Source organism: Pseudophryne corroboree, chromosome 8 (assembly GCF_028390025.1).
Source record: "Pseudophryne corroboree isolate aPseCor3 chromosome 8, aPseCor3.hap2, whole genome shotgun sequence".
Lineage (NCBI taxonomy): Eukaryota > Metazoa > Chordata > Amphibia > Anura > Myobatrachidae > Pseudophryne > Pseudophryne corroboree.
The window spans coordinates 54,583,465-54,655,553 of NC_086451.1; the positions used below are offsets into that span (position 1 = coordinate 54,583,465).

A 72,089-nucleotide genomic window follows, 5' to 3' on the forward strand; every position below is an offset into this window, starting at 1 on the left:
TTCAGGGTCCCATAAACGTCCCTTTACCCAGTTAGCAGACACTGATACCGACACGGATTCCGACTCCAGTGTCGACTAGGATGATGCAAGGTTGCACCCATGGGTCGCGAAAGTATTCAATATATGATTATTGCAATAAAAGATGTTTTGCATATCACAGAGGATTCCTCTGTCCCTGACACGAGGGTCTGCATGTTTAATGAAAAATAACTCATCTCATGAGCTGACCGTTTTATTTAATAAAAAAAAAAAAAAGCTTGGGAGACTCTTGACATTAGACTGCAGGTTCCCAAGGGAATTATTATGGCGTATCCTTTCCCTTCAAAGGACAGGTTACGGTGGGAATCCTCGCCCACGCTGGATAAGGCCTTAACGCGCTGGTCCAAAAAGGTAGCATTACCGTCCCCTGATACGGCAGCCCTATAGGATCCTGAGGATCGTAGGCAGGAATCTACCTTAAAATCAATTTATGCGACTATGGGAGCCCTATTTAGACCTGCAGTAGCGTCGGCATGGGTAGGTAGCGCAATTACAGCTTGGGCTGATAACTTGTCTTATGACATTGACACCCTAGATAAAGATAGTATGGTGTTGACCTTAGGTCACATCACTATAGTATGGTGCTGACCTTAGGTCACATCACTATATATGAGAGAGGCTGCGAGAGATATTGGGCTTTTGGGTTCAAGAGCTAATGCCATGGCAGGTTCTGCTAGTAGGTCCCTGCGGACCTGTCAATGGACAGGTGATGCTGGCTCAAAGAGTCATATGGAGGCTTTACCTTGCAAGGGTGAAGTTTTATTTGGGGAGAGCCTCGCGGACTTGGTTTTCACAGCTACCGCGGGTAAGTCGTCTTTTTTGCCTTACGTTCCTCCACAGCAAAAGGAAACACCCTAATAACAGATGCAGTCCTTTCGGTCGCGTAAGTTCAGAAAGGGGCGTGGCTTTCTTTCCTCGCCAGAGGTAAAGGGAAAAGAACACCGGCTACGGCTAGTTCACAGGAAATATGTCCTCCCCGGCCTCTACCAAATCCATCAAAGAGGTGCTTCCACACCGATTTTCAAAATCGGCCTTGCCAGCTACTTCCCCGGAGAGGAAAATAGTTTTGGCCGCCATGCTAAAGCTGTGTCAACAGCAAGTGATTATCATGGTTCCCCTAGTGCAACAGGGAAAAGGGTTTTATTCAACCCTATTTGTGGTCCCAAAGCCGGATGGCTCTGTCAGACCAATTCTGAATCTAAAATCCCTAAACCTATATTTAAAGAGGTTCAAATTCAAGATGGAATCTCTCAAGGCAAGGATATCCAGCCTGGAAAGGGGGGGATTTTATGGTGTCACTAGACATAAAGGATGCATACCTTCATGTCCCCATATATCCTCCTCATCGGGCGTACCTAAGATTCGCTGTACAGGATTGTCATTACCAGTTTCAGACGTTGCCGTTTGGGCTTTCCACGGCCCCGAGAATTTTCCCCAAGGTAATGGCGGAAATGATGGTGCTCCTGCGCAAGCAAGGGGTCACAAGTATCACATACTTGGACGATCTCCTGATAAATGCGAGTTCAAGGGAACGGTTATTAAAAACCGTGTCTCTCTCCCTGAGAGTACTACAACAGCACAGCTGGATTCTAAATCTACCTAAGTCGCAGTTGGTTCCGACGACTCGGCTGTTTTTTTGGGGGGCATGATTCTGGATACGGGAAAAAAAGGGTTTTTTCTCCCGGTGGAAAAAGCCCAGGAACTCCAGAACATGATCAAAGACCTATTAAAGCCAAAAAGAGTGTCAGTTCATCAATGCACTCGAGTATTGGGAAAGATGGTGGCGGCCTACGAGGCCATTCCATTCAGCAGGTTCCATGCAAGGACTTTTCAGTGGGACCTTCTGGACAAGTGGTCAGGGTCCCATCTGCAGATACATCGGAAGGTACCCTGTCCCCCAGGGCCAGGGTCTCTCTCTCTCTCTCTCCTGTGGTGGCTCCAGAGTACTCCCCTTCTAGAGGTTCGCAGGTTCGGCATTCAAGATTGGGTTCTTGTGACCACGGACGCGAGCCTCCGAGGATGGCGAGCAGTCACACAGGGAAACAATTTTCAGGGAATATGGTCAAGCCAGGAGGCTTGTCTACACATCAATATGCTGGAATTAAGGGCCATATACAACGGCCTCCGACAGGTGGAGAATCTTCTTCGCAACCTACCTGTTCTGTTACAGTCAGACAACGTCACAGCCGGGGCGCATGTAAACCGCCAGGGCGGGACAAGAAGCAGGGCAGCAATGGCAGAAGCCACCAAGATTCTTCGCTGGGCGGAAAATCATGTAAGCGCTCTGTCAGTGGTCTTCATTCCGGGAGTAGACAACTGAGAAGCAGACTTCCTCAGCAGACATGATCTCCATCCAGGAGAGTGGGGACTTCATCAAGAAGTCTTTGCAGAGGTGACAAGTCGTCGGGGACTTCCTCAAATAGACATGAGGGCGTCACACCTCAACAGAAAGCTTCGGACGTATTGTTCCAGGTCAAGGGACCCTCAGGCAGTGGTAGTGGACGCCCTGGTGACACCGTGGGTGTTTCAGTCGGTCTCTGTGTTCCCTCCACTTCCTCGCATCTCAAGGATATTGAGAATCATAAGACAAACAAGAGTGCAGACAATACTCATTGTTCCAGATTGGCCTCGAAGGGCCTGGATTTCAGATCTTCAGGAAATGATCACAGAAGATCCGTGGCCTCTTCCTCTCAGGGAGGACCTGTTACTACAGGGGCCCTGTGTGTTCCAAGACTTACCGCGGTTACATTTGACGGCATGGCGGTTGAACACCAAATCCTAGCTGGGAAAGGTATTTCGGATGAAGTCGTCCCTACTCTTATTACAGCTAGGAAGGAGGTAACGGCGAAGCACTATCACCGTATAGGGAGAAAATATATGTATTGGTGTGAAGCCAAGAATGCCCTAAGGATGATTCTCAACTGGGTAGTTTTCTCCATTTTCTGCAGTCAGGTGTGGATATGGTCCTGAAATTAGGCTCCATTAAGGTGCAGATTTCGGGTTTATCTATATTCTTTCAGAAGGAATTGGCTTCTCTCCCAGAAGTCCAGACTTTTGTAAAGGGAGTGTGGCTCATCCAACCTCCTTTTGTGCCTCCAGTGGCACCATGGGACCTTAACGTGGTGTTACAGTTCCTTAAATCACACTGATTTGAACCTCTTCAAACAGTTGAATTGAAGTTTCGCACTTGGAAAGTGGTCATGGTATTGGCATCTGCAAGGCGGGTGTCCGAATTGGCGGCTTTGTCTTACAAGAGCCCCTATCTGATTTTCCATGCGGATAGAGCAGAGTTGAGGACTCGTCCTCATTTTCTGCCTAAGGTGGTTTCGTCATTTCATATGAACCAACCTATGGTGGTGCCTGTGGCTACGGGTGCCTTGGAGGATTCCAAGTCCCTTGATGTAGTCAGGGCCTTAAAGATTTATATCGCCAGAACGGCTAGGGTTAGGAAAACAGAAGCACTGTTTGTCCTGTATGCAGCCAACAAGGTTGGCGCTCCTGCGTATAAACAGACTATTGCTCGCTGGATCTGTAACACGATTCCGCAGTCTCATTCTACGGCTGGATTGCCGGTTCCAAAATTCAGTAAAGGCCCATTCCACTAGGAAGGTGGGCTCCTCTTGGGCAGCTGCCCGAGGCGTTTTGGCATTACAGCTTTGCCGAGCTGCTACTTGGTCGGGTTCAAACACTTTTGCAAGATTCTACAAGTTTGATACCTTGGCTGATGAGGACCTCATGTTTGCTCAATCGGTGCTACAGAGTCATCCGCACTCTCCCGCCTGGTCTGGAGCTTTGGTATTATCCCCATGGTCCTTACGGAGTCCCCAGCATCCTCTAGGACGTAAGAGAAAATAAGATTTTAAACCTACCGGTAAATCTTTTTCTCCTAGTCCGTAGAGGATGCTGGGCGCCCGTCCCAGTGCGGAAAAATTCTGCAAGGCTTGTATATAGTTGTTGCTTACATAAGGGTTATGTTACAGTTGAGATAAGTCTCGGGCTGATGCTGTTGTTCATGCTGTTAACTGGTTTAGTATATACCATGTTGTACGGTGTGTATGGTGTGGGCTGGTATGTATCTCGCCCTTAGATTAACAAAAATCCTTTCCTCGTACTGTCAGTCTCCTCTGGGCACAGTCCTAACTGAGGTCTGGAGGAGGGGCATAGAGGGAGGAGCCAGTGCACACCCATTCTAAAGTCTTAAAGTGCCCATGTCTCCTGTGGAGCCGTCTATACCCCATGGTCCTTACGGAGTCCCCAGCATCCTCTACGGACTAGGAGAAAAAGATTTACCGGTAGGTTTAAAATCTTATTTTTTGTTGCATGAGTTTAGACCTCTGTGAATGTTAAATGACTAGATCACAGACTCTTAAACTCTGTCTTATGCTGTACATTTTTATTAGCCAGTTTTACAAATAAAGAGTTTAAAAAAAATTCTGTCTTCAGAAGTGAAGTTTTCTGTTCTGTTTTCTGCAAGTGAAAAAATTATCTCCACCTGTGGATCTTTTAAAATGTCAGTGAGTAATTAATGCAACTATGCACCTTCTGGGTTACCTGCATAATATGCACTGTGTGGGGTCCTGAGGGCCGCTTATGAGAACCTGTGGGCTAGATCAGAGGTATTCAAATGCAGTACTCAAGGCACCTCAACGGTCCAGGTTTTAGGTATATCAATGGCTCAGCACAGATGGTTAAATCAAATTGACTGAGGTGATAATTAAGGCACCTGTGGCTAAGTATGGATAAACTTTAAACCTGGACCGTTAGGGTGCCTTGAGGACTGTGTTTGAGAACCTCTGGACTTGATCATCATATTTGTTACTGTTGAAGTGTAGCAGCATTTTTTTCACAAATATTTCAAGTTCACTTGAGAATACTTTAGAAGTACATTTCCCCATATGTAATTTCATTAAAGAGGGGAGAAGTTGCTCATCTCAAGCAATCGGCTTCCACCTATTCTTTTTATAGAATGTACTTGATAAATGCCAGCTGGAAGCTCATTGGTTATGGCAGAGGTTCCCAAACGCGGTCCTCAAGGCATCCCAACAGTCCAGGTTTTAAATGTATCCATGCTTGGCTACAGGTGACTTATTTAGCACCTCCGTCAATTTATTTTAACCATCTGTGCTGAGCCGTGGATATACCTAAATCTTGGACTGTTAGGGTGCCTTGAAGACCACGCTTGGGAACATCTGGGTTATGGGCAACTAGTCTACTTCTCCAGTCTTAAAAGTTTGCTACAATTCCCCATTAGGCTGCTCTTAACAGCCCAAATTCACACACGTCTCACTTTTATACCAATAATCCTAAACATTATGTATTCTCTTATAAATCTGGCAGACACTGCTGCCCATGGGGCGTATTGTGGGTATAGGAGCTAGCACTTGGTAAAATTCTCTGGTATAAAGCTTCTCCCCTCAAGCCTTTACATAGTTTAAAATAATCTTATTCCTCAGACTGAGATGTTTTGGGTCAGGGCCATTGGGCTAAGATTTAGCCTTCCAACCGCCAGTCACCCGATACCAACCCTTTTCCAATGCTCCCTCATTTTTTCAAGTAAATCACCAAGGAATTCCAATGATCCTTGTAGCCACGCTCTTGACAAACAGTGGGGCAGATGAATTAAGCCTGGAGAAGGCATAAGGAAGTGATAAACCAGTGATAAATGCACCAGCCAAACAGCTCCAATATGTAAATTAACAGTTAGGAGCTGGTGCATTTATCACCTTGCACTTATCACTGGTTTATCACTTCCATATGCCGTCTCCAGGCTTAATACATCTGCCCCAGGGTTTGGTACTCCCATGTACTAAAGATGGCGGCTGGCCTAAAACTGTCTGCTATCAGAGGGTCTAATTCGCTGTCCGAAGACTTGTTGCCTAAATTTGATGGCATGGCTCATGTGGAAAATAAAACCCAGAAGAGTTTCTCTGATACAGTGATTCACACCATAACCAGATATAGGAAGCAGCTATCCTCAGACAATTATCATCATAGAGTCTGGAAAATCAAGTTTTTCTTCATCTTTTTCTTTGGCCCGGTTGCTTCCTTTCCTCCAGGCAAGTCTAGGATCACACAAAGTGCAGGTGTCAGCATGGTCAATATGCTTTCAGAGTTGACTGTCTCTGATCATGGCGGTTAAGTTGTTTTTACATGGGTTTTACATTCAGCCTTCATGTGTTCATCCTATAGTGTCATGTGATCTTTTAAGCTTGTTTTATTAACTCTTCACCTACCAGCATTTAAACCCTTGGATAGGGCAGAGTTAACAGTTTTTGACTCTGGCAAGTCTCCATTTTAAGTGAAACACAATAATAGGCCACCCACCTCATCAAAGCCATCCAGCTCTCATCCTCACTGCTCCATGCTCACGGTCTACCCCATCTGTCCCCCCTGTCTGTCTGCCTCTCCCATTTAGACTATAAACTCTCACAAACAGGAACTTCTTCCCTCATGTGCTTTTCCTTCCCTACTTATAACTATCTTCTACTCCAGAGGTTCTCAAACGTGGCCCTCTAGGCATCCCAATGGTCCAGGCGTTAAGTATATCCATACTTGGCCACAGGTGACTTAATTAGCACCTCAGTCAAGTTGATTTAATCATCTGTGCTGAGTCATGGATACACTTGAAACCTGGGCCATTGGGGTGCCTTCAGGACTGTGTTTGAGAATCTCTGATCTACTCCATACTCCCTGTAATGGCACCTAACCCATACTTTCATATGACGCTTGATGTAGCAATGTTTATAAACATTAGCAATATAACCTGATAGGATGGTCAATATACTGAAGACTGACTTTTACTAGAGCTTTCTCTTACGTCCTAGGGGATACTGGGAATCCATTTAGTGCCATGGGGTATAGACGGGTCCACTAGGAGCCACTCGCACTATAGAAGTTTGATCATGTGTGCTGGCTCCTCCCTCTATGCCCCTCCTACCAGTCTCAGTTTAGAAAATGTGCCCGGAGGAGCCAGTCATGTCTCTGGAAGCTCCTGAAGAGTTTTCTACATTTATTTTTAAAGAGAGCAGACAATATTCTGCGGTGGAATTTCATCTGGGACGTTTCCTGCTTTTTCTGCAGTCGGGAGTTGACATGGGCCTAAGCCTAGGCTCCATTAAAGTTCAGATTTCGGCCTTGTCTATTTTCTTTCAGAAACAATTGGCTTCTCTCCCTGAGATCCAGACATTCTTAAAAGGTGTTCTGTACTTACAGCCTCCCTTTGTGTCTCCTACAGCACTTTGGGATCTCAATTTGGTACTGCAGTTCCTTCAATCAGACTGGTTTGAACCATTGGAAGAGGTAGACGTAAAGTACCTTATGTGGAAGACCGTCACACTGTTGGCCTTGGCTTCAGCAAGACGTGTGTCGGAGCTGGGGGCGTTGTCTCACAAAAGCCCTTATTTAATTTTCCAGGACAGAGCTGAACTCAGGACTCATCAGCAATTTCTTCCTAAGGTGGTGTCCGCGTTTCACATCAACCAACCTATTGTGGTTCCGGCTGTTGCAGACGCCTCTGCTACTTCAAAGTCTTTGGATGATGTGAGGGCTTTGAAGGTCTATGTGAAGAGAACAGCACATCCCAGAAAATCGAACTCGCTGTTCGTTCTTTATGATCCCAATAAAATTGGGTGTCCTGCTTCGAAGCATGACACTGCACGCTGGATCAGGCTTACTATCCAACATGCTTATTCCATGGCAGGTTTGCCGATTCTGAAATCTGTTCAAGCACACTCGACTTAGTGGGTTCCTCTTGGGCGGCTGCCCGGGGTGTCTTGGCTTTACAGCTCTGCCGAGCGGTTACTTGGTCGGGGTCGAACACGTTTGCTAAGTTTTACAAGTTCGATACTTTGGCCTCTGAGGACCGTCAGTTTAGTCAATCAGTTCTGCAGGAAACTCAGCACTCTCCCACCCGGTTTGATAGCTTTGGTACTTCCCCATGGTACTAAATGGATTCCCAGTATCCCCTAGGCTGTAAGAGAAAGTAGGATTTTAATTACGTACCGGTAAATCCTTTTCGCGTAGTCCGTAGGGGATACTGGGCGCCCGCCCGGTGCTTCGTTCTTCCTGCTCTGTTACTTGGTTCAGTAATGTTGTTTGGTTCAGCTGTTGCTGGTCCTGCTTGCAAGTTTAGTTAGCATGGCTTTCCTCTTGTTCGGGTTGTGCTGGTTCAAATTCTCCCCACTTTCCTTTTCTATATACTCTCAAAGTATGCCTGTCTCCTCGGGCACAGTTTCCTAGACTGAGTCTGGTAGGAGGGGCACAGAGGGAGGAGCAAGCACACACAATCAAACTTCTATAGTGCCCATCGCTCCTAGTAAACCCGTCTTTACCCCATGGCACTAAATGGATTCCCAATATCCCCTACGGACTACGAGAAAAGGATTTACCGGTAGGTAATTAAAATCCTATTTTATGATGCTAAGAAGAGAGGTTGGCCAGCATTTAAGCAGACAATAACTAGATGGTTTACGTCCATGATTTAGCAAGTACATCTGGGAGCTGGACAACAAGTTTCAGCACACTCCACTTGTTCGGTTGGGACTTTGTGGGTGGAGCGGCATGGGGCTTCCATAGAGCATTTATATAGATTTGATACATGCTCCCCATATCATACATTTACTGTATTCTACCGATCTCATGAGTTTGCATCCAAAGATGCTGATTTTAGATGAACACTATTGCACTGTTATCAAGTCTGAGCTTACCCTCCCCTAGGGGTAGCTTTGAAACGTCCCCATTGTCATTCGTGCACCCCAGACAGATGAGAGAGAGAACAGGAGTTTTGATACTTCCTGTGAGATCCCATTCTCTGAGTCCATCAGGGGGGTGGGGGGGGAGGACTGTTAGTTTTGTAAGAGTGACGTAGCTTCTGTCATATTCTTGTTCAAACCTATCCTTTGGGCTCTGTAAATTAAAACCGAGGAATCTTTATACCTGCAAATTTTAACCAGTTAAGTGCCAGCTCCTATACCTTTAGTACGGGATCCTGACTACATCCCCCCAGTACGCCCTAGGACAGTGGTTCACAAACTTCTTTGAATCACAGCAACCCTAGAATATTAGACTTTTTTTTTCACGGCACCCCTAGGCAAAACTTTTCTTATTGATAAGTTTAGAAAATTACATTAAATTAAGTAAAATTAGTTTCACATATGTGGTCAGGGACAAGATTTGCTTATGTTTGTCCACATATTTTATGACTGGCAGTCACAGCACTGGTTCGGCTATTTGGTTGGGTCCCGGACCGCCAATCCATGGCACCCAGTTTGGGAACCAAATGCCCGAGTCATGATAATTAAATCAACCAAACCGTTTACTCCGGTCTGCACTGAATGCTGCATCAATGCTTCCTAAATAAGATCTTATTCATATTTAATTTTCCGGAATTTGGATATCGCAGAATCTTCACTGTAACATTTGACATGACAGTCGGCAAAGGGAAAGGTTTTTCAGTAGAGGGAAAAAAATAAATAACTTAATTTGTTCATTAGTTTGTAGTAGATCCATTCCATGACAAACCGATTAGAAATATTTGCATCAACGCCCATACTTCAGGTGTAAGTTGCCCAGGATTGTGTTTATACTTGCAGCGAGCCAGAGTCTGTGGCAGCAAACATAAGACAAATCGATCTAGACTGATGAACACAACCAGTTAGGGGTGAAGTGATGTATGTACAACGTTAACATTCACACTTTTGCTTTTTGCGGTCTTCCTTTTCTAATAAGGTCACAGAGTCGCCATCAAAATTTTGTCCTGGTTCTTCATGCTGTAAAACAAGGCAAACATTGGGTACACTTAGCATAAGCAAAGTTATAGTACATTGTACTGTTCATCTACAGCAGTGTCATACAGAGCTACTCGGTACTACCTAGAATTTTCCACAGGTCATTTCAGGGTTGAGCTTTTAGCTTTGGGCTCCAACTTGCTTCCATATGTATACATACAATAAAAAGCTAACGCTGCTCCTCACCTCTATGGTGGGAATTCAAGAGTTTTGCATGCCAGCGGCCAGTAGATGGCGCATGACAGAGCAAATCAAATGCTGCTCTGTTTTTGAGGGAAACGGGGCCACCAAATTCAACAGGATTTGGCCCAGTTTCCGACCATCTCAGTACGACATAAAAAAATGTCGGACTGAGATGAGCGACCTTAGTGGAGGAGAGGGGGGAGAGCCGCGGGCAGCCAGACGGGGGGAGAGCAGCACTGGAGGATGTCATAGCCGCAAGACCTTGCTTGCTGGAGCCGGGTGGACGCTGCCGTGGTGAGCGGCGGCTGTGATGCGGGACAGGGAGCAGAGGGACGTGGAGACATGAGACGGGGGAGCGGGGCGGTGGGCTGCAGAGCACTACCTCTGATGGGCACCCACCCGGCCAGGCTCCCGGCAGCGCACCTCGGCTGCCGCCTGACAGGTCCCCCCCCCCGGCTGCCGCCTAACATGGTCCCCCCCGGCTGCCGCCTGACAGGTTCCCCCCCGGCTGCCACCTGACAGGTTCCCCCCCGGCTGCCGCCTGACAGGCTCCCCCCCCCCCCCGGCTGCTGCAGTTACCTCTCCCTGGCCGCCGCTGACGGGGAGAGGCAGAGAGACAGGGGGGAGGAGACGGGGGAGAGCCGTGGGCGGACGGGGGTGAGCAGCGGCTATATAGCCGCTGCTGTAGCGCTGCTCTCCCCGTCTGCCCACGGCTCTAAGCTAATGCATCTCAATACGACTTTTTTTAAAGTCGAATTGATAATGCATTGAATAGCCCAGGTCGGATCCATTCCGACAAATGAACGTTGGAATGGATCAGACTTCAATTGAATATACCCCATCATTTAATCTAATCTAATCTATCTATCTATCTATCTATCTATCTATCTATAACACAATAAATACATCTATAAACAGTTTTGTGCCCATCCTATGACAGATCAGTCCCTTCTATACGTAAAGTTTTTAGGTTCTTTGCACACTGAGCCACATTTGCCTAAGGGTACATACATTTTATGTATTAAATAGACACCTTGACCTACTCTCACAATCCCCCCCCTCCCTTATACACACACACACACACACACACACACACACACACACACACACACACACTATCTCTCTCTCTCTCTCCAGTTAGGGCATGTATTGTGGGTGAACCAGCATTACAAAATGGCCTTGGAAAGATGTATTTTGTTTTTAGTGCCAATATCCTGGAGGGGGCTCGGTATCCCCCTGGTCTCACTGTATTTGAAGGGGGGGGGGGGGGGGGGGGAGAGAAGATTTAATATAATTGCACAAATCTTGTTATTCCACCGTTCACCCCATGTCTCTGTAGGTTCTCTGACAGTCCAAAAACTGTCGGACATGAATGATTAGAACTTTTTTTTCGCCAACACTGTGTAATAGGCTGGTGCAATATAAAAGGCTAACTATAATAATAAAAGCAACATTCACACTCCTTTAAAATAAATGATGTAGGGATTATTAAAAGGGTATTTTTCCCCTCATTGTTGATAAACCCAAAATGATTCTGGTATGCTATAAAAACACCGGTATAATGAATTTAGAGTATAAATTATTGTAAAAACAACCAACAAAAGAAGTGGCATTTTCTTTAGTTTCATGTTTGTGTGTCGGAGGCTTTATTTGTACATTGCTTCCCCACAGAATGTGTTCAGACCTTTTTTCCAGTGCAGCTTCTTAATAAAATACAGTGTGTTTTATTGGTACTTACATATTTCAAGGCTAGTTTGATGGCTCCCAGGAATGCTTCCTCGACATTCATTGCCTCCTTGGCGCTGGTCTCATAGTATTCTGCATTGCATGTTTTGCACCATGCTAGTGCCTGACGAGGGAGAACCTGCAACAAAGCAAATTGGTGCATATTCAATATAGCTGTAGAAATACTGTATCTAACAAGGACAGTAAACTGCATTGCCCCTCTCACTTTATGGAAAGTAAAGAACTCCACATAAAACATTTTGTCCATAAATTATTTTTTATTTTATTTTTTTAAATATTGAAATATAAGCAATCAAGAACATCAAAGCAGAGAAAAAATAATGCAAACTAACAAACCAACAACATCTTCTTAAAAGAAAGGAAGGGATTCAATAAACCGCTATTACTTTTTGTGCGTGCGTGCGGGCGGGGGGTGGGGGGGGTTGGAACAGGCTTTCACAATTTTATTGGCCTATTTTTTTTTTGGGCAGTTCAAGTAATAACCTTTTTTTTACACAAGAATTTACCTTTTTTTGTACGAAAAAACACACAGGATCCGGGATAAATTCCCATGTGTTTTCCTGATCGCGGTCGCGAATAAACGACACTTATCTGGGATTTTGTATTTCCTGACTCCAGGCCGGTGACACGTTTATCCCACAACTGAATTACCCCCGGGGGATCAATTGGATCAATCAATTTGACTAATTGAATTGCCCCTTAGTCTCATTTTAATCATTACCTATAATAGGTGACCTCAACCAATGCTTTGTGATTATATATTCAAATTGACCAGAGTTGTATAATTGTGCGTGGACAACTAGAATACACATTGTTTTGTTTAAATATAGTATATAAAGAACTTGATTCTAGAATATATAGCTATCACTAATGCACACTGAGTGAGAAATAACACTACATAATAATCAGATAATAGAGATCTTAGTTGCGTATATCTGCAGATATAGGGTTAAGTCCCCAGGCCAAAAGGCAAGGCGTCTCTGTCACTGGGGGTCCCTAATACTAGGTGTGGGTCCGGGGTGTCCGCTTTAAATTTCGAGGCAAAACTGACCCCCAAAAATCTGCACTTTTACAAACTCATGCTCTATATCACTCCCCACTTAGAACCCGAATGGTAACATTCTAGAATCAGCAGTTAACGATATCCTAAAAAATATATAAAATAACATGGGTCACTTTATGTTTTATACAGGTGAAACTCAGAAAATTAGAATATCGTGCAAAAGTTCATTTATTTCAGTAATTTAACCTAAAAGGGGAAACTAATATATTATACAGACTCATTACATGCAAAGTGAGATATTTCAAGTCTTTATTTGTTATAGTTTTGATGATTGTGGCTTACAGCTTAAGAAAACCCCAAATCCAAAATCTCACAATTAGAATATTACATAAAATCAATAAAAAAAGGATTTTAAATACAGAAATGTCGGCCCTCTGAAAAGCATAATCATGCATATGTACTCCAGTACTTGGTTTGGGCCCCTTTTGCATAAATTACTATCTCAATGCGGCGTGGCATGGATTCTATCAGTCTATCAGGTCCGGCGAGTTTGCTGGCCAATCCAGCACAGTGATCCCAGTCACTGAACCGGGTTTTGGTACTTTTGGCAGTGTGGGCGGTCTCATGTCTCATCTTTCTCTTGGCAATGCCCCATAGATTTTTTTGGCAGTGTGGGCAGGTGCCAAGTCCTGTTGGAACACGAAGTCAGCATCTCCATAAAACTTGTCTGCTGAAGGAAGCATGAAGTGCTCTAAAATGTCCTGGTAGACGGCTGCATTGACTCTGGACTTCGTAAAACATAGTGGACCAACACCAGCAGATGACATGGCTCACCAATTCAACACAGACTATGGAAATTTCACACTGGACTTCCAGCATTTTGGATTGTGTGCCTCTCCATTCCAAAATGATAACAAATAAAGACTTGAAATATCTCACTTTGCATGTAATGAGTCAATATAATATTAGTTTCACCTTTTAAGTTGAATTACTGAAATAAATTAACTTTATCTCTCTCCAAGGCTTGATACATCTCAACCCCCACCACCACCACCCCCTAACCTCACCCCTGCTCGAGAGGATGAAACATGGATGGATGCCTGAACTTCAGAGGGTCACTGATCTCCCTTCCATCTCTGTAATTGGCATTGCATGTGTGGGGAAGTTGTTCAGTGAAACAGTTTATTACTGCATGCTGTCTGGTGTTTACCTCCTTTGACCATTTGGCCATTGTGGACAGGTGTACTATATCTTTACATTTAGTGAGGTGTAATCGTGGTGTAAAGGACAGAGTGTGATTCCTGATTAGTGAAAAAACAAAAAAACAAACACTGAACAACATCACCAAACAGGTAATTTCAACTTTAAACTTGACATTTATTTTGTACTGTCTGGACATGGCTACTAATAACAGATGCACAGACAAAATTCTTAAAGCTATGTGTGCAAATGCTAGGAGCTTAGGAGACAAAATTCCAGAGCTAATTGCAATAATGCCAAGGGATAACCTGGATATTGTCGCAATTACTGAGTCATGGTGCAATGAGAATCATGACTGGAACATAGCTATACCAGGATACAATTTATTTAGGAAGGATAGAATGGGAAGAATAGGAGGAGGGGTAGCAATGTATGTGAAAAAAAGCATAAATGCTACTTTAATACAAAATGTTGAGGACAAAACTGAGGCCCTTTGGGTCACCACAGAAACCGGGGAGAAGGAAATTATTCGTATTGGGATGATCTATAGACCACCAGGCCAGGGGCAGGATTTGGACAGGAACCTATTGTTGGACATCTCTAAAATGGCTTTAAAGGGAGAAGTTATAATCATGGGAGACTTTAATTTACCTGATGTAAATTGGGAGGGGTCCTTTGCAAGTTCAGCTACAAGTGGCAAATTTCTAAATTCCTTACAGGGAGCATCTCTCAAGCAATTGGTGAGGGAGCCCACTCGCAAAGACTCAATACTAGATTTAATTCTTACAAATGGTGATAGGATATCAGACATATATGTGGGTGAGCACCTGGGATCCAGTGATCATCAAGCAGTATGGTTTAGTATAAAGACAGGATCCAACTCCTGTCACACAAAAACAAAGGTGTTGGATTTTAGAAATGCTGACTTCGCAAAAATGGGGAGATGTTTAAGTGATTCATTGGCGGACTGGAGGAACCTGGAAGGGGTGCAGGAGAGGTGGGAAAAACTGAAAAGTGCAATACTAAGGGCAACAGGCCTTTGTATCAAAAGGTTTAGGAAAAGCACCAGGAAAAGGAAGCCAGTGTGGTTCACAAAAGAAGTATCAACTAGTGTGCAAGCAAAAAAGATGGCTTTTAGGAAATACAAACAGACTCAAAATAATAACGACAAAGAGGTGTATCTTGACAGAAGGAAGGATGCTAAGAAAGTGATCAGACGTGCAAAGGCAGAAGCCGAGGAGAAAATGGCCCAGTCAGTATATAAAGGGGGCAAAATCTTTTTTAAGTATATAAATGAAAGGAGAAAATCAAATGTAAGAATAATAAGACTTAAGAGAGTGAGAATTTGGTGGAGGGAGACAAGGCAATAGCAGATCACCTAAATCATTATTTTTGCTCAGTATTTACTACAGAAGGAGAAGGGAAGGGGCCAGAGTTAAGTTGCAAGGACATTCATAAAAATAAGGTAGATGAAAGTACATTTACAGAGGAGAAGGTCCTAACTGAACTTTCAAAACTAAAAGTGGATAAATCAATGGGGCCAGATGGAATACACCCAAGGATACTAAAAGAGCTAAAAGATGTGCTGGTGGCACCATTAACAGAATTATTTAACCAGTCACTAAATACAGGTGCCATTCCAGAGGACTGGAAAAGAGCAAATGTAGTTCCACTGTACAAAAGTGGAAGCAAGGAAGAAGCAAGTAACTACAGACCAGTAAGACTTATATCAGTAGTAGGGAAAGTAATGGAAAAACTACTAAAAGAAAGAGTTGTGGAATATCTTAAATCAAACAACTTACAGGATCCAAAACAGCATGGATTTACTGGTGGGAGATCATGCCAAACAAATCAGCACACTTGGACCCTTTACTGACCCAAATGGAGCTTCAGAAATTTGCCACTAGCATCTGCACAAAAGATAGAAAAGACTTTCCAGTTGGAAAGTGCAGGGGCACAAAAAATAACAGGAGTAGACACAGAAACTTCTGTTGTACAGAAAATAATACAACACAATCTTACTTTTAAACCTGAGCCAATAATTAGGATGATAAACATTCCTTTCAAAGGGCGCTCCGGAAAAGGGGGCGTGGCCACTCAAAAGGGGGCGTGTCCTTCAGTGTAGTTTACCACACCATATACCCCTTATACACATTATGCACCACAATAGTAGGACCCCTTATACTATCTAGTACTGGGGCCTCTTTCACATTATACCACACAGTATGAGCCGAAATTCACATTATAGCACACGGAATGAGCCGAAATTCACATTATAGCACACGGAATGAGCAGAAATTCACATTATAGCACACGGAATGAGCAGAAATTCACATTATAGCACACGGAATGAGCAGAAATTCACATTATAGCACACGGAATGAGCCGAAATAATGCTGGTACCCCAGGTGTAAGCACACCATTGTTCTGGTCCATATTTCTAACAGAGTGTCTTTGAGTAGCTACTGCATGTGGCTGAAAGTCACTTTCCCTCTGTAAGAGTTACCCTGTGGTGGCATATAATCATCTGAACAGTTAATCAGTCCTCTGAAACATAGGGGAATTGTATGTGCCCCTGGTCCATTGACCTGCGGTGTGTTCAGTGGTTATAATGCATCTCTAAATAGGGATTATTCCCTATGGAGTTAGGAAGGTTTGCACAAAAGTGTAGGGGATGGACCATGTGCCAGTACCCTCATCCTACTGCTACACATGGTCATATACAGTATATACAACATAAGCATGATATATAGGCACGTTATGATGAAAACATATGCACACATAAATAATTTTGTGCAATCTAAAATGTACAGTTGGCAATAGCAATACTCATAACATTGTGGTACTGGGGCCCTACCAGCAAAGGGCATCAAAACTATAAAGAAAGCGTGGCAGTACCTGCCCATGGAATGAGTAGGGAAAAAGCGGTGCACCTAACCCGGGCGAGCAAAGGAGCAGGAGACGGTGTACGTGCTGCTGCAGTCGGAAACTCGGAGGAGCGCAGGCAGAAACGTGCGGAAGCGTCTAATAATGCTTGTCCCGCCCACGCCTTTCACTCTCGGGTCACCTTGGTCGCGTCATGACGTCCCTGTACAAATGATGTGCCGTACACTATGCGCCCCGCCCACGCTGCTCATACTCACGCCGTCCACTATGCGCTCAATTCCCCCCGCCCACGCTGCTCATACTCACTGCTCGGGCGCGCGGCGCGTCATGACGCCACTATGCAAATGACGCGGCCGCTAAGCACAGTGAGACGGTGCTGCTGGCCCACAAATGAATGCACAAATCGTCCCACCGGGGCATCGGCCGTTCTGGCATGTGCCAGAAGTGCCAGATGGCCAGTCCGGCCCTGGCTGAATAAGTCAGACCTGGAGCCAAATGTAATACTCTGCAAGTTGCCGCAAACAGGGATTGAGCGGCCAGATTTACAGTGCCGATTTTTGTATAAGTCAAAACCAACATGGTTTGGATCAAATTGTGCTTTTAGGCTTAAAATAGAACCACAGAAGCTTCCATAGCAGGGGCAGACAACATGCGGCCCTCCAGATGCTGTGGAACTTAAGATCCCAGCATGCCCTGCCACCATTTTAGCATGCCCTAACAGCAAGTCTGTGGTAGGGCTTGCTGGAATGTATAGTTCTACTGCAGCTGGTGTGTCACACGTTGATTACTCTGTTCTACAGCATCCATCGTATGCACTGCACCATCATACTATATTACTGTAGTATTATCTATGGACAGATCTCATGATGGCAGGAAGAAATGTATGGGTTTAGACTCTCTGTGGAAAGTAATGTGTAAACCACTGAGGATACTATGAAGATTGCATAGTGAAAGTTACTTTTTGAGGTTGGCTTCATGCAACAGCTACTTCTCTGCATGACTAGATCTCACGTGATAACACCAAAGAACAATTGATCGTTGTAACTGCACGTTAAATTAGACCTGCAATGAAACCACACTGAGGTCTCTAAAACGGTATCCGGACCCTAGGTCGACACCCATTAGGTCGACAGTGTATAGGTCAACACGGCCATTAGGCCGACATGACAAAAAGGCAATTAGTTTTTCAAATTTATTTTTTGGGGGACTTTTTCATACGTTACGATCCACGTGGACTACGATTGGGAACGGTAACCTGTACCGAGCGCAGCAGTAGCAGAGCAAGGCACCTTGCGAGCCATGCAAGGGGACGCGGTGCACTAATTGGGGTTCCCGGTCACTTGACGGAGAAAACGACACCATAAAAAACTCATGTCGAACTTTTTTCATGTTGTCCTTGTTCAAGTCGACCTAATGTCTGTGTCGACCTATCCACTGTCGACCAAATGGGTGTCGACCTAATTGCTGTCGACCTTGAGTCCCATACCCCTCTAAAACATAACAAGATTTTAGAATTCACAGGGGCCAATTCAATTGTGGTGTGCGCCCCCTGCTGGGTGTCTATAGCAATGGGCGTCTATTGGAGTTATTCACTTATTTTTCCGATAGACAGCCCATTAGCCGCATCCGTCAAATTTTTTGTCACAGCCTCATGAGGTGCAAGAAAAAAAAATGTGTTTCGAAACCCATAGTTTGGGTGTCCAATCAAGCTCTTTAAACTAGTTTAGCCGATTTGCATGGCTAAACCCGGAGCTGTCAGGCAACAATTGAATAGCTCCGATAGATTCCCAGCAGGGGGCGCACGCCACAACTGAATAGGCCCAATGGTGTCTCGACCCAGATGCTTAAAAAGCCCCAGTAGGCGATGTTTTCATGTGATCATTATTCAGCTACTGTAGATTAAAGCTATTTAAGCAAAAAATAATATCACTTGTTACGTCTACAAAAACCCAATAAACTAATAGTAATAATATTATCAGACGTCCATATGTTAATAGTGTACCAGCACTTTCACCTTCTTCATTTTGCTCTTCCCCCAGCTAACCCAAACCAAATAATTATTATGATAAAAATAATGTGCTGGAACTCAGACTTTCCACATTCGCTGAATGCCAGTATATTACATTGTATGCATGCCCCTACCCGCTAAATCCCCCCCCCCCCCCCCCCCCCTTCCCTCACTCCTGATACACTGACAGCAGGCGGAAACTGGGGGTGATACTGTCACCATCAACTTCCTCCTGCAGACAGTTGGGTGCGGTAACTAGTAGCTGGGGTAGAGGAGATATTGATATGGGGTTAAGACCGTGGAAAAACTGTAAAGCTGGGTAAGCACTAAGCAATTGGTACTGCCAACCTGATAAATACTCTGATCCACCGGAGCTATTATCAGAATGGTGCGTTCCTGAAGGCATGGGACACCTTTAGCCTGGTCTAGCACCCTGCCCCACCCACCCCTCACTGGTTTTAAATAGAGGGCCCAGCACTCTGACCTGCATATGTGGAATGAGCACACTGAGGTAAGACTCCTGCATTTGTTTACTATGGCAGTCAATATTGAGGGGGGATTCTCTGGGGTGTGGGGCTCTCTGGACCTGCCATGGCTGGGCGTCCCCGGGGCATTGCAATCTAACATTTATTTCAATACACTATGGCACTTATAGTTTGTTTTATATAAGTGTAACACTTTCACACCATTTTCTTTCACTCCTCACATTATTCACACATGCAGCAGTAGCTGCTCCTACCTATTTAACCCTTTATTTGTATCACTTATGCAATGCCCTAGAGATGTCTGGCTGGGTGGCTTTGGGGTGTCCTGCCCCCTGGACCTGAACCCCTGTAGTCAGTGTTAGGGACTTACCCAATGAGAGGCTACCTTGGTGCAGTGGGTAAGCTTATAGCCCCGGCCAGGATTATGCTAAATGTCTTCAGTTATTACAGGTTGAGCTAGTGTGAGACAGTGCACCTGCACCCTTTTTCCCCCTCTTGTATACTGTACTAAGTCTCAAGCAGAGTAGCACCTCATTACTTAATTATGTTGTGCAAACTAGGGCCCCCTTCCCTTTGTAACTGATTCTATGTATTTATACATATATCTGAAGGCATAAGACACCTTCAGCCTGGATGGTAATAGTGTATACCCAGTTTAAATTGCGTTGATGTCACTAATACCACTTTTACACCTGTGTCCCAAATCTCGGGTCAGACTCGGGACTGACCCCTTTCCACCACAGCTCCGACCCAGATTATTTCCGTGTTGGTGCCGTTTACACTGGAAGACTCCTGCTCCGCCCCCTGACATCACTGGCCCCACCCCTGTATCGGTGTCAGTGCTGCAGAAAGCAGTGTCCCCATGGATTTCTCCATGTTGTAATCTGGAACTGGGATGACCCGGTTTACCGTTTACTCTGTCCCTAAACCCAGGTCATTCCCAGGACCAACCCTACAAGCTAGCCGGGTTGGATTCCAGTGTAACTGGACCTGGATTAACACTTTCAAACTGAACCGTGACCCAGGTTATAACGGCAATAACCCGGGTTTTAGTGGCAGTGGAAAAGGGGTATTAGTTAACACAATATTTCAGTGTTTATGGAACTTTTAGATCTCTGTCCCTTGAATCAAAAAGGTTCTAACCTCATATGACAAATGCCCCTGCAAACATGACAGCTAGAGATGAGAAAATAATGTGTATCTGGAAGAGGTTAAAAAGAGAACTGACACAATTAATCCTTCATTCTTCTCCTCAAAGCTACAAAATTAGGGATTATCTTCAAGAATGTTGTTGGGTCACCTGCCTCTCTGCTGCGGAGAATGTCCCTTGCATTAGAGAATGTCTGAAAGGAATGAAAAGGGAATATGCCAGAGGTTCCAAAGCTGTGTCTAGTCACCCTGGGCTGCCTCGGATCATGTAGGGGTGCCTCGGGTTCTTGGTCCAGGACCAAATCAAATAGGGCAGTACGGACAATGTAACGGTTAGCATTACTGTCTCACAGCACTGAGGTCATGGGTTTCATTCCCACCATGGCCCTAACTGTGTGGAGTTTGTATATTCTCCCCGTACTTGCGTGGGTTTCCTCCGGGTACTCCGGTTTCCTCCCACAATCCAAAAATATACTGGTAGGTTAATTGGCATCTGAGAAAATTAACCCTAGTATGTCAGGCTTCCGTTCCCAACATTCCACAGAGACGGCACTGACTAAAGTGGTTAATGATTTGGTCACTACGAAGTCTAAAGGCCACTACTCACTACTTATTCTTCTAGATCTCTCTGCTGCATTTGACACTGTAGACCACTCTCTTCTCATACAGACACTACAATCCCTAGGTCTTAAAGACACAGCCCTTTCTTGGTTCCTATCGTACCTATCTAATCGCTCCTTCAGTGTTCGCTTCTCTGAATCTACCTCCTCTTCGCTACCTCTTTCAGTTGGAGTACCGCAAGGCTCAGTCTTGGGTCCTCTGTTTTTCTCTTTCTATACCTCATCTCTTGATAAACTAATCAGCTCTTTTGGTTTTCAGTATCATCTGTACGCAGATGATACTCAAATCTACCTATCCTCCCCTGACTTGTCCCTATTTGTACTGGACCGTGTCACTAAATGCCTTTCTGCCATCTCATCCTGGATGACATCTCGCCACCTCAAACTGAATATTTCAAAGACAGAGTTAATTATATTTCCACCGGCCAATAGTAGGTACCAACCTGATATCTCTATCACTGTTGAAAACTCGACTATCTACCCTACCCCACAAGCTCGCTGCCTAGGTGTCATCCTTGACTCTGATCTGTCCTTTGTTCCCCACATTCAATCTGTCTCAAGATCATGTTACATGCATCTAAAAAACATATCCAAAATACGACCATACCTTACACAAGACACTGCTAAAACTCTAATCCACGCTCTCATTATCTCCCGCATTGATTATTGCAATAGTCTCCTAACTGGTCTTCCCAAAACAAGACTCTCACCACTACAATCCATTCTGAATGCAGCGGCGAGGCTTATCTTCCTCGCTAGACGTTCATCGTCTGCAGATCCACTCTGTCAGTCCCTCCATTGGTTACCTGTACTCTACCGCATTCAATATAAAATACTTTTACTCACACACAAGACCATTAACCAAACTACACCAATGTACCTCACTTCGCTTATCACAAAATATCTCCCAACCCGACCTCTTCGTTCTTCACAAGATCTGCGTCTCTCATCCACACTCATTACTCGCTCCCACTCACGGCTGCAGGACTTTCATCGGGCTGCACCCACCCTGTGGAATGCCCTACCACACACAATAAGACTCTCCTCTAGTCTCCAAACCTTCAAGCGTTCCCTCAAAACTCACCTCTTTAGGCAAGCGTATCAAATTCCTGAACCGCCCACATAACTTTCATAAACCTTCCTATCAAATTACATCCACTCTTTACAGTCCACACATATCCTCACATGTCTTCTCATTCTATGCAATAGATAGCACCTTTCCTTGTGTACATATGACTATTTCCCTATAGATTGTAAGCTTACGAGCAGGGCCTTCCTACCTCTATGACTGTTATCACCCAGTTTGTTATTGTTATTTCAAATTGTAAAGCGCAACGGAATTTGCTGCACTATATAAGAAACTGTTAATAAATAAATAAATAAATAATAGTATGTGTGTGTGTATATGTGATAGGGAATATGGAGTGTAAACTCCACTGGGGCAGGGACTGATGTGAATGGGCAAATATTCTCTGTACAGCGCTGTGGAATATGTGTGCGCTATATAAATAACTGGTAATAAAATAATAATAATAATAAATTACTTATGGTGATTGGCAAAGCCAGTGCTAGTGGCTGCCAGTCATAAAACATGTGGACAATGAGAAGAACAACGGTACACCACCATATAACTGACCCTGAGGATGACAGGTAGGACAATTTACTTAATTTCATATTTTTGCTCTCAAAATGTATCAATAATAAACTTTTCTCCTAGGGCCTCAGTGAAAAAAATGCTGATACTCTAGGGCGCCGTGATTCAGGAAAGTTTGGGAACCACAGGAATATACAATAAAGAACCCGACAATCTGAAGAACCAGACGCCTGTGGAAGTTTCGCGAGGATGCTGCAAATTCATTTTTGAAGTGAAAAACAAGCGATTTTGTCTCCGTTCATATTTCTGTTTATATCTGTCTGTTATACAGAAGTTCATACTTTGGAGTAAAGAATAAACTACCCTGAGAACAGCAAAGCAATACAGACAGGGCTGTCTCAACAGCATTGTAGACCCTGGGCAAAGCAATGCACTGGGCCCCCTAACCACCCATTCATAGTTATATGCCCCTGCTGCGGTCCTGCACAGTCTCTCCACATGCTTCCATACAGTGAATGACTGAGAGCTCCAGCCATCCACCAATGAGCATGCTGCCAGCCAGTCACTGTCTGGCTGCAGGCTGGAAGGCAGGACGAGAATGCTGCCCTCTGATTGGTGGACAGTTGCAGCCATCCACCAATCAGCATGCTGCCAGCTATTTACTGCCTGGCTGCAGGCTGGGAGGTAGGTAGAGAATGCTGCACTCTGGTTGGTGGATAGCTGCAGCCTTCCACCAATCAGCATGCTGCCAGCCATTCACTGTCTGGATGCAGGCTGGGAGACAGATAGAGAGTGCTGCCTCGCTGCAAATTGTGTGACCACCACTCACCAATGCTCGTAGGCCCCTAGACCTGTGGGGCCCCGGGCAGTTGCTCAGTGTGCCTATACGTTAAGATGGCCCTGAATACAAATAGTGAGCCCTGTCTCCACCCCTGGCTCCTACTCTTGTACACGGGTGGTCTTCAGTATGCCGGCGGTCGGGCTCCCGGCGACCAGCATACCGGCGCCGGGAGCCCGACAGCCGGCATACTGACACTTATTCTCCCTCGTGGGGGTCCATGACCCCCCTGGAGGGAGAATAAAATCGCGCCACCGTGCCCGTAGCGCGGCGAGCGCAGCGAGCCCGCAAGGGGCTCATTTGCGCTCGCCACACTGTCGGTTAGCCGGCGGTCGGGCTCCCGGCGCCGGTATGCTGGTCGCCGGGAGCCCGACCGCCGGCATATCGTAGTGAACCCCTTGTACACAGTATACACCCTCTCAGGGCTCTGAGCTGCTATTTGCAGAAGTTGCAGGGCACATCAAATGACAATCCTGTAAAAAGATAGATGTGAACAAGATGTGTGTTTTAGTAAATGTTTGTTTGCAGAACAGTTAGGTCACGCTCTCACTATATATGTGCCACGTTGTAAATAGCAGAGCCAGGATACAGGAACAGAAGCCACACCATGCAATTTTAAAGAGATATTCACACTTGTTGCGTTACTTAATGTACACTATTTACCTGGCTTTTTAGTGTTTGCTGTCCCAAAGACCAGGTGTGTACCACATAAAATACTGTATTTGTGCTAAAACCTGTCCTTACACATCGCCAACACTGCGTCCTTTGTAGATCACCTTGTATTAGGGAATATAGTATTACATTGATTGGTGGATTCACATCACACTAATACCCCTTTTCCACCTACGAACACGGGTCGCAGCAGGGAGCCTGACACGGGTGCTACCCGGCTGCGGCCCGTGCTCAGCCCCTTTTCCCACTGCGTTCACCAACCCGGCATATTGCCGGTTTGGTGACGCGGCATGGGCGGTGCTGGGAGATCACATGATCTCCCAGCGCTGCCCTTCCATACAGTGTACACTACAACCCTACCCGGATCATTCCCGTGTCCTACCCAGGTATTTATCCGGGTAGGATTCACGGGTCACTTGATCCGGGTTGGAAAAGGGGGACACTTTTCCATTTGCAAAAAACACGGGTAAATGCGCACCCCCGTGCATTTACCCATGTTTTTTGAGCTAGTGGAAAAGGGGTATAAGTAACAGCACTCTGTGAGATGGGGCATGTTCTGGCAAGTATTAACTAGTACAGGGTTTCCCAAGCAGGGTCCTCAAGGCATCCTAACAATCCATGTTTTAAGGATATCCATACTTGTACACTGATGGTATAATTAAATGATGAGGTACTAATTAAGGGGTCTATTAACTAAGCCTCGGAGAGAAATAAAGTACCAGCCAATCAGCTCCTAATGGTCATGTTACAGTCTGTGTTTGAAAAATGACAGGAGCTGATTGGTTGGTACTTAATCTATCTCAACTTTATCTCTCTCCGAGGATTAGTATATAGCCCCTGAAATCACCTGTGCTTAAGCATACCTCCCAACATGACCCTCTCCAGGAGGGACAGAATGTTCTGCTCCTGCACTTCCCTCATAATTTATGATTGCCATCACCTGTGCGGAAACACCTTTCTTATCATAGTCTTCTTCAAAACATGTGCCAGCAATCATAAATTAAGAGAAATGTCCAGAAGCAGAGCATTTTGTCCATCTTGGAGAGGGTCATATTGGGAGGTATGGCTTAAGCACGGATATTCTTAAAACATGGACTGTTAAGATGTCTTGGGGATTGAGTTTGGAAACCAGTGGTATAGTATAGTATAAGTAGGCTTACCATACTATCCCTTTAAACCAGGACACTCATGTTTTTGTGGCTAGCTACCTCTCAAACTTGACTCTCAGGACCCCAAACAGTTCACATTTTCCCAGTCACCCAGCAGGTGCACAGGTGTAGTCATCATTCACTGACAGATTTTAAAAGATTAACAGGTGGAGCTGATTATTTCACTTGCGATTCTCTGAGGAGACATGAAAAACATGAACTGTTTCGGGTCCTGGGGACCAAGTTTGAGAACCAATGGTCTATTACAAAGTTTCCTAAACTCAGTCATTACAGTCCAGGTTTTAAGGATATCCATGGTTAAGCACAGCTGACTTAATTAGTACCTCAGTTAATTTGATTTAACCATCAGGACTCAAGCATAGAAATCCTTAAAACCTGAACTGTAATAGTGGAGTTTGGGATACTCTGGTCTAGTACTTTCAATCTGAAATGCTGCAGATGAATTAGAGGGACGGCCCACCATGTAGCCGTTGGGTTGGAGATATACAGGGTACACCGATCATTGCTGGGAATATGAACAATAGAATCTCCATTGCTCCAATGCCCAGCAATGGATGTTCATAATGGTAGCTATATAATATAATGTTATCTCCTTTTTTTGTTAATCATATATTGTTGTTTTGTTTGTTTTTTTGGTAGAAAACCTCCATGAAGCAAACTGTAGAAGTGATTAATGCGGTGCAAAGCCACATACTGACCTGACGTTCTTCTAGGTCTGTCTTATTGGCAATGACCACGAAGGGGAATTTTTCTGGGTTTAGAGGATCAGCTTGTATCAAGAACTCCTTGTGCCAGGTATCGAGAGCTTCGAAAGAAGTTGGGGATGTAACATCAAACACCAAGATGCAGCAGTCCGTGCACCTGTAAAGCGCAGCTCCGAGGGACTGAAAACGCTCCGTGCCCGCGGTGTCCCAGATCTAGGAGAAAGTTGGATAATTGTGACTGTTGAAGATATTCACTAGTTACATGTATTACAGTCGGGCGACATCTAGAAAAACTGGAATGGCAATTTGTTTAGCAAGAGAATAATTTCTCCGTTGTTGTCCCATTTTCATAACTATCCTCAAATGTTCTCCTTCCGTTGTCCCACGAAACACAGCAGCTCCACTTGTATTAACAAAGGTCCCATGCCTTGTGTGGTCACTACTGGCTGTCCTGTTGCCACACCGCTGTGTCTCATACAATGACCTTCTATGGCCAGGCATAGGCCGGCACCTAGTGTGGCTGAATCTCTGGGGTAGCAGACATCATATCATCACATCTACCACCTACCTACCAACATAACCTATACGTCCTTTTCATGTACTGGCAAAAGTTGCCTTCGGATGTGTGGGCAAGTGATTTAATTTGGGGCCTGACCTTCCAGAGATTAATGGTTTATGGTTCTTACATAGGAATTCATCTGAACTGGAGTCACCAAAGCAGATGCATCGCATATTACATCCCGCCACTTATTGCATGCTAGCTGCGCTTATTACACCATATGCATGAATAATGCGCATATAAACATACAGGACCAGGAAGTCCTACTGTGGATGCACACAAGGTGTCAGAGTTTTGACTACATTTTACCTTTAGTACGTTCCGACCCAAGACTTTGTAGATGGACTTCTAAAATGTCATGTGAATTTGCCTGAGGAACCTGACTACATAGTAATGTTGTTTATTATATATACTGTTCTTTCTTGGAGTTTAGCATGTCCTTAGGCTTACCTGAACAATCGCCAGCTTGTCATCTACTCGCAGTTCCTTTGTGAAGAAGTCAGCTCCTATGGTCGCTCTGTAGTGGTTGGTGAAGCGGCTACTGACGTACTGGTTCATCAGTGCTGATTTCCCCACTCTGCGGCAACAGAATACGCACACATCAATGGGGGATTCTTTATATGGCCTGAACTGAAGATTACTGAATGGCTTATGTCATGTGAGATACAGTACATAAAAATAAGCAAAGACCAAACGATGATGTTTAATGTGCGCTATTCTTACAGCTCATATCCAGAAATAGCCATGAGCATCAGCTGTGCACTTCTGTGGCAGGTTATGGACCTCGCATAGGGGGTTTTGGACTGTATGCCATAGACCAGAGGCTGTTACACGGATGAATGTGGTAGGGATGGGACTAAACCAGCAGAGCATCGGACCGTATGTGAAAGACTTATGAGGAGACTTGCCACTTCAAAGGACAGCCCTCCAAGCATCTGTGCATGCTGGAACAGCACCGCAGTGTAATTCCTAGCCAAGTCTTGAGCTTCCAGTTCAAAGAGTAAAAAAAAGTGATAAAATATGCTGCAATCTGTATAAAATAAAGCATTTTTATCATCTGCGCTATCGCCATACTGAGATGACAGTAAGAGCGTTGCGGCAAGATGTGCCGCAGCAATCCTTAAATACTCTTCCTTTCTGCAGTAACCTGGGGAATCATTACTGCAGCTGGGTCTACCATGTTACAAATGGGTTGGGTATGGAATCCCGGCGGTCAGAATGCCGGCAGTGGGGCAAGTGCTAAAAAGCCCCTATCTGGTTTTATTCCCACTCTATGGGTGTCATGGACACCCACGAGTGGGAATAGCCCTGGTGCAGCTGTCGGCGGTCCGGATCCCAGCATTGGTATTCTAACTGTCAGGATCCCGATCGCCGGGATATAAACTACATCCCTTACTGACAAGTATGTGTGAGACACAAAAGAAAAGGATTTTTTTCTGAACCGTTTGCCCGTGTGGCGCAATGCAGCCCGTCCACTACAAATACCAAAGTAAAAATCACCAATTTTACAAAAGTAGCATACAGTACAAAAGAATGGGGTGGTATCTGTCTATGTACAGGGCGCAAAAATTATTAATTAAATGGAATACATCCCTTTTGTTATCGAGGAAACGACATATCCTTCGTATTGGCAACTTAGGGGTTTCTCTGATTTGTTCTTCCTCCTCTCGTAGAACCATACGGTATCCCCGATGTTCATAGAAAACAGAATCAAAGGAAAAAATGTGTAGGACAATTTTGCACCAATTTAATTATTTCCACAACTCAGGAAAATGAAAGGGCGTACCCCACTCACACAGAAACAAGTGAGTGGAAACCCATAAAGGTATCTTTCAATTGGATAAATCTCTTTAAAGTATTGGAGCCTAGATCTCGAAAGCGTACCCAAAACTCACAATGGTGAAATGAAGATAAATCACATAAAGGTATCTTTTAAGAACTTTGAATCTGTCAGATGCGTACCCCAACTTACACAATTTGCAGTTGGAACATATACATAAAGGTATCTTTTGGATTTTCTACCATCAAAAAAATGCGTACCACAACTCACTGAATATGTAGATATTAGACTCCTATCATGGTATCTTTATCCACGGTCACAGGAAGTTTATTCAACACAGGATACACGATAAAAAACAGGAAAAGATTCCTCTTTGTTTGATTAAAACAGAGGATTTATTTTCCAAATACATCCAAAAAAACAGAACATTTTTTCTTCTTAAAAATATGATAAGCAGCAGAATAAAAATAGCAGAATAAAAGTGGATCCAATTCTGGTCGTCCAAAACTACTCACAGTACCAGAACAAATGGATAAAGATACCATGATAGGAGTCTAATATCTACATATTCAGTGAGTTGTGGTACGCATTTTTTTGATGGTAGAAAATCCAAAATATACCTTTATGTATATGTTCCAACTGCAAATTGTGTAAGTTTGGGTACGCATCTGACAGATTCAAAGTTCTTAAAAGATACCTTTATGTGATTTATCATCATTTCACCATTGTGAGTTTTGGGTACGCTTTCGAGATCTAGGCTCCAATACTTTAAAGAGATTTATCCAATTGAAAGATACCTTTATGGGTTTCCACTCACTTGTTTCTGTGTGAGTGGGGTACGCCCTTTCATTTTCCTGAGTTGTGGAAATAATTAAATTGGTGCAAAATTGTCCTACACATTTTTTCCTTTGATTCTGTTTTCTATGAACATCGGGGATACCGTATGGTTCTACGAGAGGAGGAAGAACAAATCAGAGAAACCCCTAAGTTGCCAATAATAAGAATTTACTTACCGATAATTCTATTTCTCGGAGTCCGTAGTGGATGCTGGGGTTCCTGAAAGGACCATGGGGAACAGCGGCTCCGCAGGAGACAGGGCACAAAAAGTAAAGCTTTAGGATCAGGTGGTGTGCACTGGCTCCTCCCCCTATGACCCTCCTCCAAGCCTCAGTTAGGATACTGTGCCCGGACGAGCGTACACAATAAGGAAGGATTTTGAATCCCGGGTAAGACTCATACCAGCCACACCAATCACACTGTACAACCTGTGATCTGAACCCAGTTAACAGTATGATAACAGCGGAGCCTCTGAAAAGATGGCTCACAACAATAATAACCCGATTTTTGTAACTATGTACAAGTATTGCAGATAATCCGCACTTGGGATGGGCGCCCAGCATCCACTACGGACTCCGAGAAATAGAATTATCGGTAAGTAAATTCTTATTTTCTCTATCGTCCTAGTGGATGCTGGGGTTCCTGAAAGGACCATGGGGATAATACCAAAGCTCCCAAACGGGCGGGAGAGTGCGGATGACTCTGCAGCACCGAATGAGAGAACTCCAGGTCCTCCTTAGCCAGGGTATCAAATTTGTAGGATTTTACCAACGTGTTTGCCCCTGACTAAATAGCCGCTCGGCAAAGTTGTAAAGCCGAGACCCCTCGGGCAGCCGCCCAAGATAAGCCCACCTTCCTTGTGGAATGGGCATTTACATATTTTGGCTGCGGCAGGCCTGCCACAGAATGTGCAAGCTGAATTGTATTACACATCCAACTAGCAATAGTCTGCTTAGAAGCAAGAGCACCCAGTTTGTTGGGTGCATACAGGATAACAGCAAGTCAGTTTTCCTGACTCCAGCCGTCCTGGAACCTATATTTACAGGGCCCTGACAACATCTAGCAACCTGGAGTCCTCCAAGTCCCTAGTAGGCGCAAGGCACCAAAATAAGCTGGTTCAGGTGAAACACTGACACCACCTTAGGGAGAGAACTGGGGACGAGTCCGCAGCTCTGCCCTGTCCAAATGGACAACCAGATATGGGCTTTTTTGAGAAAAAAACCACCAATTTGACACTCGCCTGGTCCAGGCCAGGGCCAAGAGCATGGTCACTTTTCATGTGAGATGCTTCAAATCCACAGATTTGACTGGTTTTAAACCAATGTGATTTGAGGAATCCCAGAACTACGTTGAGATCCCACAGTGCCACTGGAGGCACAAAAGGGGGTTGTATATGCAATACTCCCTTGACAAACTTCTGGACTTCAGGAACTGAAGCCACTTCTTTCTGGAAGAAAATCGACAGGGCCGAAATTTGAACCTTAATGGACCCCAATTTGAGGCCCATAGACACTCCTGTTTGCAGGAAATGCAGGAATCGACCGAGTTGAAATTTCTTCGTGGGGCCTTTCTGGCCTCACACCACGCAACATATTTTTGCCACATGTGGTGATAATGTTGTGCGGTCACCTCCTTTCTGGCTTTGACCAGGGTAGGAATGACCTCTTCCGGAATGCCTTTTTCCCTTAGGATCCGGCGTTCCACCGCCATGCCGTCAAACGCAGCTGCGGTAAGTCTTGGAACAGACATGGTACTTGCTGAAACAAGTCCCTTCTTAGCGGCAGAGGCCATAAGTCCTCTGTGAGCATCTCTTGAAGTTCCGGGTACCAAGTCCTTCTTGGCCAATCCGGAGCCATGAGTATAGTTCTTACTCCTCTACGTCTTATAAGTCTCAGTACCTTAGGTATGAGAAGCAGAGGATGGAACACATACACCGACTGGTACATCCATGGTGTTACCAGAACGTCCACAGCTATTGCCTGAGGGTCTCTTAACCTGGCGCAATACCTGTCCCGTTTTTTGTTCAGACGGGACGCCATCATGTCCACCTTTGGTATTTCCCAACGGTTTACAATCATGTGGAAAACTTCCCGATGAAGTTTCCACTCTGCCGGGTGGAGGTCGTGCCTGCTGAGGAAGTCTGCTTCCCAGTTTCCATTCCCGGAATGAAACACTGCTGACAGTGCTATCACATGATTTTCCGCCCAGCGAAAAGTCCTTGCAGTCTTTGCCATTGCCCTCCTGCTTCTTGTGCCGCCCTGTCTATTTACGTGGGCGACTGCCGTGATGTTTTTCCCACTGGATCAATACCGGCTGACCTTGAAGCAGAGGTCTTGCTAAGCTTAGAGTATTATAAATTTACCCTTAGCTCCAGTATATTTATGTGGAGAAAAGTCTCCAGACTTGATCACACTCCCTGGAAATTTTTTCCTTGTGTGACTGCTCCCCAGCCTCTCGGGCTGGCCTCTGTGGTCACCAGCATCCAATCCTGAATGCCGAATCTGCGGCCCTCTAGAAGATGAGCACTCTGTAACCACCACAGGAGAGACACCCTTGTCCTTGGATATAGGGTTATCCGCTGATGCATCTGAAGATGCGATCCGGACCATTTGTCCAGCAGATCCCACTGAAAAATTCTTGCGTGAAATCTGCCGAATGGAATTGCTTCGTAGGAAGTCACCATCTTTACCAGGACCCTTGTGCAATGATGCACTGATTTTAGGAGGTTCCTGACTAGCTCGGATAACTCCCTGGCTTTCTCTTTCGGGAGAAACACCTTTTTCTGGACTGTGTCCAGAATCATCCCTAGGCACAGCAGACTTGTCGTCGGGATCAGCTGCGATTTTGGAATATTTAGAATCCACCCGTTCTGTTGTAGCAGTATCCGAGATAGTGCTACTCCGACCTCCAACTGTTCCCTGGACTTTGCCCTTATCAGGAGATCGTCCAAGTAAGGGATAATTAAGACGCCTTTTCTTCGAAGAAGAATCATCATTTCGGCCATTACCTTGGTAAAGACCCGGGGTGCCGTGGACAATCCAAACGGCAGCGTCTGAAACTGATAGTGACAGTTCTGTACCACGAACCTGAGGTACCCTTAGTGAGAAGGGCAAATTTTGGACATGGAGGTAAGCATCCCTGATGTCTCGGGACACTATATAGTCCCCTTCTTCCTGGTTCGTTATCACTGCTCTGAGTGACTCCATCTTGATTTGAACCTTTGTAAGTGTTCAAATTTTTTTAGATTTAGAATAGGTCTCACCTAGCCTTCTGGCTTCAGTACCACAATATAATGTGGAATAATACCCCTTTTCTTGTTGTAGGAGGGGTAATTTGATTATCACCTGCTGGGAATACAGCTTGTGAATTGTTTCCCATACTGCCTCCTTGTCGGAGGGAGACCTTGGTAAACCAGACTTCAGGAGCCTGCGAAGGGGAAACGTCTCGACATTCCAATCTGTACCCCTGGGATACTACATGTAGGATCCAGGGGTCCTGTACGGTCCCAGCGTCATGCTGAGAGCTTGGCAGAAGCGGTGGAACGCTTCTGTTCCTGGGAATGGGCTGCCTGCTGCAGTCTTCTTCCCTTTCCTCTATCCCTGGGCAGATATGACTCTTATAGGGACGAAAGGACTGAGGCTGAAAAGACGGTGTTTTTTTCTGCAGAGATGTGACTTAGGGTAAAAACGGTGGATTTTCCAGCAGTTGCCGTGGCCACCAGGTCCGATGGACCGACCCCAAATAACTCCTCTTCCTTTATACGGCAATACACCTTTGTGCCGTTTGGAATCTGCATCACCTGACCACTGTCGTGTCCATAAACATCTTCTGGCAGATATGGACATCGCACTTACTCTTGATGCCAGAGTGCAAATATCCCTCTGTGCATCTCGCATATATAGAAAATGCATCCTTTAAATGCTCTATAGTCAATAAAATACTGTCCCTGTCAAGGGTATCAATATTTTTAGTCAGGGAATCCGACCAAGCCACCCCAGCTCTGCACATCCAGGCTGAGGCGATCGCTGGTCGCAGTATAACACCAGTATGTGTGTATATACTTTTTATGATATTTTCCAGCCTCCTGTCAGCTGGCTCCTTGAGGACGGCCCTATCTATAGACGGTACCGCCACTTGTTTTGATAAGCGTGTGAGCGCCTTATCCACCCTAAGGGGTGTTTCCCAACGCGCCCTAACTTCTGGCGGGAAAGGGTATACCGCCCATAATTTTCTATCGGGGGGAACCCACGCATCATCACACACTTCATTTAATTTATCTGATTCAGGAAAAACTACGGTAGTTTTTTCACATCCCACATAATACCCTCTTTTGTGGTACTTGTAGTATCAGAAATATGTAACACCTCCTTCATTGCCCTTAATGTGTGGCCCTAATAAGGAATACGTTTGTTTATTCACCGTCGACACTGGATTCAGTGTCCGTGTCTGTGTCGACCGACTAAAGTAAACGGGCGTTTTAAAACCCCTGACGGTGTTTCTGAGACGTCTGGACCGGTACTAATTGTTTGTCGGCCGTCTCATGTCGTCAACCGACCTTGCAGCGTGTTGACATTATCACGTAATTCCCTAATAAGCCATCCATTCCGGTGTCGACTCCCTAGAGAGTGACATCACCATTACAGGCAATTGCTCCGCCTCCTCACCAACATCGTCCTCATACATGTCGACACACACGTACCGACACACAGCACACACACAGGGAATGCTCTGATAGAGGACAGGACCCACTAGCCCTTTGGAGAAGACAGAGGGAGAGTTTGCCAGCACACACCAAAAACGCTATAATTATATAGGGACAACCTTATATAAGTGTTTTCCCTTATAGCATCTTTTATATATTTCTAACGCCAAATTAGTGCCCCCCCTCTCTGTTTTAACCCTGTTTCTGTAGTGCAGTGCAGGGGAGAGCCTGGGAGCCTTCCCTCCAGCCTTTCTGTGAGGGAAAATGGCGCTGTGTGCTGAGGAGATAGGCCCCGCCCCTTTTTCGGCGGGCTCGTCTCCCGCTCTTTAATGGATTCTGGCAGGGGTTAAATATCTCCATATAGCCCCCGGAGGCTATATGTGAGGTATTTTTAGCCAAAAAAGGTTTTCATTTGCCTCCCAGGGCGCCCCCCTCCCAGCGCCCTGCACCCTCAGTGACTGCCGTGTGAAGTGTGCTGAGAGGAAATGGCGCACAGCTGCAGTGCTGTGCGCTACCTTAAGAAGACTGAGGAGTCTTCTGCCGCCGATTCTGGACCTCTTCTCGTTTCAGCATCTGCAAGGGGGCCGGCGGCGAGGCTCCGGTGACCATCCAGGCTGTACCTGTGATCGTCCCTCTGGAGCTAATGTCCAGTAGCCAAAGAAGCCAATCCATCCTGCACGCAGGTGAGTTCACTTCTTCTCCCCTAAGTCCCTCGTTGCAGTGATCCTGTTGCCAGCAGGACTCACTGTAAAATAAAAAACCTAAGCTAAACTTTTCTAAGCAGCTCTTTAGGAGAGCCACCTAGATTGCACCCTTCTCGGCCGGGCACAAAAATCTAACTGAGGCTTGGAGGAGGGTCATAGGGGGAGGAGCCAGTGCACACCACCTGATCCTAAAGCTTTACTTTTTGTGCCCTGTCTCCTGCGGAGCCGCTGTTCCCCATGGTCCTTTCAGGAACCCCAGCATCCACTAGGACGATAGAGAAACGAAGGATATGTCGTTTCCTCGATAACGAAAGGGATGTATTCCATTTAATTAATAAGTATGTGTGAGAGAGAACAAAATTTTTTGAATCTTGGGACAACAGATCTTTTTGGACTTAGTAGTTTGCATTGTTCTGTTAAACAAAGGCTTCCTAAGATGTTTGGCTAGACGGTTAGAACAGCACAAAGGGGATACAGTCGTTGGGTCGACAGTCATTAGGTCGATAAGTCAAAAGGTCGACATGAGGTTTTTTTTTTTTTTAAATCTTCATTTTTTGGATTTTTCCATACTTGACGATCCACGTGGACTACGATTGGAACGGTAACCTGTGCTGAGCGAAGCGAGCCATGCGAGGGGACACGGTGCACTAATTGGGGTTCCCCGTCACTTTACGAAGAAAACAACACCAAAAAAAGTCCAAAAACTCATGTTGACCTTTTCACCTGTCGACCTAACTCCCTTGTCGTCCTAATGCCCATGCCGACCTTCAGTTGTCGACCTAATGACTGTCGACCTAAGTTGAGTTGACCCAACGACCCATACCCGCACAAAGTACAATCCTAGTAACCAGAATATCCAACCTGGCGGGGATAAACTTTATACACTATTCTAGATCATTCAAGTAGTAAAAAATGACGGCTAGGAGAACCATGGATGTATTGTGTACTGACGATATGCTATATACAGTACTGCGCAAAAAATAAACACCTTACCCTGCATTCCCGATTAATAGGACCTTGATATGTTGCTTTGAAAACATCTCCTAGTGGCTGGCAGAAAAAAACCCAACTTAACTATAAGTGGAAATACCTAACGGGATAAAGGAACACACAATGAGTATCACAAGGTTAAGATGTATTATTTCATGACGAGGGATCATCAAACAGGCAAATCTAAGAAAGGTAATATATATGCACCTATAAAGCTTCGCACCTAAACAGGTTTTATTTTAAACTTCAATCATTTTAATAAAAGATTTGGTAGAAACGAGGAGAAGAGGAGGGAGGGTTACAAAACATAAAACAAATATCTGGAGATAGATACATACAGGTGCAAATGTATAGGACACATAAAATGATACACACCATCAGCTATACAAATAACTGCAAAGGGAACTACATGGACTGGAAGAACCGGATAAGGGACGTACCAAATTTTTTATTTGCTCTTTTTTAAAAGAATGAAGATTATTTTTAACCTGAGCAGTGACTGTTGAACAAGAGGATAGTAGTGAGGGTTTTTTATCTGAGTCTTCACTAGAAATGACTGAGTATGATTTAATAGCTGTAAACTATGCAAGAGTCGCAGCAATGTAGCTTTGTACAACACCTCTTTCTCCTCCTTGTATAAACATAGGTGTACATTCACTTTCGGAAGTGCCTCTGAGCAAACACACCGCGTGACCACTTTCAGAGCTAAGGAAACGGATAGAAATATGCGTGGGACTTCAGATGCCTGTCTGTGACTATTTGGGGGGGGGGGGGGGGGGGGGGGGTGGGGGGGGGTTTCCTTTCCATTCCCCATATTCTGGGGATTGTATGTGAATCTATCTCCTATATAATAGTCCAGATCTGTGACTGTATGTATAACGCTGGGCGTGGCTAGGAGCTCTCATTGGGTTAGCGGCAGGTTTATCACACCCAGCCCAGAGCTGATTGGGCGGGAAATGCCCTCCCACACAGGTTACATCCAATGGGAGGTTCTGCTCTGTGGCTGCTGTGTGTTCCCAGAGCAGGATTAACAATGGGGCTGATGGAGCTGCAGCTCCAGGCCCACACCCCAAAATAGGCCAATTTCATCTGCAGCAAGTTTCTGCGTTGTAGATAGGGGAAAATCCTTTTACTGCAGCGCCTATGTCCTGCTGCCAGTCCGCCTGCCCCCTCTGGCATCAACAATCCCCACTCCCTAGCCGCGGCGCAGGTGGAACAAAAGCTGCTGTGGCCACCGGTGTAGATGTGTATGAAAGCGGCGCAGCGGAAGGTTTTCATAGCCCTCCCTGCGCCGCATACTCTCTGAGCCCCAGAGCCTCCTCTGCGTGTGATGCCACAGAAGTGCCTCCCCGCCACAGCCGCACCCAGATCCCCAGAGGCCATGACTCCCCAACACAGCACCTGGGCTGCCGGCCTGGAAGCCCGAGATGGCTAATGTAACGGACAGAGTGGGTGATATCGCGGAGGGTAACGTTTGGACACTGAATTAATGTAAAAGGTGACAAGCACTGTAATCTCACCTTTTACACTGATTCAGCGAGTTAGTCAGTTCTGCCAGCCAGTCATTATTGTTAGCGCTGGTGTCTCAACAACCCGCATTACAGGGAAGTAGACGCACTAAATAAACCACAGATCCCAGCAGCCCTTAGCGCCAAAGCATTCCGGCACTACGGCCTGCTGGGAGCTGTAGTTTATTGAGTGCATCTTCTTCCCTGTAATGCGGCGTTTTGGGACACCATCGCTAACAATAGTGATTGGCTGCTGTGCGAGTCTCCGGGAGAGCCACTGCCAAAGGGAGGATAGCAGCTTATCTGCTTCCAGGAGAAGCATTACCCGCCCATCCCCCACTCACAGTACTTCCGGGCCCCATCCACGGCACCCCCACACACCCCCTCCACCATCCGGGGTGGCTCTGGACCCCCACACCCACCCTCACCCGCGGCACCACTGCACCCGCCCCTCTCCCAGCCGCGGCACCACGGCAACCACTCCTCTCCCACTCGCGGTGGCTCCAGACCCCCCTACCCCACCCGCGTCACCCCCGCACCTGCCCCTCCCCCACCCGCGGCACTACCGTAGCAGCCCCTCCCCCTACAGCGGCACCCCCGGACCCCCTCCCCCATCCGCGTCTCCCTCGCACCCGCCACTCTCCCAACCACAGCACCTACTAGGTGATTCATCAGGCCCCGTGTGCGCTGTTCACGCCGTTGCAAGAGACTACGACCCCTTAACCATTGCACGCCCTTTGTCCGTGCAATATGTAACCACTCACACAATTATACTTGGAGGTAATACTCCATATAATAAAAATATTGCACGCCACAAGGGCGTGCAAGGGTTAAGGGGGCGTAGCCCCTTACGACGGTGTGAAGAGCGCCCGTAGGGCGCGATGAATCACCTAGTATTTTAATAAAAATATGTATGTACACATTCTTGTCAAAGATAATAAGAATTTACTTACCGATAATTCTATTTCTCGGAGTCCGTAGTGGATGCTGGGGTTCCTGAAAGGACCATGGGGAATAGCGGCTCCGCAGGAGACAGGGCACAAAAGTAAAGCTTTTACAGGTCAGGTGGTGTGTACTGGCTCCTCCCCCTATGACCCTCCTCCAGACTCCAGTTAGGTACTGTGCCCGGACGAGCGTACACAATAAGGGAGGATTTTGAATCCCGGGTAAGACTCATACCAGCCACACCAATCACACCGTACAACTTGTGATCTAAACCCAGTTAACAGTATGATAACAGAGGAGCCTCTGAAAGATGGCTTCCTAAACAATAACCCGAATTAGTTAACAATAACTATGTACAAGTATTGCAGATAATCCGCACTTGGGATGGGCGCCCAGCATCCACTACGGACTCCGAGAAATAGAATTATCGGTAAGTAAATTCTTATTTTCTCTATCGTCCTAAGTGGATGCTGGGGTTCCTGAAAGGACCATGGGGATTATACCAAAGCTCCCAAACGGGCGGGAGAGTGCGGATGACTCTGCAGCACCGAATGAGAGAACTCCAGGTCCTCCTTTGCCAGGGTATCAAATTTGTAAAAATTTACAAACGTGTTCTCCCCTGACCACGTAGCTGCTCGGCAGAGTTGTAATGCCGAGACCCCTCGGGCAGCCGCCCAAGATGAGCCCACCTTCCTTGCGGAATGGGCCTTAACAGATTTAGGCTGTGGCAGGCCTGCCACAGAATGTACAAGTTGAATTTTGTTACAAAACCAACGAGCAATCGACTGCTTAGAAGCAGGTGCACCCAACTTGTTGGGTGCATACAGTATAAACAGCGAGTCAGATTTTCTGACTCCAGCCGTCCTTTAAATGTATATTTTTAAGGCTCTGACAACGTCCAACAACTTGGAGTCCTTCAAGTCGTCTGTAGCCGCAGGCACTACAATAGGCTGGTTCAGGTGAAACGCTGATACCACCTTAGGGAGAAAATGCGGACGCGTCCGCAGCTCTGCCCTATGTCGAATGGAAAATTATATAAGGGCTTTTATAAGACAAAGCCGCCAGTTCAGATACTCTCCCGGCCGAAGCCAGGGCCAGTAACATAGTCACTTTCCATGTGAGATATTTCAAATCCACATTCTTTAGTGGTTCAAACCAATTGGATTTGAGGAAATCTAAAACTACATTTAGATCCCACGGTGCCACCTTAGGCACCACAGGAGGCTGTATATGCAGTACTCCTTTGATAAAAATCTGGACCTCAGGGACTGAGGCCAATTCTTTGTGGAAGAATATTGATAGGGCCGAAATTTGAACCTTAATAGATCCCAATTTGAGACCCATAGACAATCCTGATTGCAGGAAATGTAGGAAAACGACCCAGTTGAAATTCCTCCATCGGAGCACTCCGCTGCTCGCACCACGCAACATATTTTCGCCAAATACGGCGATAATGCTTCGCGGTGACTTCCTTCCTTGCCTTTATCAAGGTAGGAATGACTTCTTCTGGAATGCCTTTTCCTTTTAGGATCTGGCATTCAACGCCATGCCGTCAAACGCAGCCGCGGTAAGTCTTGAAAAAGACAAGGACCCTGCTGAAGCAGGTCCCTTCTCAGAAGTAGAGGCCACGGATCGTCCGTGACCATCTCTTGAAGTTCCGGGTACCAAGTCCTTCTTGGCCAATCCGGAGCCACTAGTCTTACTCCTCTTTGCCGTATAATCCTCAATACCTTTGGTATGAGAGGCAGAGGAGGAAACACATATACCGACTGGTACACCCAAGGTGTTACCAGCGCGTCCACAGCTATTGCCTGCGGATCTCTTGACCTGGCGCAATACCTGTCCAGTGTTTTGTTGAGGCGAGACGCCATCATGTCCACCATTGGTTTTACCCAACGGTTTAATAGCATGTGGAAAACTTCTGGATGAAGTCCCCACTCTCCCGGGTGAAGGTCGTGTCTGCTGAGGAAGTCTGCTTCCCAGTTGTCCACGCCCGGGATGAATACTGCTGACAGTGCTATCACGTGATTCTCCGCCCAGCGAAGGATCCTGGCAGCTTCTGCCATTGCCCTCCTGCTTCTTGTGCCGCCCTGTCTGTTTACATGGGCGACTGCCGTGATGTTGTCCGACTGGATCAACACCGGTCTTCCTTGAAGCAGAGGTTCCGCCTGGCTTAGAGCATTGTAGATTGCTCTTAGTTCCAGAATGCTTATGTGAAGAGACTTTTTCAGGCTCGACCACACTCCCTGGAAATTTCTTCCCTGTGTGACTGCTCCCCAGCCTCTCAGGCTGGCATCCGTGGTCACCAGGATCCAATCCTGCATGCCGAATCTGCGGCCCTCCAATAGATGAGCCTCCTGCAACCACCACAGAAGGGATACCCTTGTCCTCGGCGACAGGGTTATCCGCAGGTGCATCTGAAGATGCGACCCTGACCATTTGTCCAACAGATCCCTTTGCATGGAATCTGCCGAAAGGGATTGCTTCGTAAGAAGCTACCATTTTTTTCCCAGGACTCTTGTGCATTGATGTACAGACACCTTTCCTGGTTTTAGGAGGTTCCTGACCAGGTCAGATAACTCCTTGGCTTTTTCTTCGGGAAGAAAAACCTTTTTCTGAACTGTGTCCAGAATCATCCCCAGGAACAGCAGACGAGTTGTCGGCATTAATTGGGATTTTGGAATATTCAGAATCCATCCGTGCTGCTTTAGCACCTCTTGAGATAGTGCTAAACCCATCTCTAGCTGTTCTCTGGACCTTGCCCTTATTAGGAGATCGTCCAAGTATGGGATAATTAATACGCCTTTTCTTCGAAGAAGAAATATTATCTCGGCCATTACCTTTGTAAAGACCCGAGGTGCCGTGGACAAACCAAACGGCAGCGTCTGAAACTGATAGTGACAGTTTTGTACAACGAACCTGAGGTACCCCTGGTGTGAGGGGTAATTGGAACGTGGAGATACGCATCCTTGATGTCCAAGGATACCATAAAGTCCCCTTCTTCCAGGTTCGCTATCACTGCTCTGAGTGACTCCATCTTGAACTTGAACTTCTTTATGTATAGGTTCAAGGACTTCAGATTTAGAATAGGCCTTACCGAGCCATCCGGCTTCGGTACCACAAATAGAGTGGAATAATACCCCTTCCCTTGTTGTAGAAGAGGTACCTTGACTATCACCTGCTGAGAATACAGCTTGTGAATGGCTTCCAAAACCGTCTCCCTTTCTGAGGGGGACGTTGGTAAAACAGACTTCAGGAAACGGCGAGGTGGCTCTGTCTCTAATTTCAACCTGTACCCCTGAGATATTATCTGCAGGATCCAGGGATTTACCTGCGAGTGAGCCCACTGCGCGCTGTAATTTTTGAGACGACCGCCTACCGCCCCCGAGTCCGCTTGCGAAGCCCCAGCGTCATGCTGAGGCTTTTGTAGAAGCCGGGGAGGGCTTCTGTTCCTGGGAAGGAGCTGCCTGTTGCTGTCTCTTCCCTCGTCCTCTGCCTCGTGGCAGATATGAATAGCCCTTTGCTCTCTTATTTTTAAAGGAACGAAAGGGCTGCGGTTGAAAGGTCGGTGCCTTTTTCTGTTGGGGAGTGACTTGAGGTAGAAAGGTGGATTTCCCGGCCGTAGCCGTGGCCACCAAATCCGATAGACCGACCTCAAATAACTCCTCTACGCATCGCCTGTCCACTGTCGTGTCCATAAAGCTCTTCTGGCCGAAATGGACATAGCACTTACCCGTGATGCCAGTGTGCAGATATCTCTCTGTGCATCACGCATATAAAGAAATGCATCCTTTATTTGTTCTAACGACAGTAAAATATTGTCCCTGTCCAGGGTATCAATATTTTCGATCAGGGACTCTGACCAAACTACCCCAGCACTGCACATCCAGGCAGTCGCAATAGCTGGTCGTAGTATAACACCTGCATGTGTGTATATACCTTTTTGGATATTTTCCATCCTCCTATCTGATGGATCTTTAAGTGCGTCCGTCTCAGGAGAGGGTAACGCCACTTGTTTTGATAAGCGTGTTAGCGCTTTGTCCACCCTAGGAGGTGTTTCCCAGCGCTCCCTAACCTCTGGCGGGAAAGGGTATAAAGCCAATAACTTCTTTGAAATTAGCAGTTTTTTATCGGGGCACCCCACGCTTCATCACACACGTCATTTAATTCTTCTGATTCGGTAAAAACTACTGGTAGTTTTTTCACACCCCACATAATACCCTGTTTAGTGGTACCTGTAGTATCAGCTAAATGTAACATCTCCTTTATTGCCAAAATCATATAACGTGTGGCCCTACTGGAAAATACGGTTGATTCGTCACCTTCACCACCGGAATCAGTGCCTGTGTCTGGGTCTGTGTCGACCGACTGAGGCAAGGGACGTTTTACAGCCCCTGACGGTGTTTGAGGCGTCTGGACAGACACTAATTGAGTGTCCGGCCGCCTCATGTCGGCAAACGACTGCTTAAGCGAGTTGACGCTATCCCGTAATTCCACAAATAAAGGCATCCATTCTGGTGTCGACCCCCTAGGAGGTGACATCCTCATATTTGGCAATTGCTCCGCCTCCACACCAATAACGTCCTCATACATGTCGACACACACGTACCGACACACAGCAGACACACAGGGAATGCTCTATACGAAGACAGGACCCACTAGCCCTTTGGGGAGACAGAGGGAGAGTCTGCCAGCACACACCAAAAAACGCTATATATGACAGGGATAGCCTTATGATTAAGTGCTCCCTTATAGCTGCTTTTATATTAATATATATTGCCATTTATTCTGCCCCCCCTCTCTGTTATACCCTGTTTCTGTAGTGCAGTGCAGGGGAGAGACCTGGGAGCCTTCCTGACCAGCGGAGCTGTGACAGAAAATGGCGCCGTGTGCTGAGGAGATAGGCCCCGCCCCTTTTTCGGCGGGCTCGTCTCCCGCTATTTAGTACATTTAGGCAGGGGTAAATATCTCCATATAGCCTCTGGGGCTATATGTGAGGTATTTTTAGCCTTTTTAAAGGTTTTCATTTGCCTCCCAGGGCGCCCCCCCCCAGCGCCCTGCACCCTCAGTGACTGCCGTGTGAAGTGTGCTGAGAGGAAAATGGCGCACAGCTGCAGTGCTGTGCGCTACCTTAAGAAGACTGCAGGAGTCTTCAGCCGCCGATTCTGAACCTCTTCTTGCTTCAGCATCTGTGAGGGGGCCGGCGGCGTGGCTCCGGTGACCATCCAGGCTGTACCTGTGATCGTCCCTCTGGAGCTTCATGTCCAGTAGCCAAGAAGCCAATCCATCCTGCACGCAGGTGAGTTCACTTCTTCTCCCCTCTGTCCCTCGTTGCAGTGATCCTGTTGCCAGCAGGAATCACTGTAAAATAAAAAACCTAAGCTAAACTCTCTAAGCAGCTCTTTATGAGAGCCACCTAGAATTGCACCCTTCTCGGCCGGGCACAAAAATCTAACTGGAGTCTGGAGGAGGGTCATAGGGGGAGGAGCCAGTACACACCACCTGACCTGTAAAAGCTTTACTTTTGTGCCCTGTCTCCTGCGGAGCCGCTATTCCCCATGGTCCTTTCAGGAACCCCAGCATCCACTTAGGACGATAGAGAAATTACTACTTTAACCCTTATTTTGGTGGTATCCTTACAATATTTTTGTGTGCAGATTTAAATCATAACACCTGGGCACTAGCACGTCACACCGAGCTGTAACACACAGGAACTAACAGTCCCAGCGGGATCAGTACTAAAAGCCGCCGGTCGAAATCCCGACGCCGGAATCCCGACCACACAATCCCGACAGGGGTGGCGAGCGGAACGCAGCCCCTTGCGGGCTCGCTTCGCTTGCCACGCTGAGGGCACGGTGCCTCGCTACGCTCGGCACACTATTATATTCTCCCTCTATGGGTGTCGTGGACACCCACGGAGGGAGAATATGTCGGGATTGTGGCGGTCGGGAATCTGGCGTCGGTATTTCGACCGCCGGGATCCCATCCAGTGGGATATTGACCGCATCCCATCCCAGCATCACTTTTGGCCCAGTAGCATATTACAGGTGACTTCAGGCTCCACACACTCCAGCAGGCACTGAACAGTGCACACCCCACACCCCACTGTCACTGCATGCCAGAATTACAACTGGATAGTGTTACTATGTGTACAAATTAAATGAAATCATGAATAATGTAATCATTTAAAAACTTCCTTCCTTTTATTTTTGCTCACAAACGTAAGATCCATACAGTTTACAGCATGCATACCTTGGTAGAGAGAAGCAACCTGAGTCCTCCCCTCGCTGTCCTGAGGTTACCTGTAATCTGCTGTGGAGTCTTGGAGAGTTAACGTGGAGATAAAGTACAAGCCAATCAGCTCCTAACTGTCATGTTGCAGGGTTTGTAAAAGAGTGACAGTTCGGAGCTGATTGGCTGGCACTTTATCCAAGTCCACTTTATTACATACTGTAGACAAATACTGTACAATCTCTCTGTAGTACATCGCTCAGAGACACAATACAAGCCCAGATCAGATCTTAGTACATACCTCCTGTGCGAGGTTCCTGGGTTGACTGCAGTCTTTGTATTAGAAGAAGGCTGCGGAGGTCATGCTGGCTGTCCCTGGTTCTTCCTCAGGACATGTGATGAGAGCCGGAGCAGAGCTGTATACAGCGCTGTGCACACAGCCAGCAACAGGCGGGAGATGTCTCTTTAAACACGAGGAGCCTTTAACACGGTAGAGTCCGGAAGCAGCCTGGCATGAAGCGCAGGGAAAGCGTAACCTGCTTGCCCAGATGCCAAGGCACAGTCTCCACCATATAGAGGCGGCGGGTCAGCACCGTCATAAGCGCTCTGATCACACAAGCGCCTGACTCTAGCTGTACACAGGGCAGGAGTTGTGTTGCTGTAATAGGTGTTTACTCTTGTAAAACAAAACTCAACCTAGAACAAATGTCTACACTGCTTCCCAGATGAGGGCTGCCAGGATTGTGAGCAGTCACTGCGCATGTCACAGGTTAGTACACATGCATGAAGAGCAGAAACTGTATTTCTCTTACGTCCTAGAGGATGCTGGGGACTCCGTAAGGACCATGGGGTATAGACGGGCTCCGCAGGAGATAGGGCACCTAAAAAGAACTTTGACTATGGGTGAGCACTGGCTCCTCCCTCTATGCCCCTCCTCCAGACCTCAGTTAGATCTTGTGCCCAGAGGAGAATGGGTGCACTGCAGAGAGCTCTCCAGAGTTTTCTGTTGAAGAAGAATTTTGTTAGTTTTTTTATTTTCAGGGAGTCCTGTTGGCAACAGGCTCCCTGCATCGTGGGACCGAGGAGAGAGAAGCAGAGCTGGCTTGTCAAGTTGGGCACTGTTTCTAAGGCTACTGGACACCATTAGCTCCAGAGGGAGTCGGAACACAGGTCTCACCTGGGGTTCGTCCCGGAGCCGCGCCGCCGTCCTCCTCACAGATGCCGAAGATAGAAGCCGGATAGAGAAGGCAGAAGACATCTTAGGCGGCAGAAGACATCAGATCTTCATGAGGTACCGCTGCGCGCCATTGCTCCCAGTCACACACACACAGAGCAGCACTGAAGGGTGCAGGGCGCAGGGGGGGGGCGCCCTGGGCAGCAATAAACCTCACATTTTGGCCAAATACAGTTTGATTAGGCTGCGGAGGCAGTAAATCTATGATCCCCCGCCATTTTATTGAAAAATCACTGGGACCGAAGCCCGCCGTCGGGTGGGCGGGGCTTGATCCTCAGCACTAACCAGCGCCATTTTCTCCACATCTCTCCCCTGCTGAACTTCACAGGCTTGAAAAAGAGGAGGGGGGCACATTAGCGACGCAGTGAGTGGGAATTGGCATATTATACATAAAAAAGCGCTATCTCGACATATTTTTTCCAGTGTTTTTAAGTGGTGGCATACTCTCTCTCTGTCTCTCCTTAGGACCTGGTTGGGGTTTTGTCCCCTTATAGGTTAATCCCTGTGTGTGTGGGGTGTCGGTACGTGTGTGTCGACATGTCTGAGGCGGAAGGCTTCACCAAGGAGGAGGTGGAGCAAATGAGTGGTGTGTCCCCGTCGGTTGTGCCGACTCCAGATTGGATAGACATGTGGCATATGTTGAATGCAAGTGTGGCATATTTACATAAAAGGCTTGATAAGGCTGATTTAGGGGGGACATCAGGGGGTCAATCCTCGGATTGGACCGACTCACAGGGCCCGTCGGGGTCTCAAAAGCGTCCCTTAACACAAGACACTACTACCAACACGGATTCTGATTCCAGTGTCGACTATGACGAAGTAAAATTGCACCCTAGGGTGACTAAAACCATTCAGGGTATGATTGTGGCAATAAGGGATGTGTTGCATATTGTGGATGAACCCTCGGTCCCCGACACAAGGGTACACATGTTTAAGGAAAAGAAACAGATTATTAACTTTCCCACATCTCATGAATTAAATGAATTCTTTGGAAAAGCTTGGGAGACTCCGGATAAGAGACCGCAGATCCCCAAAATAATTTATATGGCATACCCCTTCCCTAAGCAGGACAGGGAAATTTGGGAATCACCCCCCACTGTGGACAAGGCCCTGACGCGCTTGTCCAAGAAAGTGGCGCTACCGTCTCCTGACACAGCAGCCCTTAAGGACCCTGCAGATCGCAGGCAAGAAACTACCTTAAAGTGTATTTATTCTCATACGGGGGCTGTGCTACGACCGACAGTTGCGTCGGCTTGGGTGTGTAGCGCAATTGCAGCTTGGACAGATGAGCTGACAGATCAATTTGATAATATGGATACTATATTCTTAACTCTAGTCCATATTAAAGACGCAGTCTTATTTATGAGGGATGCTCAAAGGAACATTGGATTGCTAGCTTCTAGGGCCAATGCCATGTCTGTCTCAGCGAGAAGATCCTTAGGACTCGCCAATGGACGGGTGATGCGGATTCCAAAAAACATATGGAAGTACTACCCTATAAGGGTGATGTATTGTTTGGGGATGGGCTGACGGACCTGGTTTCCACAGCTACAGCAGGTAAATCTAATTTTTCACCATATATTCCCCAACAGCAAAAGAAAGTAACACCCTATCAGATGCAGTCCTTTCGGTCGCACAAGTCCAAAAGAGGTCGGGGATCCTCTTTCCTTGCCAGAAGTAAGGGCAGAGGCAAGAGAGCACCTGCTTCGGCAGGTGCCCAGGAACAAAAGTCCTCCCCGGCTACTCCAAAACCCACAGCATAACGCTGGGGCTCCCCTGAGGGAGTCTGCACCGGTGGGGGCACGTCCTCGACTTTTCAGTCAGGCCTGGGTCAGTTCGGACCTGAATCCCTGGGTGTTGGAAATAGTTTCCCAGGGTTACAAATTGGAATTCGAGGAGGTGCCCCTGCGCCGATTTTTCAAATCGGCCCTACCAGCTTCCACATCGGAAAGGGATATAGTGTTAGCTGCAATTCAAACGCTGTGTATATAGCAAGTGATAATCAAGGTTCCCCTGCACCAGTAGGGAAGAGGTTACTACTCAACCCTATTTGTGGTCCCGAAACCGGACGGTTCGGTCAGACCTATTTTGAATCTGAAATCCCTAAACCTGTACATAAAAAAGATTCAGATTCAAAATGGAATCTCTCAGAGCGATAATAGCCAACATGGAGGAGGGGGAGTTTATGGTGTCTCTGGACATAAAGGATGCGTACCTTCATGTCCCCATATATGCCCCCCATCAGGAATACCTGAGATTCGCTGTACAGGATTGTCATTACCAATTTCAGACGTTGCCGTTTGGATTCTCCACGGCCCCGAGGATTTTCACCAAGATAATGGCGGAAATGATGGTGGTCCTGCGCAAGCATGGAGTCACAATTATCCCATACTTGGACGATCTCCTGATAAAAGCGAGATCAAGGGAGAAATTGCTGAGCAGTGTGGCGCTCTCTCTGAGAGTGCTCCAGCAACACGGTTGGATTTTAAATCTACCAAAGTCACAGTTGATTCCGACAACTCGACTACCGTTCCTAGGTATGATACTGGATACGGAACAAATGAAGGTCTTCCTCCCAATAGAGAAAGCCCAAGACATCCAGAACATGGTCAAAGACCTGCTAAAACCGAAGAGGGTGTCAGTTCACCAATGCACTTGAGTTCTGGGGAAAATGGTGGCGGCCTACGAGGCCATTCCCTTCGGAAGGTTCCATGCAAGGACTTTTCAATGGGACCTTCTGGACAAGTGGTCCGGGTCCCATCTGCACTTACATCGGAAAATAACTCTGTCCCCAGGGACCAGAGTGTCCCTCCTGTGGTGGTTGCAAAGTGCTCACCTCCTAGAGGGTCGCAGGTTCGGAATTCAGGATTGGATCCTGGTTACCACGGACGCGAGCCTCCGAGGATGGGGAGCGGTCACACAGGGAAAACAATTTCAGGGTCTTTGGTCAGACCAAGAGTCCTGTCTACACATCAGTGTGTTGGAACTCAGGGCCATTTACAACGGCCTTCGATAAGCAGAGAGTTTTCTTCGAAACCTACCGGTTCTGATTCAATCAGACAATGTCACAGCAGTGGCTCATGTGAACCGCCAAGGCGGGACAAGAAGCAGAGTCGCAATGGCGGAAGCCACAAGGATCCTTAGCTGGGCAGAAAATCATGTAAGCGCTCTGTCAGCTGTCTTCATTCCGGGAGTGGACAACTGGGAAGCAGACTTCCTCAGCAGACACGATCTCCATCCAGGAGAGTGGGGACTTCATCAAGAAGTCTTTGCAGACGTAACACGTCTTTGGGGAACTCCTCAAATAGACATGATGGCGTCACGCCTCAACAAAAAACTTCGGAGGTATTGCGCCAGGTCTCGGGACCCTCAGGCAGTAGCAGTAGACGCTCTGGTAACACCGTGGGTGTTCAAATCGGTCTACGTGTTTCCTCCTCTTCCTCTCAAAGGTGTTGAGGATCATAAGACGAAGAAGAGTACGAAAGATACTCGTTGTCCCAGACTGGCCTCGAAGGGCCTGGTACTCGGATCTACAAGAGATGCTCACAGGAGATCCCTGGCCTCTTCCTCTGAGGGAAGACCTGTTGCAGCAGGGGCCCTGTGTATTTTAAGACTTACCGCGGTTTCGTTTGACGGCATGGCGGTTGAACGCCGAATCCTAGCGAAAAAGGGGATTCCGGAAGAGGTCATCCCTACTCTAATAAAGGCTAGGAAGGAGGTGACGATAAAACATTATCACCGTATCTGGCGAAAGTATGTGTCTTGGTGTGAGACCAAGAATGCACCTACGGAAGATTTTCATCTGGGTCGTCTTCTCCACTTCCTACAGACAGGAGTGGATATGGGCCTGAAATTAGGCTCTGTTAAGGTACAGATTTCGGCCCTCTCGATTTTCTTTCAAAAGGAATTGGCTTCTCTTCCAGAAGTCCAGACGTTTGTAAAGGGAGTGCTGCACATTCAGCCCCCTTTTGTGCCTCCAGTAGCACCATGGGACCTGAACGTGGTGTTGCAGTTCCTAAAATCACACTGGTTTGAACCACTTAACAAGGTTGAGTTGAAATTTCTTACCTGGAAGGTGGTCATGTTGTTGGCCTTAGCATCGGCAAGGCGAGTGTCAGAATTGGCGGCTTTGTCACACAAGAGCCCCTACTTGATTTTCATGTGGATTGAGCTGAACTGAGGACACGTCCGCAATTTTTGCCTAAAGTGGTTTCTTCGTTCCATATGAATCAACCTATTGTGGTGCCTGTGGCTACAAGTGACCTGGAGGATTCCAGATCCCTGGACGTAGTCAGGGCCTTAAAAATTTATGTAGCCAGGACGGCTAGAATTAGGAAAACAGAGGCTCTGTTTGTCCTGTATGCGGCCAGTAAGATTGGCGCTCCTGCTTCGAAGCAGACTATTGCTCGCTGGATCTGTAATACGATTCAGCAGGCTCACTCTACGGCTGGATTGCCGGTACCAAATTCGGTTAAGGCCCATTCCACTAGGAAGGTGGGCTCTTCTTGGGCGGCTGCCCGAGGCGTCTCGGCATTACAACTGTGCCGAGCGGCGACTTGGTAGGGGTCAAACACTTTTGCTAAATTCTACAAGTGTGATACCCTGGCTGATGAGGACCTAGCGTTTGCTCAGTCGGTGCTGCAGAGTCATACGCACTCTCCCGCCCGATTGGATGCTTTGGTATAAACCCCATGGTCCTTACGGAGTCCCCAGCATCCTCTAGGACGTAAGAGAAAATAAGATTTTAAACCTACCGGTAAATCTATTTCTCCTAGTCCGTAGAGGATGCTGGGTGCCCGTCCCAGTGCGGAAACTCTGCAAGACTTGTATATAGTTGTTGCTTACATAAGGGTTATGTTACAGTTGACATCGGTCTTGGGCCGTTACTGTTGTTTGTTCATACTGTTAACTGGTTATGTATGTTCCAGGTTACATGGTATGATTGGTGTGGGCTGGTATGAATCTTGCCCTTGGATTGCTAAATCCTGCCTTGTATTGTCCATCTCCTCTGGGCACAGTTCTCTAACTGAGGTCTGGAGGAGGGGCATAGAGGGAGGAGCCAGTGCACACCCATAGTCAAAGTTCTTTTTATGTGCCCTATCTCCTGCGGAGCCCGTCTATACCCCATGGTCCTTACGGAGTCCCCAGCATCCTCTATGGACTAGGAGAAATAGATTTACCGGTAGGTTTAAAATCTTATTATCACAGGTAATACATATGTATGCAGAGCAGTCACTGTGTATGTCACAGGTAAACACATATGCATGCAGAGCAGTCACTGTGTATGTCACAGGTAAACACATGCATGCAGAGCAGTCACTGTGTATGTCACAGGGAAACATATGTATGCAGAGCAGTCACTGTGTATGTCACAGGGAAACATATGTATGCAGAGCAGTCACTGTGTATGTCACAGGTAAATACATATGCATGCAGAGCAGTCACTGTGTATGTCACAGGGAAACACATATGCATGCAGAGCAGTCACTGTGTATGTCACAGTATGCAGAGCAGTCACTGTATGTCACAGGGAAACATATGTATGCAGAGCAGTCACTGTGTATGTCACAGGTAAACACATGCATGCAGAGCAGTCACTTTGTATGTCACAGTATGCAGAGCAGTCACTGTATGTCACAGGTAAATACATATGTATGCAGAGCAGTCACTGTGTATGTCACAGGTAAATACATATGCATGCAGAGCAGTCACTGTGTATGTCACAGGTAAATACATATGCATGCAGAGCAGTCACTGTGTATGTCACAGGGAAACATATGTATGCAGAGCAGTCACTGTGTATGTCACAGGGAAACATGTATGCAGAGCAGTCACTGTATGTCACAGGGAAACACATATGCATGCAGAGCAGTCACTTTGTATGTCACAGTATGCAGAGCAGTCACTGTATGTCACAGGTAAATTCATATGACTGCAGAGCAGTCACTGTGTATGTCACAGGTAAACACATGCATGCAGAGCAGCTACTGTGTATGTTATTATTATTTATTATCCTTTATTTATATGGCGCCACAAGGGTTCCGCAGCGCCCAATTACAGAGTACATAAACAAATAATCAAACAGGAAAACAGCAACTTACAGTTGATGACAGTATAGGACAAGTACAGGGTAAATAAACATAGTTACATCAGCAGATGACACTGGAATAAGTATCAGGTGGCAGAAGACTGCTGGATTTGGTGCAGTTGAAGATTATTAAAGTAAGAAAAAGATAAGCACATAAGGGAAGAGGGCCCTGCTCGAGAGAGCTTACATTCTAAAGGGGAGGGGTAGACAGACAGGGGTGACACAGACAGGGTACATAGAGAGCGTAGAACAGAGGGTTAGGATGAGATTTGGCTGGGTTTGGTGAAGAAGTGGGTCTTGAGAGCCCATTTGAAGTTTTGTAGAGAGGTGGAGAGTCTGAGGGGGAGAGGTAGGGAATTCCAGAGAAATGGAGCAGCACGTGAAAAATCATGGAGATAGGAGTGGGAGGAATTAATCAAAAGACAGGAGAGTCAGAGTGCATTAGCAGAGCGAAGAAGACGGGTGGGAGTGTAAAAGGTGATAAGGTCAGAGATGTAGATGGGAGAGGAGTGGGTGAGGGCTTTGTAAGTGAGTGTGAGACGCTTGAAATGGATTCTGAATGGGAAGGGGAGCCAGTGAAGGTCTTGTAAGAGAGGAGAGGTGGACGTAGTGCGTTTGGTGAGGAAAATGAGCCAGGCAGCAGCATTGAGGATAGATTGGAGTGGAGAGAGTTACTTGTCAGGAATGCCAGTCAGGAGGAGATTACAGTAGTCCAGTCTGGAGATGACCAGTAAGTGGGTAAGAGTCTTAGTAGCATCCTGGGTCAGAAACGGTCTGATCCTGGAAATATTTTTTAGATGAAAACGGCAGGTTTGTGAGAGGTGCTGAATGTGTGGTTTGAAGGAGAGGGAGGAGTCAAGGATTACTCCAAGACAGCGCACTTGGGGGCTAGAGGAGATAGTAGTGCCATCAATAGATAATGAGATTGTAGGAGGTGAGGTTATGCGGGAGGGAGGGAAGATGATCAGCTCGGTCTTAGACATGTTAAGTTTGAGAAAGCGCTGGGACATCCAAACAGAGATAGCAGAAAGACAGTTGGAGATACAAGTGAGGAGAGCAGGGGAGAGGTCTGGGGAGGAAAGATAGATTTGAGTTTCATCAGCATAGAGATGATATTGGAAACCAAAAGAACTAGTGAACTTACCTAGTGAGGACGTATAGAGAGAGAAGAGAAGAGGACCAAGGACAGAACCTTGGGGTACCCCTACAGTTAGTGGAAGTGAGGGGGAGGCGAAGTCATGAGAGGAGACAGAAAATGAACGGTCAGAGAGGTAGGACGATAGCCAAGAGAGGGCAGTATCACGCAGACCAATGGAGTGAAGGATTTGCAGTAGGAGAGGATGGTCCACAGTGTCAAAGGCAGCAGAGAGATCAAGAAGAATAAGTAGAGAGTAGTGGCCCTTAGATTTAGCAGCATGGAGGTCATTGCAGACTTTTGTAAGGGCAGTTTCAGTGGAGTGGAGAGGACGGAAGCCAGACTGGAATGGGTCGAGCAGTGAGTGTGAGGAAAGAAAGGAAGTAAGGCGGGTGTAGACAATACGCTCAAGGAGTTTGGAGGCAAAAGGGAGGAGAGAGATGGGTCGGTAGTTGGAGAGAGTGTTTGGATCAAGGGTAGGTTTTTTAAGAATAGAAGAGATGAGTGCATGCTTGAAGGCAGAGAGGACAGTGCCTGATGAGAGGGAGAGATTGAGAAGGTGGGAAAGATGGGAACAAGCAGAAGGAGAGAGGTAGCGGAGGAGGCGGGAGGGGATAGGGTCAAATGGGGAGGTGGGGAGGGGACAGGAACAAATGAGGGCCATGACTTCCTCTCCAGATGCATGGGAGAAAGATGTCAGAGTAGGTGAGAGGGATGGGGAAGGGTGGTAAGGGATGGGAGGAGGCTGGTTGCTGATGGTCTGGTGTGATGTGATGTCCTGACGTATGGAGTCAATTTTGGAGGTGAAGTAAGTGGCAAAGTCAAGAGCAGAGAGTGAGGAAGGGAGACGAGGTGGAGGAGGGCAGAGGAGTGAGTTGAGAGTGGCAAAGAGGCGCCGGGGGTTGGAAGACTGGGAGGAAAGGAGGTTCTTGAAGTATGATGTTTAGCAAGAGAAAGGGCAGCACTGAATGATGAGAGCATAAGTTTGAAATGGAGGAAGTCTGCCATAGAGCGTGACAGGTAAATACATATGCATGCAGAGCAGTCACTGTGTATGTCACAGGTAAATACATATGCATGCAGAGCAGTCACTGTGTATGTCACAGGTAAACAAATGCATGCAGAGCAGTCACTGTGTATGTCACAGGTAAATACATATGCATGCAGAGCAGTCATTGTGTATGTCACAGGTAAACAAATGCATGCAGAGCAGTCATTGTGTATGTCACAGGTAAACAAATGCATGCAGAGCAGTCACTGTGTATGTCACAGGTAAACAAATGCATGCAGAGCAGTCACTGTGTATGTCACAGGTAAATACATATGCATGCAGAGCAGTCACTGTGTATGTCACAGGTAAATACATATGTATGCAGAGCAGTCACTGTGTATGTCACAGGTAAACACATGCATGCAGAGCAGTCATTGTGTATGTCACAGGTAAATACATATGCATGCAGAGCAGTCACTGTGTATGTCACAGGTAAACATATGCATGCAGAGCAGTCACTGTGTATGTCACAGGTAAACAAATGCATGCAGAGCAGTCATTGTGTATGTCACAGGTAAATACATATGAATGCAGAGCAGTCACTGTGTATATCACAGGTAAATACATATGCATGCAGAGCAGTCACTGTGTATGTCACAGGTAAATACATATGAATGCAGAGCAGTCACTGTGTATGTCACAGGTAAATACATATGTATGCAGAGCAGTCACTGTGTATGTCACAGGTAAATACATATGAATGCAGAGCAGTCACTGTGTATGTCACAGGTAAATACATATGTATGCAGAGCAGTCACTGTGTATGTCACAGGTAAACAAATGCTTGCAGAACAGTCACTGTGTATGTCACAGGTAAATACATATGCATGCAGAGCAGTCACTGTGTATGTCACAGGTAAATACATATGTATGCAGAGCAGTCACTGTGTATGTCACAGGTAAATACATATGCATGCAGAGCAGTCACTGTGTATGTCACAGGTAAATACATATGCATGCAGAGCAGTCATTGTGTATGTCACAGGTAAATACATATGCATGCAGAGCAGTCACTGTGTATGTCACAGGTAAATACATATGCATGCAGAGCAGTCATTGTGTATGTCACAGGTAAATACATATGCATGCAGAGCAGTCACTGTGTATGTCACAGGTAAACATATGCATGCAGAACAGTCACTGTGTATGTCACAGGTAAATATATATGCACGCAGAGCAGTCACTGTGTATGTCACAGGTAAATATATATGCATGCAGAGCAGTCACTGTGTATGTCACAGGTAAATACATATGTATGCAGAGCAGTCACTGTGTATATCACAGGTAAATACATATGCATGCAGTGCAGTCACTGTGTATGTCACAGGTAAATACATATGCATGCAGAACAGTCACTGTGTATGTCACAGGTAAATACATATGCATGCAGAGCAGTCATTGTGTATGTCACAGGTAAATACATATGCATGCAGAGCAGTCACTGTGTATGTCACAGGTAAATACATATGCATGCAGAGCAGTCTCTGTGTATGTCACAGGTAAATACATATGCATGCAGAGCAGTCACTGTGTATGTCACAGGTAAATACATATGTATGCAGAACAGTCACTGTGTATGTCACAGGTAAATACATATGCATGCAGAGCAGTCATTGTGTATGTCACAGGTAAATACATATGCATGCAGAGCAGTCACTGTGTATGTCACAGGTAAATACATATGCATGCAGAGCAGTCATTGTGTATGTCACAGGTAAATACATATGCATGCAGAGCAGTCACTGTGTATGTCACAGGTAAATACATATGCATGCAGAGCAGTCACTGTGTATGTCACAGGTAAATACATATGCATGCAGAGCAGTCACTGTGTATGTCACAGGTAAATACATATGCATGCAGAGCAGTCACTGTGTATGTCACAGGTAAATACATATGCATGCAGAGCAGTCTCTGTGTATGTCACAGGTAAATACATATGCATGCAGAGCAGTCACTGTGTATGTCACAGGTAAATACATATGTATGCAGAACAGTCACTGTGTATGTCACAGGTAAATACATATGCATGCAGAGCAGTCATTGTGTATGTCACAGGTAAATACATATGCATGCAGAGCAGTCACTGTGTATGTCACAGGTAAATACATATGCATGCAGAGCAGTCATTGTGTATGTCACAGGTAAATACATATGCATGCAGAGCAGTCACTGTGTATGTCACAGGTAAATACATATGCATGCAGAGCAGTCACTGTGTATGTCACAGGTAAATACATATGCATGCAGAGCAGTCATTGTGTATGTCACAGGTAAATACATATGCATGCAGAGCAGTCACTGTGTATGTCACAGGTAAATACATATGCATGCAGAGCAGTCACTGTGTATGTCACAGGTAAATACATATGCATGCAGTGCAGTCACTGTGTATGTCACAGGTAAATACATATGCATGCAGAGCAGTCACTGTGTATGTCACAGGTAAATACATATGCATGCAGAGCAGTCACTGTGTATGTCACAGGTAAATACATATGCATGCAGAGCAGTCATTGTGTATGTCACAGGTAAATACATATGCATGCAGAGCAGTCACTGTGTATGTCACAGGTAAATACATATGCATGCAGAGCAGTCACTGTGTATGTCACAGGTAAATACATATGCATGCAGAGCAGTCTCTGTGTATGTCACAGGTAAATACATATGCATGCAGAGCAGTCACTGTGTATGTCACAGGTAAATACATATGTATGCAGAACAGTCACTGTGTATGTCACAGGTAAATACATATGCATGCAGAGCAGTCATTGTGTATGTCACAGGTAAATACATATGCATGCAGAGCAGTCACTGTGTATGTCACAGGTAAATACATATGCATGCAGAGCAGTCATTGTGTATGTCACAGGTAAATACATATGCATGCAGAGCAGTCACTGTGTATGTCACAGGTAAATACATATGCATGCAGAGCAGTCACTGTGTATGTCACAGGTAAATACATATGCATGCAGAGCAGTCATTGTGTATGTCACAGGTAAATACATATGCATGCAGAGCAGTCACTGTGTATGTCACAGGTAAATACATATGCATGCAGAGCAGTCACTGTGTATGTCACAGGTAAATACATATGCATGCAGTGCAGTCACTGTGTATGTCACAGGTAAATACATATGCATGCAGAGCAGTCACTGTGTATGTCACAGGTAAATACATATGCATGCAGAGCAGTCACTGTGTATGTCACAGGTAAATACATATGCATGCAGAGCAGTCATTGTGTATGTCACAGGTAAATACATATGCATGCAGAGCAGTCACTGTGTATGTCACAGGTAAATACATATGCATGCAGAGCAGTCATTGTGTATGTCACAGGTAAATACATATGCATGCATAGTGTACGTGGCATGTGTGTGACTGATGACTGGCTCTCATGCAGAATTATGTATTAACATTTACTTTACTGCACCAGCATATTCCATTGTTCATGAAACCTCATTCTTACTTAAACATCTTATTATATGGAATGGACATTGGGCCTAATTCAGACCCGATCGCTAGGCTGCGTTTTTGTACAGCGGGCGATCAGGTCTAAACTGCTCATGCGTATGCATCGCAGTCGCGCCGCATGGGTACAAAGCGGATCGCCGCTCAGTGATGGGTTTGTGCAAAGGATCCGTTCGTATGGGCGTTCGCAAGGAGATTGACAGGAAGAAGGCGTTTGTGGGTGGTAACTGACCGTTTTTTGGGAGTGTTTGGAAAAACGCAGACGTGTTCATGCGTTTGCAGGGCGGGTGTCTGACGTCAATTCCGGTCCGGGACAGGCTGATGTGATCGCAGCGGCTGAGTAATCCTGGGCTGCGCAGAGACTGCACAAGATCTATTTGTACAGCTCTGCCACACATGCGTTCGCACACTTGCAAAGCAAAAATACCCTCCCCTATGGGCGGCGACTATGCGAACGCAGGACTGCAAAAAAAACTCTAGCGAGCAAACATGTCTGAATTATCCCCATTGATAGTTGATGGTTTACAGCAATGGGTTTTTACTCCCCCTATGTTAGTGTTTTTTCTCCATGTTTTCCAATATTTGCCGCCATCAAGTCAGAAGTGATGCAAGGTACACCTATTAAAAATACATCCCATCTGTGCCACCATTGCGATGGTACTACCTTCAAATGGTTTTGATGCGATGGTTAATTACCATTGCATCGGACGATTCGATGTCAGCAGCCAGTCCTCCATTCGGAAGGAGGCTTTCATTACCCGTCCTTATTATGCTTTCAGCGCATCCTTCTTTTATCTGGGAAACAGCTGAAAATTAGTGTAGTTCCTGATTCCCACCACGGCCCTAACTGTGTGGAGTTTGTATGTTCTCCCTGTTCTTGCGTGGGTTTCCTCCAGGTACTCCTGTTCCCTCCCACAATCCAAAAATAGACTGGTGGGTTAATTGGCTCCCAACAATAATTAACTCTAGTGTGTGCGTGTACATGGGCAGACTAGATGGGCCAAGTGGTTCTTATTTACAGTCACATTCTGTGTTTACCTGAGTGAGCCTGAGGTCACTCCGTAGCAGCAGACCCTGGCCTCGGCACTCCCAAAAGACTGCACTTTTAGGCAACTGCAAAAGGTCTTACAGTAGAAGACCAGCGCTAGAGGCGCCACATACATAAGTGCCACCTGGTGCGGCTTCTAACAAAGGGGATGTGGATCACGGGCACCGTCAGAAGGGGCGTGGCTTCACTGCACAGGGGCGTGGCTAAGTTTCCCACCCCTGTTTCCATCACTACGGAGGTATGGGAGATGCTGGCTGACCCCGGAGTAGGGAAGGCCATCAGTGTGGTTGCAATCGATGGTTGCCATCGATGGTGATATCGAAAATAACCATCGATGGCTACCAACTATACAGTGGATAACCATTGATGGTTCCCACTATCGATGGTCATCCCTGTTTTTTCACTGACTAGCCCATAGGCCAATCAGAACATTGGGGCGGGGCTTTGCATGTGTCATGTGCGGAGCTACGATCCTTGTCCCGGCACCACATTAAAAAAAAAGTAGTATTTGGTTATACCTTTCCATCGATTGAGGGAAACCATCTGGTTCTCGCTCATCGATGGCAAAAGTATTCTACATCGGCCATAAACCATCGATGATTTTGAATCATCAATGGTCATCCCTACTCCGGAGACTGCAGTGCCTGCTTCTGCACGGTGACAGAAGCCAGGCACTGCCCGTAATGTTACATTGCAGCACCCGGCTCCTGTCACTCAGCAGGTGCTGACACTTTGGTGACACTCTGCAGTGGGTCACACCCCCTGCACGCCCATTGTGACACCACTGACCAGTGCATATGCAGTACATGACACTTCAGTTGATTCAGAGGCACCATCACCGCAGCTGCTGCCCAGCACAGCCATCCCTGTTCAGTTATTTAGGCTGTACTCGGAACTGACACCATCAACCAGTTGCTGAGATATTTATCAGCATCTACAAACAGTTGTGTAAGATGAGAATTTAAAAGTGTCACCTAACCACCGCTCATATGCCAATCACCATGACTGCAAATAAGATAGTGACCTCAGTAAGTAGCGGAATAGCCAAAAAGTTGAAGCCAGCCTGCGGTTTATTATAGTGAGCTGCAACCTTTCAGGACTCCCTGATCCCAGAGCCTGCCCTAACCAATATGATGCCCTAGCCAAGATTTTGGCTGGCGCCCCCTAGCACCGCCGCTAGTTCCGCCTCTGACCCTGCACCCCTTTCCCAGCACCATCACCCCTCACCCATAGCAGTCCTCATTTTGGTGTTCCTACCCCCTATATTTTAAATAGGAACAGTGCACACATTTGGAGACAGGCCAAAAAGGTGAGTGTTCTTGCTGGGAAGGGGCATGGCCATACAATAGTACCCCCAATTCCAATTACGCCACACAGTACTGCAACTTTATTTACATTATATCATGTGATAGTGTCCCTTATGCACGTTACATCACACAGTAGTATCACTATACCTTATATACGTTACACCTCACAGTAGTTCCCCTTGTTCACATTACATCATACTGACTTGCTCCTTATTCACATTACACCACACCATATTGCTCTTTATTCACATTAGACCACACAGTAGTGCCCTTTCTATACGTTACGCCACACAGTAGAGCACCTTGTACACTTAATGCCACACATTAGTAATGCCTTTATACACATAATACCACAGAGTAATGCTCCTTACACATATGACACACATTATTAATGTCCTTATACACGACACACATAATGCCCCTTACACATATGCCGAAAACTAATGCACAACCAACCAACCCGCACACAGCACTCATACGGCCACTAACACTGTGACCTCTGCCTCTGCTTGGATACAGATGTGTCCTCATACATCTTGCCTCAATACGCCACGCAGAAGGAGATGCCTGGCGTGTGTCAGCCGGTAGGTCTAGGCCAGCTCTGCTAACGTTGGGCACCTTTTTTGCAGAAAATTTGTCTTATTTGCAGTGATATGTGATTAGGATGCACAAACAGCTTCTGCTGATTAAAATGATATGCGCCATGCAGATTATCTGTGTGGAACTGTGACTGTATCTGCATACAGAATGCGAGGTTACAGCGATTTCTAGGAATACACTGTAAAGTAGCATTTCGTATGCAGATACAGCTGCAGTCACACACAGAATATAGGCATGCTGCATATCATTTTAATCAGCAGAAGCTGCTTGTGCTTCTAGGCCAGTGGTGGCCAACGCGTGGCTCTTGAGCCACATGCGGCTCTTTCTTTATTCAAATGTGGCTCCCAACACTCAAAGTCACGTGACCACAAGAGATCTGTAAACTGCTGCACTCCAGCGAGACATGCCGCAGCACTACGTAGACTGAGAACTGAGGGAGCCAAATACACATGGGGGAGCTGGCTGGAGTGACACAGGCGGGTGCTGGCTGGAGTGACACATGGGGGAACTAAAGTGTATTATGTGAATTTGGCTTTTCAATATATTTTATGCGGATCTGGCCTTTTCAGTTATTTGATGTAGAAGTGGCTTTTTCATTATATTTTATGTTGGATCTGTTTTTTTCGATGTATTTTATACCAGGGGCGTGGCCTAGCAGGCACAAGGTCACACCCCATTTTTGCAAGTGCGTCTTCGGCTGAAAGTCGGCTCTTTGATGTACCTAACAAGATATCTTGGCTCTTTGTCTCTGACTGGTAGGCCACCCCTGTCCTAGGCATTCCAAATCCCATAGGCATATGCCTAGTTTACCTATGCCTAGGGCCGACTCTGCCTGATCCTTTGCCAAGAAGAAAAAGCAGCAGCATAAAACTCAAATACATAGGTTCTGTTCTTCCATGCATTCAAGAAGTAACTTAAAACATGCTGGTGGGCGTTCCTCCAGTCACCCATGTTGTATTTCTAATGAGTGCCAGAACACCGCCCCCCCCCCCCCCCCCCCCCCAAAAAAAAAAACACCAAAAAAAACCCCAGAAGAATATACATAACCTCCAGCTGACTACCTTTGGGGGATCACTTTTCCCAGATTTAGAGTTTGCAGATGTTCCCGGAGAGTATGAAGTGGTCAAATCCATTGTTTCTGGGCCTGGTCCATATGTCATCCCGAGTGATAACACCAGTTACTCTCTGCAAACATCTGGGGGGCAACGGAGAACCGTTCTTATAAAAGAATAAAAACACAGTCTGAGAACCAGTATGATTGTTTAGGCTATGTGGCTATTGGAAGCAATAATTCCCCTTTCAGATCTCTAATGCCGCATCCCACCCGGGAATTGGAAACGGGTCCTTCCCGGGTGGGATCCGGCATTGGAGCCTCTACGCTGGCTTTCCGACCCAGCAATATGTTGGTTCGGTTGCCACAGTGGCGGGGGGGGCGGAGCCGGCAGCGGGGTGGAGGCGGCGCTGGGAGATGAGCTCATCTCCAGCGCCGCCTCTCCCTATTATGTAGTAAACGGATCCCGGGTTGCATCGACCCAGGAATCCTTTTACGCTGCCACTGACCCTGTATTCAACCCAGGAATAACCCTTCTTATTACCCGGGTTGAATTACAGAGTCAGGCGAATTCTCATGGGGCCCTTTCACATCGCACACTGACCCGTGTCGACCCGGCAATTTGCTGGGTCGATACCGGGTTATTTTTGCAATGTGAAAGGGATATATTTGTTCCTGTCTCACAAATCATGGCTTCTCGTACAGTAGGTAAGGAATTGTGATTGGTGAACGGTCATGGGGGCGATTCAGTTCTTATGCCGGAATTTAGCTCCCGGTCTAAGGGCCTAATTCAGATCTAATCGCAGCAACAAATTTGTTAGCTAATGGGCAAAACCATGTGCAATGAAGGTGGGGCAGATATAACATGTGCAGAGAGAGTTAGATTTGGGTGGGTTATATTGTTTCTGTGCAGGGTAAATACTGGCTGCTTTATTTTTACACTAATTTAGATTTCAGTTTGAACACGGGGTAATTCAGAGTAGATCGCAGCAACAAATTTGTTAGCAGTTGGGTAAAACCATGGGGGTCATTCAGACCTGATCGCACGCTGTCGTTTTTCTCAGCGGTGCGTTCAGGTCTGAAGTGCGCCTGCGCATGAGTCACAATGCGCAGGCGCGTCCCTCCTTGGCGACGGCCGTCGCCAGGGACCGACGGATCTAACAAAGAAATTGATCGCACCGGTGATCGCTAGAAGATCGACAGGAAGAGGCCGTTCATGGGCGTCAACTGACCGTTTTCAGGGAGTGTCCATGCGAACGCAGACGTGCCCGGCCGTTCCCAGGGAGGGATCCTGACGTCAGCTCCGTCCTGGTTCATCGCAGCAGGTGAGTAAGTCCAGAGCTGTGCAGAGACTTATATCTGCACCCCCCTGCAGTGCACATGGGGGGGTCATTCTGACCAGATCGCATGCTGCAGCCCAAAGGGCAGGCAGCTATAAGCCGTGGAACCGAGAAGCCGTGAGCAAGGATACTGCGAGAGGTAGCGGGAATACTTGAAAAGCAGATCTATAGACCCTTGGAGCACAGGAGAACCACAGGAAATTCCTGATGGAGCTCAGGGCTGGAGCTTCTGCACAGGGCAGTAACATAAGTACTGGCAGCAGGAAAGAGTAGGCTGACCCCTTTTGAAAGAGGAATTTGCCTATGATTGGGCTGAGCGTCCCACAGAGCTCAGCCATTGCATGCGATGAAACTTGGTCTCTCCCAGTGCTGCAGACACACAAGAGCGCGTCCCTTCACTCCTGGTCCCTGGAAGCCACACTATTACCTCCACATATCTCCACGGCCGCACCGCCAGCAGCCAGATGGGCAAGCCACGGACCACGGCTTGTGACACATATACCGTACATCATTTGCAACATGACGCTACATAAAAAGTTCTATTTATTAGTTGTAAACCCGGCATAACTAGACCTCACTTTCCCAGGATGCCACGTGCTTCTTCCAGTAAAGCCAGTTTGGTTACAGGCTATCTGCATGTGCATCCACATTTCTTCAGTTGTCAGTCAGTAATATTTGAGTTTCCAGTTTAACAGGCGATTGTGATCTTTCTTCTTCTTCATTTTTTTTTTTTTTTTTTTTATATTTCCAACTAGTCTTGTTTGGTTATTTTAACTATTTTCAGTACATAGGCAGCAGTTGTCTATATTATTATATCATTATTCTGTAAGATGATGAAAAGGAGATTTATGGTAAGAACTTACCCTTGTTAAATCTCTTTCTGCGAGGTACACTGGATTCCACAGGGAATAACATTGGGGTGTAGAGTAGGATCTTGATCTGAGGCACCAACAGGCTAAAAGCTTTGATTGTTCCCAAGATGCACAGCGCTGCCTCCTCTATAACCCCGCCTCCGTGCACAGGAGCTCAGTTTCGTTAACCAGTCCAATGCAGTAGCAGGCAAAAGAGACAACAGCCGTTAGTAGCCACGTACACCACATTCTCACGACAGGAGAAGGTATCAGCGGCTAATGCCATACCAACCCAAAGAAGCTAAGTGCGTCAGGGTGGGCGCCCTGTGGAATCCAGTGTACCTCGCAGAAAGAGATTTAACAAGGGTAAGTTCTTACCATAAATCTCCTTTTCTGCAGCGGGGTACACTGGTATTCCACAGGGAATAACATCGGGGATGTCCTAAAGCAGTTCCTTATGGGAGGGGACGCACTGTAGCGGGCACAAGAACCCAGCGTTCAAAGGAAGCATCCTGGGAGGCGGAAGTATCGAAGGCATAGAACCTTATGAACGTGTTCACTGAGGACCACGTAGCCGCCTTGCACAATTGTTCAAGGATCGCACCACGGCGGGCCACCCATGAAGGTCCAACAGTCCGAGTAGAATGGGCTTTGATGGTAGCAGGTGCTGGAAGCCAAGCCTGTACATAAGAATATGCAATCACCATTCTAATCCACCTGGCCAGCCTTGTTAGCAGGCCAGCCACGTTTGTGAAAACCAAACAGTACCAAGAGAGAATCAGACTTCCTAACAGAGGCTGTCCTCTTCACATAGATACGGGGAGCCCGTACCACATCCAAAGACCGCTCTTTGGAGGATAAATCTGGAGAGACAAAGGCTGGAACCACAATCTCTTGGTTAAGAAGGAAAGAAGACACCACCTTAGGTAGATAACCAGGGTGCGTCCGAAGAACAGCCTGGTCACGGTGAAAAATCAGATAAGGGGATCTACAAGACAAGGCACCCAAATCTGATACCCATATAGCAGCGGCAATAGCCAGCAGAAACAAGACCTTGAGGGAAAGCCATTTAAGGTCCGCAGAGATTCAAGAGGTCCAAACGGAGACTCTTGCAAAGGCTCCAGAACCACTGACAAATCCCAAGGAGCCACAGGTGTGACATAGGGAGGTTGAATCTGTAAAACACCTTGAGTGAAGGTATGAACATCAGGCAGAGTCGCAATTTTTCTCTGAAACCATACCGACAAGGCAGAAATATGAACCTTGAGGGAGGCCAGCCAAAGGCCCAAGTCCAGGCCCTGTTGTAGGAAGGCCAAAAGTTTGGCCGTACTAAAGTTGTAAACGTCATGATTGTTAGATGCGCACCAAGCAAAGTAAGAATTCCAGACCCTGTGGTAAATCCCAGCAGAAGCCGGTTTATGGGTCTTCAACATAGTTTGAATGACCGCCTCAGAAAATCCTTTGGCCCTCAGTACGGAAGCTTTAAGAGCCACGCCGTCAAAGCCAGAAGGGCCAAATCCTGGTAAACGCAAGGGCCCTGAACGAGGAGGTCTGGTCATTGCGGAAGCAGAAGAGGAAGCTCTAACGAGAGACCCTGTTGGTCTGAGAACCAATGTCGTCTGGACCACGGTGGAGCTATTAGAAGTAGCAATCTTCCTTCCTGCTTGAACTTCCTCACTACTATGGGCAGGAGTGACACCGGAGGGAACACGTACGGCAGCCGAAAGTTCCATGGAATTGCCAGTGCGTCCACGAACGCCGCTTGAGGATCCCTTGTTCTTGCTCCGAAGACCGGTATCTTGTGATTGTGTCGAGACGCCATCAGGTCTACATCTGGTAGGCCCCACTTGTCCACTAGGAGTTGAAATACTTCTGGATGAAGGCTCCACTCAGGCGTGTACGTCCTGACGACTGAGGAAGTCCGCTTCCCAGTTGAGGACCCCCGAAATGAACACTGCCGATATGGCTGGCAGATGGCGTTCCGCCCATTAAAGAATCTTTGACACTTCCAACATTGCCATGCGGCTTCGAGTGCCGTCTTGATGATTTATGTATACCACTGTGGTGGCGTTGTCTGACTGTACTTGAACAGGCCTGTTCAGTATCAGATGCCGGGCTAGTTTCAGAGCATTGAACACGGGCCCTCATTCCGAGTTGATCGCTAGCTGCCGTTGTTCGCAGCACAGCGATCAGGCTAAAAATCTGCATTTCTGCGCATTCGTATGGGCCGCAGTACGCACGCGCCAAGTACTTTCACACAAAACTATGCAGTTTTACACAAGGTCGTGCGACACTTTTCTGTCGCTCTGTTGATTGGTGAGTGATTGACGGGAAGTGGGTGTTTCTGGGTGGTAACTGGCCGTTTTCCGGGAGTGTGCTAAAAAACGCAGGCGTGTCAGGTAAAAACGCAGGCGTGCCTAGGGAAACGGGGGAGTGGCTGGCCGAACGCAGGGCGTGTTTGTGACGTCAAAGCAGGAACTGAACTGTCTGCAGTGATCGCAAGGTAGGAGTAGGTTTGGAGCTGCTCAGAAACTGCCTGAAAATTTTTCCTGTGTAGTTCTGCTAACCTTTCGTTTGCACTTCTGCTAAGCTAAGATACACTCCCAGAAGGCGGCGGCCTAGCGTTTGCACTGCTGCTAAAAGCAGCTAGCGAGCGATCAACTCAGAATGAGGGCCCCTGCCCGCAATTCCAGAATGTTTATTGGGAGGAGAGACTCCTCCCTGGTCCACCGACCCTGAAGAGAGTGTTGCTCCAACACCGCGCCCCAACCCCTCAGACTGGCATCCATCGTCAAAAGGACCCAGTTGGAGATCCAGAAGGGACGACTCCTGCTCAATCGATGGTCCTGCAGCCACCAGGTCAGTGACAGATGGACCTCCGGAGACAAGGAGATCATTTGAGACTTGATCCGGTGAGGCAGGCCCTCCCACTTGGCAAGAATCCGTTTCTGCAGAGGGCGGGAATTAAATTGAGCGTACGCCACCATGTCGAAAGCCGACACCATGAGGCCTAGTACTTGCATCACCGAGTGTATCGACACACGCGGACGAGAGAGGAAGCAACGTATCTTGTCCTGAATCTTCAGGACTTTCTCCTGTGACAAAAACAACCTCTGGTTATGTGTGTCCAACAACGCTCCCAGATGCACCAGGCTCTGGGCAAGGACCAGGGATGATATCTTCCAGTTGATGAGCCACCTGTGGGCTTGCAGAAACTGGACTGTCAGATCAAAATGACGGAGGAGAACTTCTGGGGAATTGCCCAGGATCAGCAGATCGTCCAGATACGGCAGGATCCGGATGCCCCGAGGGCGGAGTGAAGCCGTCATAACTGCCATGACCTTGGTGAAAATTTGCAGAGCCGTGGTCAGACCAAACGGTAAGGCCCAGAATTGGTAATGCAGATTGCCAATAGCAAACCTCAGGTATTGCTGATTTGACATGGCAATTGGGATATGCAGATAAGCATCCTGTATATCCAGGGATACCATATAGTCCCCTGGTTCTAAAGCCAGGACAATAGAGCGAAGGGTCTCCATACGAAACTTGCAGACACTCACAAACTTGTTCAAAGATTTGAGGTTGAGAATGAGTCGAGAGGAACCATTCGGTTTGGGGACTAAGAACAGCGTTGAATAGTACCCCCTGCCCCTCTGAGCCAGAGGCACCGGTACTACCACTCCGGTGTCCAGGAGGGATTGTACCACTAAACGGAGAGTTGTTGCCTTCACCTGATCCGAAGGGATGTCCGTCAGGCAACAGCGAGGAGGGGGACGTGTCTTGAAGGATATAGCGTATCCGTGAGTGACGACTACCCGCACCCAAGCATCTGAAGTGGTCTTCAACCATACCTGGTTGAACTGTAGAAGTCGGCCTCCCAATCTGACATGCCGCAGGCTTGTCAGATTTGGAAGCCGGCTGACGGGCAGCCCAGGCACGAAGGAGTAGTACTAGGTAGACATGCAGTCTTAGCAGACGCCAAGTCAGCGACAATCTTGTTGAGATCTTCACCATAGAGGATGTTTTCTTTAAACGGGAGCACCTCCAGGGTTTTCTTAGAGTCCAAGTCCACCGACCAGGACAACAATCAGAGAATACGGCAAGCCAAAATGGATGTCGTAGCAGCCTTGGCCGCCAGAACACCTGCATCTGAAGCGGTTTCTTTAACGTAATGAGATGCCGTGACAATATAAGTGAGACATTGTCTGGCATGTTCAGAAAAACAGGATTTTAATACCTACTGGTAAATCCTTTTCTCCTAGTCCGTAGAGGATGCTGGGGTCCACTTCAGTACCATGGGGTATAGACGGTTCCGCAGGAGCCATGGGCACTTGAAGACTTTTTCAGAGTGTGAACTGGCTCCTCCCTCTATGCCCCTCCTCCAGACCTCAGTATAGGAACTGTGCCCAGGGAGACGGACATTTCGGGGGAAAGGATTTACTTTTTTAGTTAATGGTGAGATTCATACCAGCTCACACTGCAACCATGCTGCACACATGGCATTCAACAAAAAACATGCCAATGGCATGAACATAACAGCAACCGTGCTGAAAACATTTTTAATAAATTAACAACTACAGGTAAAGTACGCACTGGGCTGGGTGCCCAGCATCCTCTACGGATTAGGAGAAAAGGATTTACCGATAGGTATTAAAATCCTGTTTTCTCATACGTCCTAGAGGATGCTGGGGTCCACTTCAATGCCATGGGGTTATACCAAAGCTCCAGTACGGGCAGGAGAGTGCGGATGACCCTGCAGCACCGATTGACCAAACTGTAGGTCCTCATCGGCCAAGGTGTCAAACTTGTAAAACTTAGCAATCGTGTTTGCCCCTGACCAAGTAGCTGCTCGGCAAAGCTATAATGCCGACACCCCCCGGGCAGCCGCCCGGGACGAGCCCACCTTTCTATTAGAATGGGCCGTCACCAAATTCGGTACCGGCAATCCTGCCGTGGAATGAGCGTGCTGAATCGCACCTCTGATCCAGCGCGCAATAGTCTGCTTAGAAGCAGGACACCCAATCTTGTTGGGAGCATACAGGACAAACAGCGCCTCTGTTTTTCTTATCCGAGCCGTTCTGGCGACATAGATTTTAAAGCCCTGACCACGTCCAGAGACTTTGAAGCAGCGAAGGTGTCAGTAGCCACTGGCACCACAATAGGTTGGTTTATATGGAAAGAAGAAACCACCTTTGGAAGAAATTGCTGACGAGTTCGTAACTCCGCCCTATCTTCATGGAAAACCAAGTTAGGGCTCTTGTGAGACAATGCCCCTAACTCAGACACCCGTCTTGCGGATGCCAAGGCCAACAGCATGACCACTTTCCAAGTGAGAAATTTAACTCTATCTCCTGGAGAGGTTCAAACCAATCCGATTGAAGGAATCGTAACATCACGTTAAGATCCCATGGTGCCACAGGAGGCACAAATGGAGGTTGGATGTGTAGCACCCTTTTCACGAATGTCTGAACTTCTGGAAGGGAGGCCAATTGTATCTGAAAGAAAATGGACAAAGCCGAAATCTGGACCTTGATTGAACCTAATCGTAGGCCTGCATCCACACCCGCCTGGAGAAAATGGAGAAAACGTCCTAACTAAAACTCTTCCGTTGGAGCCTTCTTGGTTTCACACCAAGACACACATTTTTTCCAAATACGGTGGTAATGTTTAGACGTTACTCCTTTCCTGGCCTGAATAACAGTGGGAATGACTTCTTTGGGAATACCCTTTCGGGCTAGGATCCTGCGCTCAACAGCCATGCCGTCAAATGTAGCCGCGGTAAGTCTTGATACACGCACGGCCCCTGCTGCAGCAGGTCCTCGCGGAGAGGAAGAGGCCGAGGATCTTCTCTGAGCAACTCCTGAAGATCTGGATACCAAGCCCTTCTTGGCCAGTCTGGGACAATGAGGATTGCTCGAACTCCTGTTCTTATTATTTTGAGAACTTTTAGTATCAGTGGAAGTGGAGGGAAGACATACACCGACTGAAACACCCACTGGGCCACCAGTGCATCCACTGCTAATGCTTGAGGGTCTCTCGACCTGGATCTCTGAAGCTTCTTGTTGCGACGAGACGCCATCATTTCTATTTGAGGAATTCCCCAAAGACCTGTCAACTCTGCGAAGACTTCTTGGTGGAGGCCCCATTCTCCTGGATGGAGATCGTGTCTGCTGAGGAAGTCTGCTTCCCAGTTGTCCACACCCAGAATGAAAATTGCCGACAGAGCTCTTGCATGTCTTTCTGCCCAGCGGAGGATCTTTGACACCTCTGCCATTGCCGCTCTGCTTTTTGTTCCGCCCTGACAGTTTATGTACGCGACTGCTGTTAAATTGTCTGACTGGATCTGTACGGGTTGATCTTGAAGAAGATGCACCGCTTGTAGAAGGCCGTTGTAAATGGCTCTTAACTCCAGAACATTTATGTGAAGACAGGTTTCTTGACTTGACCATCTTCCTTGGAAGCTTTCCCCCTGTGTGACAGCTCCCCAGCCTCGGAGACTTGCATCCGTGGTCACCAGGATCCAGTCCTGAATCCCAAATTTGCGTCCCTCTAGTAGGTGAGAACTGTGTAGCCACCACAGGTGCAAAATTCTGGCTTTGGATGACAGGATTATCCTCTGATGCATGTGTAGATGGGATCCAGACCACTTGTCCAACAGGTCCCACTGGAATACTCTGGCATGGAATCGGCCAAACTGTACGGCCTCGTAGGCCGCTACCATCTTTCCCAACAACCGAATGCATTGATGAATCGACACTCTTGTTGGTTTCAGGACTTGTTTGACCATTCTCTGGATTTTCAGAGCCTTTTCTACTGGAAGAAATACCCTCTGTACTTCCGTGTCCAGTATCATCCCCAGAAAGGACAATCTTGTTGTCGGTTCCTAATGTGACTTTGGAAAATGTATGATCCAACCGTGATGTTGAAGTATTGTCAGGGAGAGTGCAATATTTTGCACCAGCTTTTCTCTGGACCTCGCTTTTATCAGGAGATCGTCCAGGTACGGAATAATATTGACTCATTGCTGTCGAATGAGGACCATCATCTCCGCCATTACCTTGGTGAACACATTCGGAGCCGTGGAAAGTCCGAACGGCAACGTCTGAAATTTGTAATGACAATCCTGCACTGCAAATCTCAGATAAGGTTGATGCAGAGGATAAATGGGAACATGTAAGTAGGCATCTTTTATGTCCACTGACACCATGAATTCCCCCTCCCCTAGACTGGAAATCACTGCCCTCAGAGATTCCATCTTGAATTTGAACCTTTGCAGGTAGAGATTCAGATTTTTCAGGCTTAGGATTGGTCTGACCGAGCCATCCGGCTTCGGAACTACAAATAGGTTGAATAAAACCCTTCTCCTTGTGACCATGACAATGACTTGATCCTGACACAATTTTTGTATTGCTGCTGCTACTACTTCCCTGTCTGGAAGAGAAGCTGGTAAGGCCGATTTGAAAAATCGGCCTGGGGGAACGTCTTGAAACTCTTGTTCATAACCGTGGGACACAATTTGTAATCTCCAGGGGTCCAGGCCAGATTGAACCCAGAACTGACTGAAAAGTTTCAGACGTGCCCCCACCTGACCGGACTCCCGCAAAGGAGCCCCAGCGACATGCTGAAGATTTGGCAGAAGCAGGGGTTGATTTCTGCTCCTGTGATCCTGGAGACGCTGCAGACTTTTTTCCTTTTCCCCTTCCTCTACCCGCAAAGAAAGGGGAGCCTTTACCCTTTTTGTATTTATTGGGCCGAAAGGACTGCATCTGAGAGTGATGTGTTTTTTTCGCCAGCGCAGGAGCATACAGCAAGAATGTCGACTTACCTGTGGTAGCCGCAGAGGCTAAAGCATCCAGCCCATCTCCAAACAAGGCCTCACATTTATACGGGAGAGCCTCCATATTTCTTTTGGAATCTGCGTCAGCATTCCATTGGCGAATCCACAACGCCCTCCTTGCTGAAATAGCCATGGTAGCGGCTTTTGATCCCAAAAGCCCAATATCTTTCATGGCCTCTAGCATATATGCAGCAGCGTCTTTGATATGGTATCCGTTCAGATGGTAGACCATGTTATGGTCGACAGTCATTAGGTCGACCACTATTGGTCGACATTGACATGGTCGACATGGACACATGGTCGACACATGAAAAGGTCGACATGCGTTTTTTAACTTTTTTTTCTTTTGGGAAACTTTTCCATACTTTACGATCCACGTTGACTACGATTGGAACGGTAATCTGTGCCGAGCGAAGCGAGGGTACCATGCCCGAAGAATGGCGAGCGAAGCGAGCCATGCAAGGGGACGCGGTTCACTAATTGGGATTCCCAGTCGCTTTACGCAAAAAACGACACCAAAAAAAGTACAAAAAAACGCATGTCGACCTTTCCACGTGTCGACCTTTCACGTGTCGATCATTTTCATGTGTCGACCATGTCAATGTCGACCAATGGTGGTCGACCTAATGACTGTCGACCATAACATGGTCGACCATTCATACCGGAACCCTTTGATATGACCCAACGTTAGGAGAATCTCGTCTTTATCTATTGTGTCAATCTCTGATGA

The 72,089-nt window shown here is 46.8% G+C and overlaps 1 protein-coding gene across 2 annotated transcripts; it reads right to left on the minus strand.

Moving 5' to 3' along the window:
• Window positions 1-9,597: 9,597 nt before the first annotated feature.
• Window positions 9,598-45,032, minus strand: LOC134948436 (ras-related protein Rab-7a-like). 2 transcript variants are annotated; one of them, XM_063936396.1, is made up of 6 exons: window positions 44,639-45,029; window positions 35,657-35,753; window positions 27,091-27,217; window positions 26,076-26,294; window positions 11,746-11,871; window positions 9,598-9,806 (listed from the first exon to the last, which is right to left on the minus strand). In XM_063936396.1, exons 2-6 carry the CDS (start codon window positions 35,701-35,703, stop codon window positions 9,720-9,722), a joined length of 606 nt encoding a protein of 201 aa, XP_063792466.1. In that variant the 5' UTR covers window positions 35,704-35,753; window positions 44,639-45,029; the 3' UTR covers window positions 9,598-9,719. The 2 variants fall into 2 exon arrangements, with proteins under 2 accessions (XP_063792466.1, XP_063792467.1); XM_063936397.1 differs by lacking the exon at window positions 35,657-35,753 and having other exon boundaries at window positions 44,639-45,032.
• Window positions 45,033-72,089: the final 27,057 nt, after the last annotated feature.

Excerpts from the sequence above, each read along its gene's own strand:
- LOC134948436 (XM_063936396.1), bottom strand. The coding sequence starts at position 35,703 with ATGTTTTCAAAGCAACATATCAAGGTCCTATTAATCGGGAATGCAGG. Across the intron at positions 27,218-35,656 it reads CTATTAATCGGGAATGCAGG|AGTGGGGAAATCAGCACTGA; the intron begins GTAAGGTGTTTA and ends CTGTTGCCGCAG. Across the intron at positions 11,872-26,075 it reads CAGACCTAGAAGAACGTCAG|GTTCTCCCTCGTCAGGCACT; the intron begins GTCAGTATGTGG and ends GCTTTGTTGCAG.